Genomic DNA, 72,089 nt, shown 5'->3' on the forward strand with positions numbered 1-72,089 from the left:
TGTTGTTGGTGCCAAGATAGACTACAGCTAGAAATTTCCCAAATGACCAACAGAACACCTGGTGCCCACTGACTGACCACCAGGAAGAGAGACTAGTGACCTTGGGCTTAAAAGTCATCTAATCCACACTGCTTCTCACTCCCCTGACTACGCTCCTCTGACCTGAGATTTTTTTTTGCCTTTATAATCTCCTGATCACTGAACTCACATGGGAGCATGATTTCTTTTTACACCAGGGGCTGCATCTCCACAGTACGCAAATTGTTTCTTATAGAAAATGAAGCTTTCTCTTTTCCTTCCACAGATCTCATGGTCTTTTGTTACAAGGAATTTGTCTCAAGACAGTCATACTCTGTTAATTCACTACAATACTAAGAACGTCAATGGAGTTTAGGTCTATGAGAATGATTCATTCATAACATCTATCACCTTAAAACTTATTGACTAGGGCCTAAGGCACAACTGCCTTGCCCTGGGCTGAATTCTTAGAGCAGAGTTTTCAGTGGCCTCGGTGTAGTCTTAGTAGTATTTCTACTAAAAAGCCAACATAGAGGGCATAAACTGCAAGCCTTAGAGACACAAACAAGAAACAACATTTGACCATTCCATGCCCTCCAAATCTATTAGATGCCACCAAACAAAGGCAAAAAAAAAAAAAAAAAAAAAGGCAGGTTTCAAAAACCAATACATTCTCTGTCTTTCAGCATTGTGAGGGAAGGTGTCTGGTCTGAAATCATTTCTCAGTATAGCACACCCCAAAACAGCTTAACACAGTGGTAAGCCTAGATGAAAGCACTCATGTCAATTACATGGAAATGTTCTTTCGCCAGGATTGAGAAGCCACATTTGGGACATGTATTCGAAATGCACAACTAGACCAAATGTATTTGAAATGGAAACTGAGAAAGCAAAGGGAAGCATTTGTTCCCTTCCAGGTGAGAGGCAAGAGAAAGTCTTGAGCAAGATGGCTGCTAGAAATCCAGGCTGGTCTCTTCAGAACTCTTGTTCTCAGATTTGCTAGGGTCTTTCCTTTGGTGGAAAGAGCTGATTGCACTTCTAAAGGCAGCTTGACCTTTGCCCCATCCCACTAGCTGAATGAAACCAAGAAAGACTGCTTGAATGCTTACACCCTCAAAGCGGATTTGTATTTATAAAGTAGCCAAAGCTGTACTTGGCAGTGTTTCTTGGTTTCACAAACAGAGAGAGACAAATTCACAGGAGTGAGAATAACTCTCTCACATACTTTACCATACTTTACACTTTGTTGGGAAGTCAGCAGAGAACTTCGCACTTCATTGAAAATCCATTAAAACAATTACCAGGTCATTAGCACAGACTTATAAGTACTAGCTTTCAAACTCCCTTACTAAAGAAAGCTCTTTGCTAGACCTTCAGCTGCCTTTGCAAGCGTAGTCACAAGGAGCTTTAACAGATAACCAAAACAGACAAAGAAACATTAAAAAAAAAAAAAAGGGTACTCACTGAAAAATAAAACAAAGCATCACGCATGAATCATTTAATGAATCAATTATATAACAGTATATATTACATAATACTGTCATATGTATTACTGTCTCTTAATTGTATCTGGATAAGTGAAGTAGATAATCAGTGAATGTTGGTTGATTCAGGAATATGTTTCCCTAGGCAATCACAAGCAACCACTGAGTGACTACCAAGGCTTTACTGCTTTTGTGTCAATGACTCTCACTTGTATCTCTAGCCCAGATCTCTTCCTTGAACACCAAACTAGCATTTTCTGCTATTCACCTGGTATCTCATTTGGATGTCTACTAAATCTCTGAAACACAATATGCTCAAAACTGGACTCTTGATCTTTACCCAAACCTGCTCTCCACCTCAGTTACGGGCAATTCCATTCTGAATAGCTGGAATAGCTGAAATCAATGTTATTTTTTTCTTTTTGTCTTTACTGAAGTATAAAAGACAGATGATAAACTGAACAAATCTGAAGTATACAATTTGATAAGTTTTGATATATGTATACATGTGAAACTATTATCACAGTCAAGACAGTAAACACATCCATCTTCTGCAAACATGAAACGTGTCCTTCAGTCCCGTTGTAATCTCTCCTTCCTCTCCCTCAATACTTTCTCCCATTTCTCTTACCAGGCAACCACTGATCTGCTTTTCCTCACTATAGATTAGTTTGCATTTTCTTGAGTTTTATATAAATACAATCATACAGTAGGTACTTTTTCTTCTCTGGCTTCTTTCGATCAGTATTAATTTGAGATTTGTTCATGTATTTGCATTTATCACTAGTTCATAATTTTTCATAGCTGGGTAATATTCCATTGTATGGATGTGCACAAATTTGCCTATCCTTTCACTATTAATGGACATTTAAGCTGTTTTCTCGTTTTAGCCATAAAATAGCTTCTATAAGTTTCTAAGAGGCTACTAAACAGGTGTATGTTTAAATTTCCAAGAGACTGCCAAACTGCTTACCAAATGGATTGTGCCTTTTGATAATACCACTAAGAATATTTAAGAGCTCCAGTTTCTCCACATCCTCCTAAACACTTGATGTTGTCATTTTTTTTTTTTAATTTTGGCTATTATAATAAGTGTATTGCAACCGTACCAGAGTTCAACTACTCTCTCCACCCATTTCTGCTTCCTCACTTCCCTACTGGTGCAGTTCCTAAGAGTCCTCCCCAGTAAAGTTCTTGTATGTAAATCTCTATCTCACGGTCTGGTTCTAAGTATTCATTGTGGATTTAATTTGCATTTCCCTAATGAACAAGGTGTTGAGCATCTTTTCATGTGCTTATTTGTAATTTTTATATCCTTTGTGGAATTGTGCACTTTTTTCTTTTTTTGAGACAGAGTCTTGCTCTTGTTGCCCAGGCTGGAGTGCAGTGGCATGATCTGAGCTCACTGCAACCCCTGCTTCCCGGGTTCAAGCAATTCTCCTGCCTGAGCCTCCTGAGTAGCTGGGATTACAGGTGCCCGCCACCATGCCCGGCTAACTTTTGTAGTTTTGGTAGAGACTGGTTTTCACCATGTTGGCCAGGCTGGTCTCGAACTCCTGACCTCAAGTGATCCACCTGCATTGGCCTCCCAAAGTGCTGGGATTACAAGCATGAGCCACTGTGCCTGGCCAATTTTTTAATTTTGTTGTTTGATTTTTTTATTATTGAATTTTGAGACTTTTTATATATATTAGGGATACAAGTCTTTCAGCAGAAATGTGAGTTAGAAATACTTTCTTCCAGTATATGGCTTGCTTTCTTCTTTTCTTTATATTGTTTTTTAAGAGCAGAATTTTTTAGTGTTAATGAAGTCCAATGCATCAATTTGTTCTTTCACAAATCAAGCCATTGGTGCTATATCTAAGAACTCTGCCCAACCCAAGGTCACGGAGACTTCAGAGATTTTCTCCCAATTTGAAGTTTTACATTTAGGTCCAGAATCTATTTTGAGTTAATATCTGTATATGGTGCAAAGTATGCAAGGTATGAATCAAAGTCATTTTTTTTTTCTTTTTCATTCTTCTTTTTTGTTGGCATATGGCTAGCCAATTTTTCCACACATTATTTGTTCAAAAGACTTCTCTCCACTGAATTGCTCTTGTGCCTTCATCAAAAATCACTTGTTCATATATTTGTGAGTCTACGTCTGAGCTCTCTATTCTGATCTGTTTCTCTATATTTATGCAATATAATACTGTCTTGATTACTATCGCTTTATAATAATTTGAAATCAAGGAGTGTTAGTTCACCATCTTCATTCTTGTTTTCAACTTTGGTTTTGTTTTGGCTATTCTAGGCCCTTTGCATTTCCACATGAATTTTAAAGTCTGGTTGTAAATTTTTACAAAATAACCTGCTGAAATTTTTATTTGAATTCCATTGAATTTTGGACAACTGACATATTAGAAATATTGAGTCTTCCAACACATGAATAAGGCATGTATCTCTACTTAGTTAAGTCTTTTTAAATTTCTCTCAGGAATAGTTTGTAGGGTGGGGGAAAAGAAACAGCTTTTCCTCACCCACCATTAGGTTCATGGCTAAGGTCCTTAAAACAAAAGACACATTAAGAAGGTAAAAGCATACAAATTTATTTAATGTAAGTTTTATATAACATAGGATCTTTCAGAAATGAAGAATCAAAGAAATAGGATTTTATGCTAAGTTTGATGAAGAAATGGATAGCAGAGGAGAAATATTATTGGACAAAGAGGGTATGATCTAGTAGTAATAAACTTGGGGGAACTTAGAAAGGCCTGTTTTTTCAGTCTTCTCTGTGTTTCCATGTCTTCACAGTAAGGATGTTTCTTTCCTCTTGAATGAAGACCTTATGACTTGCTTCAGGGGAGAAGAGCTGGAGAAGGTCAGAGAGTGATCCTCCTAGGTTTTATTACTTTCCGAAGTGACAAGATGCCATATTTGGGGGTAGCATTTCCTGGACCCCATTAGTAGTTTTCAATGTACAGGTTTTGCATAATTTTGTCAGATTTATTCCTAAAGGTTTCATATTTTTATCCTATGATAAACTGCACCTTTTGTTTTAGTCTCTGATTGTTTCTACTACACAGAAGCAAAATTAATTTTGTATACTGAGATTGTATCTTGTATACTGGCCAACAGGTTCTTAGTTATAGTAGTGTTTTTACTAGATCAAATCTCCTCTGATTTTCTAGATAATCATGTCGCCTTTGAAGTAAGTCAGTGTTACTTCTTCTCTTTCAATATAGCTGCCTTTTATTTCTCTTTCTTACCTTAAATCACTGGCCAGACCTCTAGTACAGTGTGGAATGGAAGCAGTAATTGCAGTCATCCTTGCCTTCTTCCTGATTTTAAGGGAAACATTCAGTCTTTCACTTATGTATGATGTAACTGTAAGTTTTCGGTAAATGTCCTTTAATCAGGTTGTGGAATTTCCCTCCTATTCCTAGTTTGCTGAGAGTTTTTAAATATCAGGAATTGATATTGGAACTTGTCGATGCTTTTTCTACATCTACTGAGATGATTATGTTTTCCTTTTTAGTTTGTTAATATAGGAAATTGCATTGATTAATCTTCTAATGTTAAATCAATGCTGCATGCCTCAAAATAAACTCCACTTAGTAATGATGTGTTAGCTTTTATGTATTGTTGGACTCAATTTGATAAAATCTGTTCAGAATTTTTGTACTTATATTCATCAAGAATATTGGTTTGTAGTTTTTCTTTCTGAAATGTCTTTTTCTGGTTTTGGTATCAAGATAATGCTGGCCTCATAAAATAAATCGAAAAGCAGTCTCTCCTTTTCAATTTTCTGTAAGAGTTTGAGTAGAATTGATACTATTTCTTTTTTAAAATGGTTTGTAGTATTCACTAGTGAGGCTATATCTCCTTGGACTTCTCTTCGTGGAAATATTTTAAACTATGAAATCTGTTTTTAAATTAATATAGGAATATTCAAATCATCTCTTTTTTCTGAGCAAGATTTGATTGTTTGTGTCCTTCAGGAATTTTGTCACTTTCATCTCAGTTGTGGTGTTTATTATCATATAATTAGTCATAACATTTCTTAATTATATTTTTAATATCTGTGTAATCTGTAGTGATGTCACTTCTGTCATTTGTACATTGCAATTTGAGACTTCTCTTTTCTCTCTTATTAATTTGGGTAGAGGTTTATTAAATTTGTGTGTGTGTGTGTGTCTATCACCCATGCTGGAGTGCAATAGTGCAATCTTGACTCACTGCAACCTTCCACTGCTGGGTTCAAGCGATTCTCCTGCCTCAGCCTCCTGAGCAGCTGGGACTACAGGTGTGCACCACCATGCCCAACTAATCGTTTTGTATTTTTAGTAGAGACAACGTTTTACCATGTTGGCCAGGCTGGTCTCAAACTCCTGACCTCAGGTGATCCACTGGCCTCCACCTCTCAAAGTGCTGGGATTACAGGTGTGAGCCACAGCACCCAGCTAGGTAGAGGTTTATTAATTTTATTGATTTCCTCTGGGTAACCACTTTTGGTTTCAGTGAATGCTTCTGTTTTCTATTTCTTTGTTTTCTGCTTTGATAATTATTTTATTTCATCTGCTTACTTTATTTTTTTTCTTTTCTAATCCTTAAAGTGGGAGGTGAGATCATTGATTTGATACCGTTCTTACTGTCTAATATAGAGATTTAGTGCTATAATTTCTATCAAAGTACCTTTAGTGGTACCCCAGAAATTCTGATATGTTGTGCTTTCATTTCATTTAGTTCAAACATTTTCTAATTTCTCTTTTGATTTATTCTCTGGCCATAGGTTATTTAGAAGTGTGTTATTAGTTTCCAAATATTTGTGGATTTTTACAGATATTTGTGTTAATTTCTAATTTAATTCAATTTTTGTCAGAAAAAAATACTTTCTGTGATTTGATTCATTTTAAATTTATGAAACCTTGTTTTATAGTATTACATATTATCTATCTTGGTAAAAATTCTGTGTGCAGTTAAAAAGGATGTTTGATCTGCTATTGTTGGAGAACGCGATCTGTCAATGTCAACAAGGTCAAGTTGGTTGAAGTGTTGCTCAAACCTTCCACATTCTTATTGATTTTCTGTCTAATTTATTTTATGATTTCTTAAGAGAACAGTGTTGAAATAATTGAGAATTTATCTATTTCTCCTTGAAGTTCTATCAACTGTTGTTTCATGTATTTTGAATCATTGTTATTAGGGGCATAAATATTTAGGATGATTATATTGTATTGATAGAGTGACACCTTTATCATTATAAAATGAACTTCATAATGTCTGGTAATATTCCATGCACTGAAATCTATATTTTCTGAAACTACTATAGCTCCTCCAACTTTCTTTCGATTAGTGTTATTAAGGTATACCTTTTTTCCATTCTTTTACTTTCAATTTACTTACATCTTTATCCTTAAATTTCATTTCTCGGAGGCAAAACATTGTGTCTCATATTTTTATGCAATATGAAATTCTCTTCCTTTTAATTGGGGGTTATAGACAATTTACATTTAATATAATTATTGATATGACTAGATTTACATCTATCATCTTGGAATTCTTTTGTCCCCATTGTCTGCTTGATTTGCCTTCATCTGTATTAATTACTTTTTATGATTTTATTATCTTCTTGTTTTTGGTTGTTTAACTATAATTGTTTGTCTGTCAACTTTAGTGGTTTCTTTAGCATTTTTAGTACATATATTAACTCATCACAGTCTACCTTCAAGTGATGTTATACAACTGTACATATAGTATAAAATTTTTAGTGAAAACAAAAATATAAATAAATAAATATATCTTATAGTAGCACACTTGCATGTCTATCTTCTTGGTATTTATACTATTGTCATATATTTTGTTTACTCATATGTTATAAACTCCACAATACATTGTTATGATTGTTGTTTAGATAACTCATTATCTTGTAAGAAATTTAATTAATGAGAAAATGTCATATAGTTTGTCATATAGTTGCCATCTTTGGTTCTCTTTATTTCTTCATGTCAAACCATGTTTCAATCTGATGCTATATGCCTTCTGCTTCGAGAAGTTCTTTAACATTTCTTATAGTGCAGGTCTGCTGGCAAAGAAGTCACTCAGAATCCTGTCACATGCTACAATATGAATGAAATTTGAGGACATTATGCTAAATAAAGTAATTTGAAAAGACAAATACTATAAGACTTAACTTATGAGGTATCTAAAGTAGTCAAACTCTTAGAAAGTAAAATGGTGTTTTTAGAGGCTAAGAAAAGGAGGAAATGGGAAATTGTTTTTCAACTGGTATAGAGTTTTAGTTTTGTAAGATGAAAAATTTCTAGAGATATATTGCACAACAATATGAATATAATTAACACTACTGAATTGAACACTTAAAAATAATGAAAATGGCTAAATAATATTCTATTATCCATATATAACATATTTTATTTATTCATCCATGTGTCACAGGGTCCTTAGGATGTCATTTTGCCAACCAGAAACCTCTGTGGCCAGTGGCACCAAAACTCAGGCCTGCTGGGATTATTCCACCCACTCATCCTGGCAGGCTGTGCTCAGCTCATGCCACTGGCCTGGATCCCATGCCTGCCAAGGGTGAGCCAGGTGCAGAGCAGCGAGGAGTGCATGAGGAAGTGAGCACGGGGTCCAGCCACTGCACACAGCCAGGCATGCTGGTTGCTGTGGTGGAGCAGCCAGCTCCAAGTGCCAACATAGGTGCTGGCCCCATGCAAGCCTGCAGTTGGATCAGGTGCGCCATAAGCAGCTTCCACTGTAGGCACCTGTGTCTGGCCAAGAGGAATATAGTGGTGCCCAGAAGCTTGAAGACACCAGAAACTGCAGAGCCCTAAAGAGGGTGTCACCACCTCAACCCCAGCTTGGGGAGCCCCTAGGTCTGGGCTCCCAAAGGGCCTCAGCTCTTCTCTTGTTCTTGTTGCCCACAATGTGGCAAGTGGTGTGGGGAGGGGAGGCATGTTCAGCCCTGTTTGTGTTGCAGCTCTTTCAGTTCTGCCATTTGGTTGGTCCCAAGTTCTTGTCCCACATCCAGGAAGATGAGGTAGGTCAACAACTGGAGGGCAAGCAAGGCAAAGAGGTGCTTTACTGAGCAACAATACAGCTCTCAGGAGACCCAAAGTGGGTAGCTCCTTTCCACAGGCATGTCATCCCAATGAGTGCAGTGCTCAGTGGAGAGAAGATCCAGTGTGTGTAGCTCCTATCTGCAGGCAGGTCATCCTGTCCAGTGTGCAGCCCTCAATGGAGAGGAGACCCAGAGTGGGTAGCTCCTATCTGCAGGCAGGTCATCCCAACATCTATGAAGCCCTCAGCAGAAAGGAGACCCGGCATGTGTAACTTATGTCCATAGGCAGGTCGTCCTGACACTTTTCTGTGAGTCTGGATGAGTCCAGGGTTTTTATGGGCTTAAGAAAGGGAGGAAGAGCCTGCTGATTAGTCCATGGGTGGCCACGGGTGGGCTAGAAAAAGCACCATAAGTTCTCACTCCTAGCAGGGGACTCCCCTAGGAACTGACATCCCCACCCCCATGCTTCAGGCTGCCCTGGCTTGAAGGCAGGGTGATATGGTTTGACTGTGTCCCCACCCAAATCTCAACTTGAATTGAATATCTCCCAGAATTTGCACATGTTGCGGGAGGGACCCGGGGAGGTAATTGAATCATGGGTGCTGGGAAATACCCATGCTAGTTTCATGATAGTGAATAAGTCTCATGAGATCTGAGGGTTTATCAGGGGTTTCTTCTTTTGCTTCTCCCTCATTTTTCTTTTGTCACTGTCATGTAAGAAGTGCCTTTCACCTCCCACCATGATTCTGAGGCTGCCCCAGTCATGTGGAACTGTAAGTCCAAGTAAACCTCTTTTTCTTCCCAGTTTCAAGTATGTCTTTAGCAGCAGCATGAAAACAAACTAATACATGGGGCTTCACTGGGGACTCACCCCTTTCCACCCAGGAGCCTGTCTGCCTCTGGCTGATAGGCCTCCCTTCCATGGTTGTCAGCACCCAAAGTTTGGAGTGGGCTGGGGCAGCAGGGGGCTGGTGTGTCAGCACATCCCTGAGTGCACACACTCAGCTGGGTCATGACAGCACCCAGGCTTAGCCTCAACTTTGCTCCAAAATCAGATTGCACAAGGAGTGGGAAGAGGCCTGGCAGTGGGAGCAGGCACTTTCCAGCCTGCAGGGGCAGGGCAGGTTCCCTGCCCTGAGAGCACAAGAATGCCTGGGTCCACAACTGCAACTGCACCTGGGAGGACAGGGCTCCCACCCTGCCAACTCAGTAGGAGGCAGGGTTCCCAACTGATCCTGGCCCCCAAGAGTGGAGGGATGCTGGGATCTGGAGCTGCATCTGGGTAGCTGCAGCTGAGCCTGGGTAGCACAGAGCTCCTGCCCTGCCAACTCAAAAGGGGGTGGGGCTCCCACCTGTTCCTGGTTCCTGCTGGCTCCACGGAGCACACAGCCTGGGCCACACCTCCCCTGCTGCAGCTGGCATCTTCATAGTGGCTGCTACAGATGCGCCACCACTGCCATCATGTGGATAGACATTTGGGTTGCTTCTGCCTCTTGGCTATTGTGAATAATGCTGCAATAAACATGGGTATGTAAATGTCTCTCTGAGATCCTGCTTTCCCCACTTATTTTTTTTTTTTCTTTTAGCAAAATTATTTATTTATTTATTTTTTATTATACTTTAAGTTCTAGGGTACATGTGCACAACGTGCAGGTTTGTTACATATGTATACACGTGCCATGTTGGTGTGCTGCACCCATTAACTTGTCATTTACATTAAGTATATCTCCTAATGCTATCCCTCCCCCCTCCCCCCTCCCCACAATAGGACCCAGTGTGTGATGTTCATCTTCCTGTGTCCAAGTGATCTCATTGTTCAATTCCCACCTATGAGTTAGAACTTGCGGCATTTGGTTTTCTGTTCTTGTGATAGTTTGCTGAGAATGATGGTTTCCAGCTGCATCCATGTCCCCGCAAAGGACACGAACTCATCCAATTTTATGGTTGCATAGTATTCCATGGTGTATATGTGCCACATTTTCTTTCTTTTTTTTTTTTTTTTTTTTTAAATTTATTTATTATTATTATACTTTAAGTTGTAGGGTACATGTGCATAACGTGCAGGTTTGTTACATATGTATACTTGTGCCATGTTGGTCTACTGCACCCATCAACTCGTCATTTACATCAGGTATAACTCCCAATGCAATCCCTCCCCCCTCCCCATGATAGGCCCCGGTGTGTGATGTTCCCCTTCCTGAGTCCAAGTGATCTCATTGTTCAGTTCCCACCTATGAGTGAGAACATGCGGTGTTTGGTTTTCTGTTCTTGTGATAGTTTGCTAAGAATGATGGTTTCCAGCTGCATCCATGTCCCTACAAAGGACGCAAACTCATCCTTTTTTTATGGCTGCATAGTATTCCATGGTGTATATGTGCCACATTTTCTTAATCCAATCTGTCACTGATGGACATTTGGGTTGATTCCAAGTCTTTGCTATTGTGAATAGTGCTGCAATAAACATACATGTGCATGTGTCTTTATAGCAGCATAATTTATAATCCTTTGGGTATATCCCCAGTAATGGGATGGCTGGGTCATATGGTACATCTAGTTCTAGATCCTTGAGGAATCGCCATACTGTTTTCCATAATGGTTGAACTAGTTTACAATCCCACCAACAGTGTAACAGTGTTCCTATTTCTCCACATCCTCTCCAGCACCTGTTGTTTCCTGACTTTTTAATGATTGCCATTCTAACTGGTGTGAGATGGTATCTCATTGTGGTTTTGATTTGCATTTCTCTGATGGCCAGTGATGATGAGCATTTTTTCATATGTCTGTTGGCTGTATGAATGTCTTCTTTGGAGAAATGTCTGTTCATATCCTTTGCCCACTTTTTGATGGGGTTGTTTGTTTTTTTCTTGTAAATTTGTTGGAGTTCTTTGTAGGTTCTTGATATTAGCCCTTTGTCAGATGAGTAGATTGCAAAAATTTTCTCCCATTCTGTAGGTTGCCTGTTCACTCTGATGGTAGTTTCTTTTGCTGTGCAGAAGCTCTTTAGTTTAATTAGATCCCATTTGTCAATTTTAGCTTTTGCTGCCATTGCTTTTGGTGTTTTAGACATGAAGTCTTTGCCCATGCCTATGTCCTGAATGGTACTACCTAGGTTTTCCTCTAGGATTTTTATGGTATTAGGTCTAACATTTAAGTCTCTAATCCATCTTGAATTAATTTTCGTATAAGGAGTAAGGAAAGGATCCAGTTTCAGCTTTCTACTTATGGCTAGCCAATTTTCCCAGCACCATTTATTAAATAGGGAATCCTTTCCCCATTTCTTGTTTTTCTCAGGTTTGTCAAAGATCAGATGGCTGTAGATGTGTGGTATTATTTCTGAGGACTCTGTTCTGTTCCATTGGTCTATATCTCTGTTTTGGTACCAGTACCATGCTATTTTGGTTACTGTAGCCTTGTAGTATAGTTTGAAGTCAGGTAGCGTGATGCCTCCAGCTTTGTTCTTTTGACTTAGGATTGTCTTGGAGATGCGGGCTCTTTTTTGGTTCCATATGAACTTTAAAGCAGTTTTTTCCAATTCTGTGAAGAAACTCATTGGTAGCTTGATGGGGATGGCATTGAATCTATAAATTACCTTGGGCAGTATGGCCATTTTCACGATATTGATTCTTCCTATCCATGAGCATGGTATGTTCTTCCATTTGTTTGTGTCCTCTTTTATTTCACTGAGCAGTGGTTTGTAGTTCTCCTTGAAGAGGTCCTTTACATCCCTTGTAAGTTGGATTCCTAGGTATTTGATTCTCTTTGAAGCAATTGTGAATGGAAGTTCATTCATGTTTTGGCTCTCTGTTTGTCTGTTATTGGTGTATAAGAATGCTTGTGATTTTTGCACATTAATTTTGTACCCTGAGACTTTGCTGAAGTTGCTTATCAGCTTAAGGAGATTTTGGGCTGAGACAATGGGGTTTTCTAAATATACAATCATGTCATCTGCAAACAGGGACAATTTGACTTCTTCTTTTCCTAACTGAATACCCCTGATTTCTTTCCCTTGCCTAATTGCCCTAGCCAGAACTTCCAACACTATGTTGAATAGGAGTGGTGAGAGAGGGCATCCCTGTCTTGTGCCAGTTTTCAAAGGGAATTTTTCCAGTTTTTGCCCATTCAGTATGATATTGGCTGTGGGTTTGTCATAAATAGCTCTTATTATTTTGAGGTACGTTCCATCAATACCGAATTTATTGAGAGTTTTTAGCATGAAGGGCTGTTGAACTTTGTCAAAAGCCTTTTCTGCATCTATTGAGATAATCATGTGGTTCTTGTCTTTGGTTCTGTTTATATGCTGGATTATGTTTATTGATTTGTGAATGTTGAACCAGCCTTGCATCCCAGGGATGAAGCCCACTTGATCATGGTGGATAAGCTTTTTGATGTGTTGTTGAATCCGGTTTGCCAGTATTTTATTGAGGATTTTTGCATCGATGTTCATCAGGGATATTGGTCTAAAATTCTCTTTTTTTGTTGTGTCTCTGCCAGGCTTTGGTATCAGGATGATGTTGGCCTCATAAAATGAGTTAGGGAGGATTCCCTCTTTTTCTATTGATTGGAATAGTTTCAGAAGGAATGGTACCAACTCCTCCTTATACCTCTGGTAGAATTCAGCTGTGAATCCATCTGATCCTGGACTTTTTTTGGTTGGTAGGCTATTAATTATTGCCTCAACTTCAGAGCCTACTATTGGTCTATTCAGGGATTCAACTTCTTCCTGGTTTATTCTTGGAAGAGTGTAAGTGTCCAGGAAATTATCCATTTCTTCTAGGTTTTCCAGTTTATTTGCGTAGAGGTGTTTATAGTATTCTCTGATGGTAGTTTGTATTTCTGTGGGGTCGGTGGTGATATCCCCTTTATCATTTTTAATTGCGTCGATTTGATTCTTCTCTCTTTTCTTCTTTATTAGTCTTGCTAGTGGTCTGTCAATTTTGTTGATCTTTTCAAAAAACCAACTCCTGGATTCATTGATTTTTTGGAGGGTTTTTTGTGTCTCTATCTCCTTCAGTTCTGCTCTGATCTTAGTTATTTCTTGCCTTCTGCTAGCTGTGGAATGTGTTTGCTCTTGCTTCTCTAGTTCTTTTAATTGCGATGTTAGAGTGTCAATTTTTGATCTTTCCTGCTTTCTCTTGTGGGCATTTAGTGCTATAAATTTCCCTCTACACACTGCTTTAAATGTGTCCCAGAGATTCTGGTATGTTGTATCTTTGTTCTCATTGGTTTCAAAGAACATCTTTATTTCTGCCTTCATTTCGTTATGTACCCAGTAGTCATTCAGGAGCAGGTTGTTCAGTTTCCATGTAGTGGAGCGGTTTTGATTGAGTTTCTTAGTCCTGAGTTCTAGTTTGATTGCACTGTGGTCTGAGAGACAGTTTGTTATAATTTCTGTTCTTGTACATTTGCTGAGGAGTGCTTTACTTCCAATTATATGGTCAATTTTGGAGTAAGTACGATGTGGTGCTGAGAAGAATGTATATTCTGTTGATTTGGGGTGGAGAGTTCTATAGATGTCTATTAGGTCTGCTTGCTGCAGAGATGAGTTCAATTCCTGGATATCCTTGTTAACTTTCTGTCTCGTTGATCTGTCTAATGTTGACAGTGGAGTGTTGAAGTCTCCCATTATTATTGTATGGGAGTCTAAGTCTCTTTGTAAGTCTCTAAGGACTTGCTTTATGAATCTGGGTGCTCCTGTATTGGGTGCATATATATTTAGGATAGTTAGCTCTTCCTGTTGAATTGATCCCTTTACCATTATGTAATGGCCTTCTTTGTCTCTTTTGATCTTTGATGGTTTAAAGTCTGTTTTATCAGAGACTAGGATTGCAACCCCCGCTTTTTTTTGTTCTCCATTTGCTTGGTAAATCTTCCTCCATCCCTTTATTTTGAGCCTATGTATGTCTCTGCGTGTGAGATGGGTCTCCTGAATACAGCAGACTGATGGGTCTTGACTTTTTATCCAGTTTGCCAGTCTGTGTCTTTTCATTGGAGCATTTAGTCCATTTACATTTAAGGTTAAGATTGTTATGTGTGAACTTGATCCTGCCATTATGATATTAACTGGTTATTTTGCTCGTTAGTTGATGCAGTTTCTTCCTAGCCTTGATGGTCTTTACATTTTGGCATGTTTTTGCAATGGCTGGTACCGGTTGTTCCTTTCCATGTTGAGTGCTTCCTTCAGGGTCTCTTGTAAGGCAGGCCTAGTGGTGACAAAATCTCTAAGCATTTGCTTATCTGTAAAGGATTTTATTTCTCCTTCACTTATGAAACTTAGTTTGGCTGGATATGAAATTCTGGGTTTAAAATTCTTTTCTTTAAGAATGTTGAATATTGGCCCCCACTCTCTTCTGGCTTGGAGAGTTTCTGCCGAGAGATCTGCTGTGAGTCTGATGGGCTTCCCTTTGTGGGTAACCCGACCTTTCTCTCTGGCTGCCCTTAAGATTTTTTCCTTCATTTCAACTTTGGTGAATCTGGCAATTATGTGTCTTGGAGTTGCTCTTCTCGAGGAGTATCTTTGTGGCGTTCTCTGTATTTCCTGGATTTGAATGTTGGCCTGCCCTACTAGGTTGGGGAAGTTCTCCTGGATGATATCCTGAAGAGTGTTTTCCAACTTGGTTCCATTTTCCCCCTCACTTTCAGGCACCCCAATCAGACGTAGATTTGGTCTTTTTACATAATCCCATACTTCTTGCAGGCTTTGTTCATTTCTTTTTCTTCTTTTTTCTTTTGGTTTCTCTTCTCGCTTCATTTCATTCATCTGATCCTCAATCGCTGATACTCTTTCTTCCAGTTGATCGAGTCGGTTACTGAAGCTTGCGCATTTGTCACGTATTTCTCGTGTCATGGTTTTCATCTCTTTCATTTCGTTTATGACCTTCTCTGCATTAATTACTCTAGCCGTCAATTCTTCCACTTTTTTTTCAAGATTTTTAGTTTCTTTGCGCTGGGTACGTAATTCCTCCTTTAGCTCTGAGAAATTTGATGGACTGAAGCCTTCTTCTCTCATCTCGTCAAAGTCATTCTCCGTCCAGCTTTGATCCGTTGCTGGCGATGAGCTGCGCTCCTTTGCCGGGGGAGATGTGCTCTTATTTTTTGAATTTCCAGCTTTTCTGCCCTGCTTTTTCCCCATCTTTGTGGTTTTATCTGCCTCTGGTCTTTGATGATGGTGATGTACTGATGGGGTTTTGGTGTAGGTGTCCTTCCTGTTTGATAGATTTCCTTCTATCAGTCAGGACCCTCAGCTGTAGGTCTGTTGGAGATTGCTTGAGGTCCACTCCAGACCCTGTTTGCCTGGGTATCAGCAGCAGAGGCTGCAGAAGATAGAATATTTCTGAACAGCGAGTGTACCTGTCTGATTCTTGCTTTGGAAGCTTCCTCTCAGGGGTGTACTCCACCCTGTGAGGTGTGGGGTGTCAGACTGCCCCTAGTGGGGGATGTCTCCCAGTTAGGCTACTCAGGGGTCAGGGACCCGCTTGAGCAGGCAGTCTGTCCCTTCTCAGATCTCAACCTCCGTGTTGGGAGATCCACTGCTCTCTTCAAAGCTGTCAGACAGAGTCGTTTGCGTCTGCAGAGCTTTCTGCTGCTTTTTTGTTGTTGTTGTTGTTGTTGTGTAGCTGTGCCCTGTCCCCAGAGGTGGAGTCTACAGAGACAGGCAGGTTTCCTTGAGCTGCTGTGAGCTCCACCCAGTTGGAGCTTCCCAGCAGCTTTGTTTACCTACTTAAGCCTCAGCAATGGCGGGCGCCCCTCCCCCAGCCTCGCTGCTGCCTTGCCGGTAGATCACAGACTGCTGTGCTAGCAATGAGGGAGGCTCCGTGGGCGTGGGACCCTCCCGGCCAGGTGTGGGATATGATCTCCTGGTGTGCCTGTTTGCTTAAAGCGCAATATTGGGGTGGGAGTTACCCGATTTTCCAGGTGTTGTGTGTCTCAGTTCCCCTGGCTAGGAAAAGGGATTCCCTTCCCCCTTGCACTTCCCAGGTGAGGCGATGCCTCGCCCTGCTTCAGCTTTTGCTGGTCGGGCTGCAGCAGCTGACCAGCACCGATCGTCCGGCACTCCCCAGTGAGATGAACCCAGTACCTCAGTTGAAAATGCCGAAATCACCGGTCTTCTGTGTCGCTGGCGCTGGGAGTTGGAGACGGGAGCTGTTCCTATTCGGCCATCTTGCTCCGCCCTCTCGAGATCCTGCTTTCAATTCTTTTGGATATATTCCAAAATGTAGGTGTCTTAGTCCAGGCTGCTATAACAAAATACCATATACTGGTGGCTTAAACAACAAACATTTATTTCCCACAGTTCTGTAGACTGAGAGGTCAAAGAACAAGGTGTAGGTTGATTTGCTGTATTCTCACATGGTAGAGACAGAGGGTTCCTGTTTCTTCCTCTAATAAGACCAACAATCCCATCACAGAGGCTCCATGCTCATGACCTCCTCTAAATCTAATTATTTCCCCAAGGTTCCACCTCCAAATACTATCATATTAGGAATTAGAAATTCAATATATAATTTTTGGAGGAACAAAAACATTCAGTCCATACCAGTGGGATTGCTATATATCATAATTCTGATTTTTTAATCTAATTCTAATCTTCATATCATAATTCTATTTTTAACTTTTTGAGAAACTTTCATACTGTTTTTCATAGGAGCTGTACTATTTTACATTCCAATGAAGAGTGCACAAGTGTATCAATTTCTTCACATTCTGGCCAATACTTGCTATTTTCCAATTATTTTATAGTGGCCATCCTAATGGATATGAGGTGATATCTCGTGGTTTTAATTTGTATTCCTCTGATGATTAATAATATCAGGCATCTTTTTATTTGCTTGTGGGGCATGTACATATCTTTTCTAGAGGAATATCTATTCAAGTCTTTTGCCTAATTTTTTATAAATTCAACAGGAGATGTTTAATACAAAGAATCATTAACTATGATAAAAAGTAAGTGCAACATATAAGGAACCTCTGCAAAGCACCCTAGAGCTGAGAGGAAGAACCTAGAAAAAGTCAAACCTGAGAGGAATTCATACCTCTTGGGAAAACATGCGGTTCACCCACTGAACAGCAAAGAACTTGGATACTTTGGCCATCCTGGAGGCCACCTGAAATTTCTTCAACTGCAAGAATAAAGGCCAGCCTCTAGAGTGCATATAGATAGAGCAATCAATAACTTATGTTGGGAGGTTTTGGGACCTGGGACCAGGCAGAAGCTGCAGCCCTTGGAAACCTGTGGGCTGCAGAAGGCTACAGAATAAGTAGCAACTCAATATGTGACTTTCCATGCCAAGAGCTGTTGCACAGGCTTTGCAGAAGCTTGCAAAAGAAGGGATGCTGGCCTCCACCTGAGTGCAGGTGGGAGAGCAGGCAACTGACAACTAGGTTTTTGCCCACTTTTGAATCAGATTATTTGGGGTTTCATTGTTGTAGAAGTTGTTTCTATATTCTGAATATTTACCTCTTTTCAGGTAGATTATTTGCAAATATTTTCTTCAATTCTGTAGGCTGCCTTTTCACTCGTTATTTCCTTGCATGCGCAGAGGTTTTTAAGTGGTCTCATTTGTCTAGTTTTGCTTCTTTTGACTATATGTTTAATGTCATATCCAAAAAAATCATTGCCCAATTCAATGTCATCAAGTTTGTTCCCTATGTTTTATAGTTTTAGTCTTACATTGAGATGGTTAATCCATTTGGGGTTAATTTTTATGTATGATTTCAGGTATGTGTTATGGCCTAAATTATGTCCCCTCAAAATTCATATTTTAAGCCCTAATCCCAGTGTGACTGCATTTAAGTGTATCACTTTCAAAAAGGTAATTAAGGTTAAATGAGATGACAGGAGTGGGGCCTTAACCCAGTAGGACTGGTACCCTTATAATTAATAAATAAATAGAGAGAGAGAGACAGAGAGACCAGGGATGTGAATGCTCAGAGAAAAGGCCATATGAGGACATGGTGAGAAAGTGGCTATCTGCAAGCCAAAGAGAGGCCTAAGGAGAAACCAAACCTGACCACACCTTGATCTTGGACTTCCACCTCCAGAACTGTCAGAAAATTAATTTCTATTGTTTAAGCCACCCAGTCTCTGGTATTTTATTTTGGCAGCCATAGCAAGCTAATACAGTAAGGGTGAAACTTCATTCTTTGCATGTGAATATCCAGCTTTCCCAGCACCATTTGTTGAAAAGACTCTTCGGTTTCTGTATACATAATGAAAAAAAATTCTTTACTTCACTTTCTTTTTTAAATAATATTTTCATTGGATACATTAACTTAAATGCATAAATTTTCTTTCGGTAATTTTAAAATGTTGTCCCACTGCCTTATTTGCATTGTTCCTTTATTTTTCTGAGACGGGGCCTCTCTGTCACTCAGGCTGGAGTGCAGTGGCATGATCTCAGCTCACTGCAGCCTTGACCTCCTGGGCTCAAGCGATACTCCCACCTCAGCCTCCCTGGCAGCTGGGACTGCAGGTGCATGCCATCGCACCCAGCTAATTTTTTATTTTTTGAAGTGATGGGTTTCACGATGTTGCCCAGGCTTGTCTCAAACTCTTGGCCTAACATGATCTGCCTGCCTTGGCCTCCCAAAGCGCAGGGAATACAGGCATGCACCACTGTGCCCAGACCTTGTATTGTTTCAATGAGCAATTCACTATCATCCCTATCTTTGTTCCTCTGTTCTTACCATGTCTTTTTTCTCCTTTGCATGCATTGTCTTATCTATTATTTTGAACGATTTATTATGTCTCTTGTTGAATTTTACCTCATGTTTCTTGTACTTAAAATTTAATAAGCTTATCTTTGGATTTATAGTTTTTATTATATATGGAAACTTTTTAACCATTTTCTTCCAATCTTTTTTCTATCTCTCCCTTTCTCTTATATACTTTGAAAACTCTAATTACATTTGTAATATGCCACTTAAAGTTGTCCCGTGGTTCACTGTATTAGTCCATTTTCACACTGCTTTAAAGAATACCACCTGAGACCGGGTAATTTATAAACAAAAGAGGTTTACTTGACTCACAGTTCCGCATGGCCGGAGACGCCTCAAAGAGCTTACAATCATAGTGGAAGGTGAAGGAGAAGCAGGAACCTTCTTCAAGGCAGCAGGAGAGAGAGAAAGAGGAGAAGTGCCGGGCACTTTTAATTCATGAGATTATGTGGGAACTCATTCACTATCAGGAGAATAGCAAGGCGGAAGTCTGCTTCATGATTCAATCACCACCCACCAGGCTTCTCCCTCGACATGTGAGGATTACAATTCGACATGAAATTTGGGTGGGGACACAGAGCCAAACCATATCATTTACTGATGTTCTTTACATTTTTTTAAGTTCTTTTTTTCTGAGTATTTAATTTTGAATAGTTCCTTTACTATAGCTTCAATTTCAATCATCTTCCCATCTATAATATATAATTCATACATTTTCAACAGAGGAAATTCTCTCCTAAGAAGGAAAAAATTAGCTCTTGAGAGACAAAAACAAAATATTATATGGTACATGTGTGGTTATAAATTTCATGGGAAATGGAGGAGATTAGAAAACAAATGTCTGAAAAGGATCCTTGGAGGTAATAAGAAAAAAGGTTGAAAACCTGGTATAATCTGCTGTTAATATCATATAGTGTATTTTTTATATTAATGTCTTAATGTTTTATTTTTATTTTATTTTTTATTTTTGTGGGTACATAGTAGGTGCATATATTTATGGAATACATGAGACATTTTGATATAGATGAACAATTTGTAATAATCACATCAGGATAAATGAAGTATCTATCACCTCAAATATTTATCATTTCTTTGTGTTAGAACAATCTAATTATACTCTTTTAGTTATTTTTTAAATGGACATTAAATTATTGTTGATGATAGTCACTCTCTTGTGCTGTCAAATACTAGATCTTATTCATTCTAATGATATTTTTGTATCCACTAACCATCCCCACATCTCCCTCACCCCCACTACCCTTCCCAGCCTCTGGTAACCATCATTCTACTATTTCTCTCTCTCCAGGAGTTCAATTGTTTTAATTCTTAGCTCCCACAAATAAGTGAGAATATGTGACGTTTGTATTTCTATGCCTGGCTTATTTCATTTAACATAGTGTACTCCAGTTCCACCCATGTTGTTACAAATGACAGGCTCTTATTCTTTTTTATGGCTGAATACTATTCCTCTGTGTATATATACCACATTTTCTTTATCCATTCCTCTGTTGATGGATAACTTAGATGGCTTCCAAATCTTGGCTATTGTGAATACTGCTACAATAAATATGGGAATGCAGGTATCTCTTCCAAATACTGGTTTCTTTGCTGTTGATATACCTAGCAGTGGAATTACTGGGTCATATTACCAATAATAGTCATATTACTGTTCTATTTTTCATTTTATAAGGAACCTCCAAACTACTCTCGATAGTGGCTGTACTAATTTACATTCCCACCAACAGTGTATGAGTGTTTCCTTTCCTAAACATCCTTGCCAGTGTTTGTTATTGTCTGTCTTTCAGATAAAAGCCATTTTAACTAGGAGGAGATTATATCCCAGTTGATGATGCAATGATAGTTTTGATTTGCATTTCTCTGATGATCAGTGATGTTGAGCTCCTTTTCATATACCTGTTTGCCATGTGTGTGTCTTCTTTAGAAAAAATGTCTATTCAGATCTTTTGCCCATTTTAAAATTGGATTATTTGACTTTTTCCTATTGAGTTGTTTGAGCTCTTTATATATTCTGGTTTTTAATCCCTTGATAAATGGATAGTTTGCAAAAATTTCCCCCATTCTGTGGTTTGTCTCTTCATTTTTTTGATTGTTTTCTTTGCTGTACAGACGTGCTTTAACTTGATGTGATCCCATTTGTCTATTTTTGCTTTGGTTGACTGAGCTTTTACGGTATTACTCAAGAAATCTTTACCCAGACCAATATCCTGAAGTTTCCCTAATGTTTTATTTCAGTAGTTTCATAGTTTGAGATCTTAGATTTAACTCTTTAACTCATTTTGATTTGATTTTTGTACATGGTGAGAGATAGGAGTCTAGTTTCATTCTTCTGTAGGTGGATATCCAGTTTTCCCAAACCCTTTATTGAAGATACTGTCCTTTACCCAAAGTATGTTCTTGGCACTTTTGCCAAAAATGAGTTAACTGTAAGTGTATGGATACATTTCTTGGTTCTCTAGTCTGTTCCATTGGTCTATATGTCTGTTTTTATGCCAGTGCCATGCTGTTTTGATTATAGCTCTGTAGTATAATTTAAAGTCACGTAATGTGATTCCTCCAATTTTGTTCTTTTTTGTTAAGGATAGTTTTGACTATTTAGGTTCTTTTGTGGTTCCATATAAATTTTGGGATTATTTTTCTATTTCTATGAAGGATGTCATTGATATATTTATAGGGATTGCATTGAATCTATAGAGTGCTTTGGGTAGTATGGACATTTCAACAATACTGATTTTTCAAACCCTCGAACATGGAATGTATTTTAATTTTTTGTGTCTTCTTCAATTTCTTGCATCAATGTTTCATAGTTTTCATTGTAGAGATTTTCACTTCTTTGGCTAATTCCTATGTATTTTATTTTACATGTAGCCATTCTAAATGGGATTAATTTCTTGATTTCTTTTTCAAATTGCTTACTGTTGGCATGTAGAACTGCTACTGATTTCTGTATGTTGTTTTTGTATCCTGCAACTTTACTGAATTTGATTATCAGTTCGAATATTTTTTGGTGGAGTCTTTAAGTTTTCCCAAATGTAAGATTATATCATCTCCAAACAAAGCTAATTTGGTTTCTTCCTTTCCAATTTGGATGCCCTTTCTTTCTTTTGTCTGATTACTGTAGCTAGGACTTCCAGTACCATGTTAAATTACAGTAGTGAAAGTGGGCATCCTTATCTTGTTCCACATCTTAGAGGAACCTCTTTAAGTTTTCCATTTTTCAGTACAATACTAGCTGTGGGTCTATCATATATGGCTCTTATTGTGTTGAGGTATATTTCTTCTATATCCAGTTTTTTGAGGGTTTTTATCATGAAAGGATGTAGAATTTTATCAAATGTCTTTTCAACATCAACTAAAATGATCATATGGTTTCTCTCCTTCATTCTATTGATATGATGTATCATATTGATTGATGTGCATATGTTGAATGATCATGGCACACCCGGGATAAATCCCACTTGGTCAAGATGAATAATCTTTTTAGTGCATTGATATATTCGGTTTCCTAGTGTTTTGTTGAGGATTTGTGCATTAAGGTCCACCAGGGATATTGGCCTGTAGTTTTCTTTTTGTGATGTGTCTTTGTCTGGTTTTGGTATCAGGGCAATACTGGCCTCATAGAATGAATTTGGATGCATTCCCTTCACCTCTATTTTTTTCAGAATACTTTCAATAGGATCGGTATTAGTTCTTCTTTAAATGTTTGGTAAAATTCAGCAATGAAGCCATCAGGTCCTGGGATTTTCTTTTCTGGGAGACATTTTACTATGGTTTCAATCACATTACTTGTTATTGACCTGTTCAGGTTTTGGATTTTTCGTGGTTCATTCTTCACAGGTTGGATGTGTCTAGGAATTTGTCCATCTCTTCTAGGTTTTCCAATTTATTGGCATATAGCTGCTCATAGTAGCCTCTAATGATTCTTTGAATTTCTGTGGTATCAGTTGTAATGTCCCCTTTTTCGTGCTTTTATTTATTTAGGTCTTCTCTCTTTTGTTCTTAGTCTGGTTTAAGGTTTATCATTTTATCTTTTCAAAAAACAACTTTTCATTTCATTCATATTTTATTTTTTTTGTTTCTATTTCATTAATTTCTGCTCTGATTTTTATTATTTCTTCTACTAATTTTGTATTAGATTTGCTCTGGATTTTATAGTTCTTTAAATGTGTCTTTAGGTTGTTTATTTGAAGTTTTTTTTCTTTTGTGATGTAGGCACTTATTTATATAAACTTTTCTGTTAATGCTGCTTTTGCTATATCCCATAGGTTTTAGTATATTGTATTTCTATTTTCATTTGTTATAAGGAATTTTTTAATTTCCTTCTTAATTTCTTTTTTGACCCACTGGTCATTCAGGAGTATATTGTTTAATTTCCATGTTGTTGTATAGTTTCCAGAATTCCTCTTGCTACTGGTTTCTAGCTTTATTCCATTGTGGCCAAAGAAGTTACTTAATATATTTTTAATTTTTTAAAATTTGTTAAGATTTGATTTGTGGCCTAACACATGATCTATCCTTCAGAATGATCCATGTGCTGAGGAGAAGAATGTGTGTTCTGCAACCACTGGATATAATGTTTTATAAATATCTATTAGGTCTACCTGGTCTATAGTGCAAAGTAAGTCTGACATTTCTTTGTTGATTTTCTGTCTGGATGATCTGTCCAATGCTGAAAGTGGGATATTGAATTCTCCAGCTATTATTGTATTGGAATCTCTCTCTCTCTTTAGCTCTAATAATATTTGCTTTATATACCTGGGTGCTTCATTGTTGGATACATATATATTTACAATTGTTATATCCTCTTACTGAATCAATCACTTTATCATTATATAGCAAACTTCTTTGTCTTTTTTCACAGTTTTTGTCTTGAAATCTGTTTTGTGTGATATAAGTTTAGCTACTCCTGTACCTTTTTTGTCTTTCATTTGCATAAAATATATTTTTTCATCTTTTTATTTTCAGTCTATTTGTGTCTTTATAGGTGAAGTGTGCTTCCTGTAGGTAAGAGATCATTGTTTCTTGTTTGTTTGTTTGTTTGTTTTCTTTTTCTAAAATTCCATTCAGACACTCTATGTTTTTTGATTAGAGAGGTTCTTCCATTTACATTCAATGTATTATCCATAGGAAAGGACTTACTACTGCCATTTTGTTATTTGTTTCCTAGTTATTTTGTGGACATCTCTTCCTTTTTTCCTTCCTTCCTGTCTTCCTTTTAGTGAAGGTGATTTTCTCTATGTTTTAATGTTTTGCTTTTTATTTTATGTGTATCTGTTGTATGTTTTTTGATTCAAGATTACCATGAGGCTTGCAAATAAGATTTTATAACCTATTACTTTAAGCTGATGGCAACTTAACCTTGATTGCATAAACAACAAACAAACTAGCAAAGAGAAAACTAATAAAAACTCTACACATTAACTTCATCCCCCTGCTTTTTAACTTTCTATTGCTTCTATTTACATTTTATTATACTGTCTTTATCTTGAAAAGTTGTTGTAGTTATTATTTTTGATAGGTTAATCATTTAGTCTTTCTACTCAAGATATGAGTTGAGTTTACACACCACAATAACAATACTATAATATTCTTTGTTTTTCTGTGTAATTACTATCACCAGTGAGTTTTTCACCTTCAGATGATTTCTTATTGTTCATTAATGTTCTTTTTCATTTCAGATTGAAGAACTTCATTTTGCATTTCTTGTAGGGCAGCTCTGGTGTTGACAAAATTCTTCAGCTTTCGTTTGTCTGGAAAAGTCTTTGTTTTGTTTCTCCTTCATGTTTAAAGGATATTTTCACTAGACAGATTCTAGGATAGAAGTTTTTTCCTTTAGCACTGTAAATATGTTATGCCTCTCTCTCCTGGACTGTACAGTTTCTGCTGAGAAGTCTACAGCCAGATGGATTGGAGCTCTTTTGTATATTATTTATTACTTTTTCCTGTGGCTTTTAGGATCATTTCTTTTTCCTTGACCTTTGGGAGTTTGATTATTAAATGTCTTGAGATAGTCTTATTTGGGTTAAATCTGCTTGGTGTTCTATACTCTTCTTGTACTTGAATACTGATATCTTTCTCTAGGCTTAAGAAGTTCTCTGCTCTATCCCCTTAAATAAACTTTGTATCCTTCTCTCTCTCTCTCTCTCTCTCTCTCTCTCTCTCTCTCTCTCTCTCCCTCTGCTTCCTCTTTAAGGCCAATAATTCTTAGATTTGCCCTTCTGAGGCATTTACTAGATCTTACAGGCACACTTCATTCTTTTTTATTATTTTTCCTTTTGCCTCCTCTAACTGGGTATTTTCAAATAGCCTGTCTTCAAGTGCACTAACTCTTTCTTCTGCTTGATCAGTTCTGCTGTTAAGGGACTTCAGTATGTCAATTGTATTTTTCAACTCCAGAATTTCTACTTCATACTTTTTAATTATTTTAATCTCCTTGTTAAAGTTTTCTGATGGGATTCTGAATTCCTTCTCTGTATTATACTGAATTTTTCTGGGCTTCCTCAAAACATCTATTTTGAATTTTCTGTCTGAAAAGTCACATATCTCTGTCTCTCTGGGATTGGCCACTGGTGCCTTATTTAGTTTGTTTGGTGAGGTCACATTTTCCTGGGTGATCTTGATGCTTATAAATGTTCATCTGTATCTGCACATTGAAGAGTTAGGAATTTATTGTAGTGTTTGCAAATCTGGGCTTATTTGTACCATCCTTCTTGGGAGATTTTCAAGTTTTCAAAGGGACTCGGGGGTTGTGATGTAAATCTTTGGTGACCGCAGCCATATTTGCTTAGGGGGCACCGCAAGCCTAGTAATACTGTGGCTCTTGCAAACTCATAGAGGTACTGCCTTGGTGGTCTTGGGTGAGATCCAGAATTCCTTGGGAATATGATGCAGAAATGTTTGTTCTTGTCCTTTACTTTCTCCCAAACAAATGGAGTCTCTCTGTGCTGAGCTGCCTGGAGCTGGGGTAGGGGTGATATAAACACTGCTGTGGCCACCACCACTAGAAGTGCACTGAATCAGACCCAAAGCCAAGACAGCACTAAGTCTCACCTAAGACCCACAGTGACCACTGCCTGTCTATCATCAATGTTCACTCAAGGCCCAAGGGATCTTCAGTTAGCTTGTGGTAAATGCTGCCAGGCCTGGGTCTCTCCTTTCAGAGCAATGGGCACCCTCCTCCCCAGGGCAGGTCCAGAAATGCTGTCTAGGAGCCAAGGCCTGGAATTAGGGATCCCCAGGAGCTTAGTACTCTATCCCACTGTGGTCATGCTGGCACCCAAGCTGTAAGACAAAGTCCTCTTTACTCTTCCCTCTCCTTTCCTCAAGAAAAAGGAGTCTTTCCCCATAGCCACCACATCTGGGAATGTGCTAGGTCACATCTGAAGCCAGCCGAGCTCTGAGTCTCACCCAAGGTCCACAATGAGTACAACTTGGCTACCACTGCTGATTATTGAGGACCTAAGGGCTTATCAGTCAGCAAGTGACAAGTTCTGTTGGGACTGGACCCTTCATTTCAAAGCAGCAGGTTCCCTTCTGGCTCAGAATGTGTCTAAAAATGACATCCAGGAGCAAGGTCCTAGAATGGGGGCCTCAGGACTCTCACTGGTGCCCTGTTCTACCATGGTTTAGCTGGTATACAAGTTGTAAAACAAAAATCCTCTTTACTCTCCTATCTCATCTTCTCAAGCAGAATGAAGGAGTCTCTCCCAGAGCTGTGAGCTGAACCACCTGGGGTCAGGGAGGGGTGAGGAAAGCTCTCCCTTGGCCACCCATGCTGGTGTGTCACTAAATCACATGCACCCCAAGTCCACTGGCTCCCAGCCCAGCATTGAAACAAACTTGCCCAGAAATTGCAGTCCTATTGCTTTAGTCTGCCTTTCAAGTTAATTTAGGACCCCAGCATTCTTTAGCCCACAGTGGTGGGGCTTGCCAGAACTCAGGTTCCAACTTCTAGGATAGGCAATTCACCTTTATTGAGGCTAGTCTAAATGCTTCCTCCATAGGCCCTAGCTGAGTTCTGCTCCACGTTGCTTTCCATTGTGACAGGGCAGCAGTGAGTTCCAATACAAAGTCCTACAATTACTGAATTTTCCTACCCCAACTCATAAATTCTCTCTCTATGCCATGCAGCTGCTGTCAGGGGTGGGGGAGGGGTGGTATAGGCAATTCAAGATTGTCTTTTCTATCTTCATTAGTGCCTCTTTGCTTAATATGATGTTACAACCAGGTACTGTGATTGCTCACCTTACTTTTGGTTCATATGAAGGTATTTTTTTTTTTGTGGATAGTTGTTCAATTTGGTATTCCTGTTGAAGTTATAATCACTGGAGGCTTCTATTCAGCCATCTAGCTCTGCCTCCTCTGGTCCCAAATACAATCTATCGCTACATCAGGTATATTTTTTTCTCTTGAACTTAGATTTGAGTCCATCTCATGACTTCTATGTGCCATTTTGCTCTTTGAATAATTGAAATGCAATTATAATAGATGTTTAAATGTCCTTGTCTGCAATTCTAATACCAGTGTCAGTTCCAGATGAGTTTTGATTGATTGAGTTTTCTTATTCAAAGTCATATTTTTCTGCCTCTTTTATGTCTGCTCATCTTTCAGCAATGCTAGATATTGTGATTTTACCTTTTTCAGTGCTAGACATTTTTATATTCCTATAAATATTCTTATACTTGGTTCTGCAATACAGTTAATATAGTTGAAATAATTTAATTTTTTCAGATCTTCTTTTTAAGATCTGTTAGGTGGGACAAGAATGTCATTTTGTTGAGAGCTAATTACTTTCTACTACTAAGACCCTGCTAAAGGCTCTAACCAATGTTCCACGAAATGCAGAGTTTTCCAGTCTGGTTCTTTCTAGCTTTTTGTGAGCACTGGGTACTATTCCTTCCATTCCATTTGAAAAGTCCTTTCTCTGGCCTCAGGTAGTTTCCTCACAGGCATATGCTGATTAGTACTCTGGTGGGTAATCAAGGGGAGTCCTCTGTAATTATCCTGGGCTCTCCCTGTCTTTTTACAGCCCTTTTCTCTGCACAGCTCTCTTCTCTGAATTACTTTCTCATGCAAACTAGCCACCTTAGTCTTCCTAGACGCTTAGCTCCATTTCAGCAAGCAGGCCAGAGTAGCTGGATGAAAACTGACTGGAGATGGAAGAGAAAGAATAAGGAAGGGATAGGGAGAAGGCCATGTAGGACCTAGGAAGCCATTATAAGACTTTAACATTGAGTGGTATAAAAAGCTCTTAGCAAGTATTAAGAAGAGTAACTTCATCTGCCTTGAGATATGTTTGACAAAAAGACTGAAGGGAATTAGATTCAGGGAGATCAACTGGGAACTGATGGTAAGCGGTAATGGTGGCTCACACAAAAATGGCATCAGTGAGGGTAGCGAGAAGCAGTCTAATTCTGGGTTTATTCTGAAGGTTGAGCTAACAGTATTGGTTGATGAATTTGATGTTAGTGATTTGCATGTTCAATGTAGAGTTTCACCTTGAGAGATATTTATATCCATTCTTAACATGAACATCATGGCCATGCTTAACATGAAGAGCTATGAGCAAGTTCTAAGGTTAGAAACACATCTTTCCAGAAAAATAAAAAATTGAAATCACTATTTTTAAAAGTGCTTATATATTCTTTTCTAATAGCTAAAGATGGAGAGAACCTGAGGTTTAACAATATCAATCTTTACAGGATTCCTGTAAAGGATTCAAATTTAATCTCAATAATAAGGTATCATTTTACCTAAAGCATAATACAGCAATTGAAATGCTAAATACAATTTTTTTGTTGTTGTTTAGAGTGGGAGTGATTAAATAAAAGAACTCAAGATTTGGCTTACACACTTATTCCTTTATCCTCTTTAACATGACTATCACAAATCTTCAATTTTATGAAATCCCTGCTCCTTCTGGTGAAGGTGTCCCTTGGTTCTTATACCAGCTTTGCTATAAAATCAAGTCCATGTGTGGGAGGTCCAAATTCCATGCTACAGCTCTCCCTGAGTCCTGGAAATGAAGGAGCAATGCAATCCTTTCACTCCAGCTTCAGCTCACTTTCAATTTCTTGCAGCTGTTCCATTTGTAGGCAGTTTGGAAACCAAATATGCCTCAGCTAGGAGTGGAGAGTGAGATTCCTGCGTTGTTTTTTTTTTTTTTTTTTTTTTTTTTTTCTGAATATGTACCTTATCTTTGTCTCAATTTTGAGGAAATCAAATATCATTAGATTTCCAAAAATATTTATCTTGGAGCTTTGGCAGAATTCCTAGTTAGTGAGAAAGTGCTATTTCAAAGAAGGCAAGGAATAAATCTCCTGATGATGTAGATGTCCCAAGCAATTGCATTACTCTAGTTGCCAAAGGCAGACCCAGACCTTCTGTGGCCTCCCTGTTTAGTTGAGGGCCTTTGGGAGAAGATCTCACTTGGCAGAATTCCAAGAGGAAGCCAATTAAAGTTCAGTGGGAGCATCAATGCCCTAATTTCAATAACCAATCAAATCAACACTCAGTAGCCACACGAGAAGAGCTGGAGAAGTGCTGAATTAATATTTATTCCCATGAAATATATAAAGATGTTCTCATTCTTGGAGGAAAATTTGAAATCTGATTGATAGATGTGGGGGCCCAAACTTTTAGATTAATTCCCCTATCACTACCCCGTACTTGTTGGCTACCCAGAGAATAGGCAATTATGAGGTAGTTGGGACTGGAAACATCCAAACTCCAGTCTGCAGCTCCTACGCTGAAAATATCAAAGGAGATTTCTCAGACCTAGAGAGGTGTTGAGATATTTTTCTATTTTCTTCTCCTTTGTCTGCTTATACTGCAGTGGACTTTTTCTCTGAATTTGCTGTTATGAGAAATTTAATGGCCTTTCCACCTATGACAGATTTTGGAAGCAAAATCCACAGGCCATATATAACACCAACCCTGGTTGCTACAGCTTGAACCTGAACAATATGAATTGTTAAGTATTGGAGCACCAAGTGTTTAGTTATGGTTAATTTATAACTAAACACACTAGTATTTAGTGGAACAAAAAGGTCATTAGTGTCTTACTAGGAGGCAATTAAATTAACAGCTCAAAGCCATTCATCAAATCACAAAACAGATGCTGAACTTTTCTGTAGGAAATCAGATTCTACAATGCAGGAAAAAAAACTAAATTCAAAACATAGCAAAACACATCCACCTCCCTCCCTCAGCTTCTTTCAAAACAAAAATCCACCTCTTTCATCTGCATCCAGAGTCCCAGAGTTCTTTACATTTTAGAGAGAGGCCCAGTCTAAGAAGAAAAAACTCACACACAAATTCAAAGTGCTTTATCTATTTTCTCTCTCAACAACAATTAACACAGAAAATTTCTGCGACCACATGTGTGTATGTGTATGGGGGCAATATTTCCTACCTCCAAGCAATCAATCAATTTTGCAGCAGCTACCAAATGGGTGTCTTCCAATTCAGTTCTGACATTGTCTTCCTGGGAAAAGTATCAACCCTCACAGGTTGGAGGCTCAGTCCCCAAGACTGCTCTCCCATCCAGTGTCAATCACAAGCCCCATATTATTTTGACTATGCTTCTGACTGACCAGCTATAAATTGGAGTTCCCACATCCCCCTCTTCAAGTTTGATTAATTTGTTAGAGTGGCTCACAGAACTCAGGGAAGCACTGATGCTTATCAGTTTATTACAAAGGATATTTCAAAGAATACAAATAAACAGCCAGATGAAGAGATGTATGGGGAGAGGTCTGGAAGGGTCCTGAGTGTAGCAGCCTCTGTTCCCATGGAGCTGGAATGCTCCACCTTCCCAGCATGTGGATGAGTTCTTGCCCACCTTCCTGCAAGCCTCCATGTGTTCAGCTATTTGGAAGCTCTCCAAAGCCATCCTTTTGGGTCTTTATGTAGGCATGATTAATTAAACCATTGTCCATTGGCAATTGACATGGTTTGGAGCTGTGTCCTCACCCAAATCTCATGGTCAATTGTAATCCCCAATGTTAGGGGTGATTGGATTATGGGGGCAGTTTCTCATGAATGGTTTAGCACCATCCTCTTGAGGCTGTCCTTGAGATAAACAGTGAGTTCTCATGAGATTTGGTTGTTTAAAAGTGTAGCACCTATTCCCTCTGTTGCTTCTGCTCCTGCCATGTGAAATACTTCACTTCCCCTTTGCCTTCTGCCATGACTGGAAGCTTCTTGAGGCCTCACAAGAGGCAGAAGCTGCTATGCTTCCTATACAGCCTGCAACCTCTTTTCTTTATAAATTACTCAGTCTCAGGCATTTCTTTATAGCAATGTAAGAATGGTGTGATACAGTGATCAAATTAACCTTCAGTCCCTCTCCCCTTCCCACAGGTTTGGGGTATGGATGAAAGTCCCAACCCTCTAATCCCTCTAATCATATCTTCATCTTTCTTGTGACCAGCTTCAGAAAGAAGCTACCCAAGGGCTGCCAGCCATCAGTCATGCAAAAATACTTCACTTTGGAGATTCTAAGTATTTTAAGAGTTATATGCCAGAAAATGGGGTCAAAGACCAAATATATATATTTCACAATATTACACCATACATCCTCTGAAACCTAGGCAGAGGTTCCCTAACTTCAATTCTTATCTTCTACATACCCATGGGCCCAACAGAACCTGGAAGCTGCCAAGGCTTGGGACTTGCACCTTCTGAAGCCATAGCCCAAGCTGTACCTTGGCCCCTGTTAGCCATAGCTGGAACTGGAGTGGCTGAGATGCAGGGCACCATGTCCTGAGGCTACACAGAGCAGCAGGAGCCCTGATCCCAGGAGATGAAACCATTTATCCCTCCTAGGCCTCTGGTCCTGTGATGGGAGGAGCTACTACAAAGGTCTCTCACATGCCCTGGAGACATTTTCCCCATTGCCTTGGCTATTAACATTCAGCTCCTCATTACTTATGCAAATTTCTGCAGCTGGCTTGAATGCCTCCCCAGATAATGGGATTTTTTTTTCTACCACATGGTCAGGCTATAAATTTTCCAAAGTTTTACACTCTGCTTCCCTTTTGAACATAAATTTGAATTTCAGACCATCTCTTTGTCAACAGCATATGACTATGTGCTTTTAGCAGAAGCCAGATCACTTCCTAAATGCTTTGCTGCTTAGAAATTTCTTCTGTCATATACTCTAAGTCATCTCTCTCAAGTTCAAAGTTCCACAGATCTCTAGGTCAGAGCAAAATGCTGCCAGTCTCTTTGCTAAAGGATAGCAAGGGTGACCTTTACTCCAGTTCCCAATAAGTTTCTCATCTCCATCTAAGTCTAGACTTCATTGTCCATATCACTATCAGCATTTTGATCAAAACCATTCAACAAGTCTCTAAGAAATTCCAAACTTTCCAACATCTTCTTGTCTTCTTCTGAACCCTCCAACCATTCCAAGCTCTGCCCATTATCCAGTTCCAAAGTTGATTCCACATTTTCAGGTATCTTTATAGCAATGCCCCACTTTTTTGGTGCCAATATTCTGTATTAGTCCATTTTTACACTGCTATAGAGAATTACCTGAGACTGGGTAATTTATAAAGAAAAGAGGTTTAATTGACTCCCAGTTCTGTGAGGCTGGGGAGGCCTCAGGACACCTATAATCATGGCAGAAGGCAAAGGAGAAGCAAGCACCTTCTTCATAAGGTGGCAGGAGAGAAAGAGAGGGGCGAGGAAAGTGCCACACTTTTAAAACATCAGATTTCATGAGACCTCACTCACTTACTCACTACCATGAGAACAGCATGGGGAAAACAGCCTCCATGATCTAATCACCTCCCATTAGCTCCCTCCCTTGACATGTTGGGATTACAATTCGAGATAAGATTTGGGTGGGGACACAGAGCCAAACCATATCACCCAGTTTCAACAATGGACAAATCAACCATACAAAAAGTTAATAAGGAAATACTGAAATTGAGCTTCACTTTAGACAAAATGAACCTAACAGATATACACAAAACTTTTCATCCAACAGAAACAGAATATACATTTTTCTCTAGTACATATGAAACATTCTCCAAGATAGTCCATATGGTAGGCCACACAACAAGTCTTAACAAATTTTTATATTAAAATCATATCAACTATTGTTTCCAACCACAATGGTATAAACTAGACAGAATCAACAACAGGAGGAATTTTGGAAAATTCACAAATATGTGGAAATTAAACAACATGCTCTGAACAACCAATGAATCAAAGAAGAAATCAAAAGCAAAATTTAAAAATATCTTGAGACAAACAACAATGGAAATACAATATGCCAAAACCTGTGGGATGCAGCTTGAAAGCAGTTCTAAGAACAAAGTTTATGGCAATAAATGGCTATATTGAAAAAGGAGAAAGATCCCAAATAAATATCCTGATATTGTGCCTCAAGGAAATAGAAAAAGAACAAGTTAAATCCAAACTTAGCAGAAGGAAGAAAATAATAAATATCAGTACAGAAATGAATCAAATCGAGAATAGAAAAAACATTTAAAAATCAATGAAACTAAGAGTTACATTTTTGTAAAAGTAAACAACATCAACAGACCCTTAGCCAGACGAGAGAGAGAGAAGATTCAAATACATACAATTAGAAATGAAAGTGGAAACATTACAACAGATGCCTAAGAAATGAAAGGATAATAAGGAACTATTATGAACAATTATATGTCAACAAATCTGATAACCTAAAGGAAGTGGATAAATTCCTAGTAAAAGACAACCTAGCAAAGTTGCATCAGGAAGAGATAGAAAATCTGAATGGACCAATAACACACAAAGAGATTAAAGTAGAACATTAAAACCTCTCAACAAAGAAAAGCCCAGGAACACATGACTTTGCAGATGAATTCTGCCAAACTTTCAAAGAATAATTAAAATGAACATTTCTTAAACTCTTCCAAAAAAATAGAGCTGGAGGGAATACTTCTGAACACATTTACAAGACCACTGTCATTACAAACGTATGGCAAAGATACCACAAAGAAATAAAACTACAGGGCAATATTTCTGATGAATATTGATGCAAAAATCCTCAACAAAATATCAGCAGAACTGAATTCAACTGCATGTCAAAAAAGCGTACATTATCATCAAGTGGGATTTATCTCTGGCAGGCAAGGCTGGTTTTACATGTGTAAATCAATCAGTGCAACACATTACATTAACAGACTGGAAGACAACAACCACATAATCACATCAACTGATGCTGAAAAAGCATTGAGCAAAGTTCAGCATCCTTTCTTTAGAAAAACTCTCAACAGTTTTGGCGCAGAAGGAAAGTTTCTCAATATAATGAAAGCCATTTATAGAAAACCATGAGCTAACATCATAATCAATGGAGAGAAATTAAAAGCTTTCCCTCGATGATCTGGTACAAGGCAAGTATGCCCGCTTTCACCACTTCTAGTCAACATAGTACGGGAAGTACTATCAAAGGAAATTAGACAACAGAAATAAATAAGTTATCCAGATCAGAAAGAAGTAAAATTATTGCTATTTGTGGATGACATTATCATGTATGTAAAAACTTTCAAAGACTCAAAACAAAAAACTGTTAGACCTAATGAATGAATTCAGTAAAGTTGTAGAATATAAAATCAACATACAGGCCAGGTACAGTGGCTCATACCTGTAATCCCAGCACTTTGGGAGGCTGAGGCGTGTGGATCACTTCAGGTCAGAAGTTTGAGACCAGCCTGGCCAACATGGCAAAATCTTGTCTCTACTAAAAATACAAAAATTAGCCAGGTGTGGTGGCTTGTGCCTGTAGTCCCAGCAGCTCAGGAGGCTGAGGCACGAGAATGGCTTGAGCCTGGGAGGCAGGGGTTGCAGTGAGCTGAGATTGCACCACTGAACTCCAGCCTGGAGTTGAGCAAGACTCAATCTTAATTAAATAAATAAAAGCAACATACAAAAATCTGTGGCATTTCTAGACATACACAAAAAATAGCCTAGCCAAAAGAGAAATTGAGGAAACAATCCTATTTACAATAGCATCAAAAAAATAAAAAATAAAAATAAAAAAATAAAGAAAAACCTTAGGAATAAGTTTTACCAAGAAGGTGAAAGACCTGTATACTAAAAACTATAAAATATAGTGAAAAAATTGAAGAGGACACAAATAAATAAAAAGATAGTCCATGTTCATGCATTAAAAGTATTAACATTGTTAAAATGTCCATACTGCCTAAACCAAGATATACATTCAATGTAATCCTTATCAAAATCCCAATGGCATATTTCACAGAAATAGAAAAAAAAATCCTGAAATTCGTGTGGAACTACAAGTGACCCCGAATAGTCAAAGCAATTCTGGGGGGGAAAAAAAATTTGCAGCATCAAACTTCCTGATTTAAAATTATATTACAAAGCTGTAGTAATAAAAATAGTAAAGTATGGGAGGAAAAACAGACACATAGGGCAGTGGAACAGTATAGAGGTTCTAGAAACACTTCCAAACATATACAGCCAATGAATTTTTTACAAGAATACCAAAAAGACATGATGATAAAAGAATAGCCTCTTCAATCAATGGTGCTTGGAAAGAATGAAACTGGGCTCTTAACAACATACACAAAAATTAACTCAAAATGGATAAAATACCTAAATAAAGACCTGAAACTATGAAATTCCTGGAAGGAAACATAGGTGGAAAATTCTTTTATGTTGGCCTTGGCAATAATTTATTGGATGTCATACCAAAACCTCAGGCTACACAAGCAAAAATAAATAAATGGGTCTACATCAACCTAAAAAGTTTTCACACAGCAAAGGAAATAATAAACAAAATGAAATGGCATCCTACAGGCTGGGAAAAAATATTTGCAAATGATATATGAGATAAAGGGTTAATATCCAAGATTTATAAAGAACTTACATAAGTCAATAGCAAGAAACTCTATAACCCTATTAAAAATGAGCAAAGGACCTGAATAGTAATTTCTCCAAAGATGACATACAATGGCCAAAGGTATGAGAAAAAATGCTCAACATCACTAGTCATCAGGGAAACACAAATCAAAATCACTATGAGATACCCCCTCATACCTGTTAGGATAATTATTATCAAAGAGACAAAAGATAACAAGTGTTGGCAAAGGCGGAAGAAAGGAAACTCTTGTATATTGTTGGTGGGAATGTGGATTGGTGCAGCCATTATGGAAGACAATACGGAGGCTCCTAAAGAAATTAAAAATAGAGCTACCACATAATCCAGCAATCCCTCTTCTGGGTATACACTCAAAGGCAATAAAATCACCACCTAGTAAAGCCTCTGCATTCTATTCCCATGTTCATTGTAGCATTATTTACAATGGTCAAGATATGGAAAACAATCTAGGTGTCTGTCAATGAACAAATGGATAAAAAAGCCATAGTGTGCATGTGTATATATAGACATGTGTGCTTATGTATTTATTATTCTGCCTTTACAAAAGGGGTAGATCTTGCCATTTGCCTCAGACTGGATGGACCTGGAGGCATTATGCTAAGTGAGATAAGCTAGACACAAAAAGAAAAATATTGCATGATCTCACTTATATGTAGAATTTAAAAAAAATAAATAAAAGATCAAATATATAGAGATAGAGAATAAAAGCAGTGCTTACCAGGATCAGGGTTGGGAGGAGAAAATGGAGATATATAGGTCAGAGAATACAGAGTAGCAAATATGTAGGATGAACAAGTTGAAATATCGAATGTATCTAATATACAACATGAGAACTATAGTTAATAATAATGTTTTGTATTCAGAATTTTTGCTGAATGAATGGGTTATAACTGTGCATGCCACAGGGCAAAAAAAACAAAAAAACAAAATAAGTAACTATGTAAGATGATAAATTTGTCCTACTATAGTAACCATTTTAACATATATGTGTATGTATGTGTATATATATATTTATCTTATATCGTGTTATTTACTTTAAATATATACAACAAAATTTATTTTTAAAAAAACAAATCAACAGAATAATTCCCAAGACTTACTCATGAAGTCATCCTCCTCTTTCCCCTGCAACCCACCAAGAGCATTTCCTCATGAAGAATGTGCTGTTCTTTGGCAGTCAACGTTTAAGTAGCAAGATTATTGTCAGACCATAACACAGTATGTTCAAATTATGGGACATGAAATGCAATATTGCTGAGGTGTTATTTGTGCCTCTCTAAAAATAACCTTCAGATTTAAATTACATTTGATAGAAAGTTTTAGAAATATTTATTGAATATCTGCCATGTTCTTGGAATGTAATATGACTAATAATGTATACATTATACATTATTACATATTACATATACATATGTATATGACTATTAATAGTATATGTTATTATAAAGACTAATAAAACATAGTCTTATTACTAAGATACTAAGACTAATAAAACACAATCTCACCATTGCATATAATCTAGGGAATGTGCTAGAAGGACATAAATATGGCATATTAAAATTGTCATGGGTTTTGGGCCTAAAAAGACTGTATTCTGGTCTTGACATTGTCATTTATTAGTCAATTGTCTTTGGGGAATTAGTTTAATTCACCTAAGCCTCAGCAGCTTCATTTGTTCAGTGAAAATTATACATAACACATGGAGCTGTTTTAAAGCTCAAATGGGAAAACGATGCATCAGCAAGAATTGGAGAACACATTCAGATTAAGATAATTTGAGAAGAGTTGAATAAAAAGACTCTTCATAAAAGTGGGAGAAAGGTTTAAGGAGACAACACAGAGCAATGGAATACCCCGTGACCAATATTAGTGGGCCTCTCTATAGGTGGTGGGCAGGGAGGTGGAGGCAGTTACCAGAACTTTCGAGTACAGAGGACAAAATGAAAAGGATAGCCTGACAGAAGCTAAGACTTTTTATGGACTTCACAGTGAGCTTATAGTAAGTCTTTCCTCCCTTTCTCAATCCTGTACCAGGGTTCCCCATGGCTGAACTCAAGGTCACCCACTGAAAGAACAAAAATGGCTTATTTCTCTAAGTACAGAAAGCAGGACAGAGAAGGCTGGGGAAAGGATCTAGAAAGACCAGTAGATACATCTACCCTAAATTACTTAAACATCTAGGGTACATAACTGTATAAATGATCCTAATAATAATAAGTGTTTGCTACATATGAACTTTGCTAAGCAGTATGTATGTACTTTATCATTTAATCCTATAATATAGAATTATTATGTCTAAACTATATATGATCTGAGGCAATGCACTATTAAATAACTTTGAAAATGTCAATCAAGTAGGAATTCACAACCAAATCTGACTCCAGAGTTTATGCCTACAATGATGTGCTGTCTCCCACTTAATAGATAAGTACTGATTAATTGATGCTGTTAAGATTTCCCATAGCTTTAATCTGTATTCTTAACCTCATGCAGCCACTGGCTTTCCTTGCAATTCATCTCCAGTTCATCAACTTCAGGTCTGGGCAGTCCTTCACTCCCCTAGATAAGTACGGCGACAATTAAATCAAACCACTTAGACTGAGAATCTCTTTAAAAATTCAGTATGAAAAGACAAGACTCATGTTATTGTTACAAGTATACTACCTCATCATGACTATCATATCCTCCACTTTGCTATTATCTCAATATGACAGTGGACAAGCAACCTAGTCCCTCAACTCATTTCCTCACAAGTAAATTGGCAAAACTGGGGAAGGAGGGCAACCTGGGTGAGAGGATCTTGACAGTCTCCACTGTACAATTACATGAATTTATTATGTTTTACAAGGTATGAAATGCTCATGATGTATCTATATTCATTTAGTGATTTGTTGTAATGGGGCTTCCTCTCTCAATGTGTTCAGAATAGAGTTCGACATTGATTAGATTATGGCTGATATTTTTTCCAGTATAACACTTTCACCAAGATAAACCTATCCCAATATTCATAGTACACATCAGAAATAAAGCAGAAACTCAAAGATGAAAAGGCAATATGTCAAATGGGAGCAGTTAACTTTCACTGAGTACTTACTATATTCCAAACATTGTACTAAATATTGTACAGGTTTTAAGTAATTTAGTAAATCAAAACTTAAATTAAGAGTTAGGAATGTCAGCCCAATTTTTAATAACTGGCTAACATTGGAAGACAATTCTCCATGGATCTCTAGCATTTCTTCACGTTTTGTGAACAATGGCACACTCTATTCTTATCTTTCCAAGTAAATTTTATAATATTGGATGATAGAGATAGTGAGTGTTCTGGAATAGAGGTCAGGTTAGCATACTACTCATAAAATATTCAAATTCTTTAAGCTCAGAGTTCCTAAGCTGTGACACAGACTCACTTTCTGTACCTATAACATCAGCCTGGGCAATCCCACATCACTTCCATGAGGCTGGTGGATTGAGGGAGAGAACAAAGGGAACTGATACAAACTTGATGCTCATTCTGCTGGCTATGCTGTGAAAACAGTCCTTCGTTTCTGATCCAAGACTCTTATGTTTTCTGCCAGCATGCATGAAACTATGGCCAGTTAACTTAACTTGCAAGTAGGGTAAAAGACACTCCACAATTATTGACAGCGATGTGACCTTGAACAATTCATTTTACTCCTGGTTATTTATTTTTGAATTTTAAAAAATATTCCGAATGCACACTGATTAAAGTGTCTATATATAAGCAATTGGTAGAAACAAACAAACGATGTGTGTATTTGTAATGAAAGCATGAGATGGGGGTAGAGTAGGAATAGCAAATATGTATTGGACACCCATTCTGTACTAAGTCCTGGTCTAGGGGAGGAGGGAGATAGGAAATAAACAATTAACAAATGAACACCTAATATAAAATGAAGTAGTGATAAATGTCCGGAAGATAAAACAAGCAGAGACAGAGTGGCAGGGGGTGCTGTTTTTGATAGGATTGTCAAGAAACAACTCTTTTTTGGATTCCACATATGAGATTGTGCACTTCTATGGCCATACCACCTAAACACGTTTCATTTCATCTGAGATTACACAGTATTTGTCTTCCTGTGCCTGGTTTATTTCACTTAGCATAATGTCCTCCAAATACATCCATGTTATTGCAAATGACAGCGTTTTTCCCCTTTTAAAGATTGAATCGTATTTAGTTGTACATATATACCATATTTTCTGTATCTATCCATCTGAAGATCATGGACACCTAGGTTGTTTCCATATCTTTTGTAAATAATACTTTAATGAACACAGGTGTGCAGATATCTCTTCAGCATACTGATTTTATTTCCTTTGGATATATACCCAGACGTGGGATTACTGGATTATATCATTATTCTATTTTTACTTTTCTGAGGAGCCTCCATATTGTTTTGCATAAGTGGCTATATTAATTTACATTTCCACCATAAAAATAGAAAGTAGAATGATGGTTACCAGAATCTGGAGGAGAGGGAAAGATGGGGAAAGGGAAGATACTAATCAAAGGGTACAATATTTCAGTTAGGCCAGAAATATGCTTTAATGATCAATTGCACAGAATGCTAACTATAATACATAATAATGCATTGTATATTTAAAAGTTGCTAAAAGAGTAGATTTTAAATGTTTTCACGAAATGATAAATATGTGAGGTGATAGATTGGTCAATTAGCCCAGTTTAATAATTCCACATTGCAAATTATATCAAAACATCACACTGTACCTCACAAATTATATAATTATTATTTGTCAATTTAAAAAATGTAAATAAAATAAAGAAAAGAGAGACTCTTTGAGGAAATTGTATTTGAGCAGAAACCTGAAGGAAGGGACAGGGCCATGTGACTATCTGAGATAAGATTATTCCAGGCTAGGGAATGGGAGTAGGTTCTAGCATCCTAAGATGGAAATAAGCTTAGCTTATTATAATATTGTCTTGAGGATTCATGTAATCATCATTGGCAGGCAGCCAGTGCTCCTGAAACATTCAAATATTACCTTTCCACTACACACATGTACATCCTAAATCTCCTAATATTTTACTTGTTTTTCTCTGTGCCTACAATATATTCAGGGACTAGATAGATATAATACTCCCATAATTTCATGTTTCAAATACAATCTTTAATTTTTGGCAGTTTTATCTATGGTAGAAACCTAATTAAAGTCTTGATCTTCCTTCCTACTTTTCTTTAGGATTAATCCAAATGACAATTTTCTAACAAAGTCATAGAAAGTGAAAAATGAAAAGAAAGGGTGTTGCTTTAAGTTTATTATTTGTACTTTGGAAACTGGCTTTTGTCTCAACTTCCAGTAACTTAAATGACAACGTGATTTTTACTGTTAAATCAGTTTACCAGACTTAAGAATTTAGTTTTGATAAGTTGGGAATGTATTTAAAGCTCATAAATCTAAATGTATTTATTCTTGGAGAAAAAACTTAATAGTGGCTTTTAGTATCTAATGGCAAATCCTTGGCATACCTAAAAAATCAACAAAGCCATTTGGAAATAAGATATCTACATATGAGATATTTTTGATCGACTGAGGACAAATGATTAAAATATGTGGCAATTAATGTTTTTATTTTTGTTTTGGTTTTGTTTTGTTTTGTGTGAGATAGAGTCTTGCTCTGTCGCCTAGGCTGGAGTGCAGTGGTGCGATCTTGGCTCACTGCAAGCTCCGCATCCCGGGTTCAAGGAATTATCCTGCCTCAGCCTCCTGAGTAGCTGGGATTACAGGCACGCACCACCACACCCAGCTAATTTTTTTGTATTTTTAGGAGGGATGGAATTTCACCATGTTGGCCAGGATGGTCTGAATCTCCTAACCTCATGATCCGCCCACCTCAGCCTCCCAAAGTGCTGGGATTACAGATGTGAGCCACTGCACTCAGCCAATTAATGTTCTTAAAAAATACGTGGGCTATAAGACTGAAAAAAGGAAATCTCAGTAAGGCCTGTAAAAAATATTTAGGAAAATCACCAGAGACATGTAGCTCATATTCCGTGCCGTTGGATTCAACCCTCCATGTGCAATGTTAGGATTCTTAGTAACATAACAAATTAGATATTGTTGTATTTAGGCCAAAATAGCAAACATAATGATTTATGTAGCTAACATTCCTTTTTGGAGAGTAGATTAGAAGCTAAGCTTAAAAATCTCAGCATTTTAGTCATTAAGAAAATGTGTGTGTTTAAAGAAACACATTAGTCTTTTAAATGACTGGTTCAAAATAACCTAAACATCATTATCACTCAGACTTTGTTTCCTGTTATATTGTGCATATTAAGGCTCCTTGAAGGCAGCTTTCTTCAGGGAGGAAGAACACAAACTTCGTCAAGCACTAGTCAGAATTTCTTAGTCATTTTGAAGAGAAGAAACCTTGTAAAACAGAAATGTTCTAGACTGCAAAACACTGCTGAGAGTTCGGTTACTGGACTGTCACCCAGCAGTACCGTCATTAATCTCACTCCAATAGTTTTGAAACAGTTGGTGACAGCATCCAAGATATTCTTTTTTGCCATTCCCCAAAATTATCGTGAGCTCATTTTATATTTGAGTGCAAGAAGCTAACTGCATAATGGTATTAAAAGCTTGCCATTAAAAGTCCCACAGTTAGAGGCCATGGTTTTCCTCTATGTTTCTGTTGATTTATAAGCAATGTTGAGAAACAGTACGGTGCAGTAATGAAGAGAGACTCTGGAGCCAAATCCTGGCACTACTAGATGGACAAGTTTTTTAACTTCTCTTTGTCTTCGCTTCCTCATCCAAAAAGTGAGGATAATGACTGAAACAACATCAAGGGCTATTTTGAAATGTAAATTAGTTAAGTTATAAATGAGTTATTTTGAAATATAAATAAGTTAATATAAATGAGTTTTAATGTAAAGGTTTAGATTAGTACCTTATATACTGTAAGCCTTCTATGAATGTTACTACTATCTGTGGTAGGCTGAAAAAATATCTTCCAAAGACATCAAATCCTAATCCTTGGAACTTTTGAACATTACTTTATATGCAAAAGATAGGATTAAGGGTTTTGAGATGGAGAGAATATCTTGGATTATCAAGATAGGATCTAAATTCAATCAAATGTGTCCTTAAAAAGAGAGGCAGAGGGAGAGTTCACATAGACAGATGAGGAGAAGTCAAACATAGAAGAAAAGGCAATGTGACCATTGAGGCAGAGATTGGAGAGAGAGGGCCACAACTCAAGGTGTACCAGCAGCCACCAGAAGGTAGAAGAAGGAAGGAATGCACTTTCTTCAGATCCTCCAGATGGAGCTTGACCCTGCAACATCTCGATTTCAGCTCAGTGAAACTGATTTCAGACTTCTGGCCTCTAGAAAGGCAAGATAACACGTTTCTGTTGTTTTAAGCCACCAAGTTTGTGATAATTTGTACGGCAGCCATAGAAAACTATTCATAATTAAGAATGTAATAAATTAAATTATTCGTACAACTCTTCACTTCTCCCTGTATCCATGATTTTTGCCATGTGACTTTGCAGTTTTCCCCACTAGAGGCAGAAGATACATCTCCATCCTATTGACACGACTTGTATTGCCAACAAAATGCTGAGGGGGAGAATTACTTGAGCCCAGGAGTTCAAGGTTGCAATGAGCTAAGATTGTACCACCATACTCCACTCTGGATGATGGAGCAAGACTCTGTCTCTACAAAACAAACAAGCAATAAAAAAGAGTAGAGGAGACAGTATATCAGTCAGCTCCAAGCCTAGAGAAGCATCCCATTTTTTCACTTTCCTCCCTTGCTCTTCTGCTGTAACTGTGAGATAGACACGTCTCAGACAGTCCATGTATTAATCAGTTTTCACCCTTTTATAAAGAACTACCTAAGACTGGGTAATTTATAAAGGAAAGAGGTTTAATTGACTCACAGTTCAACACGGCTGGGGAGGCCTCAGAAAACTTACAATCATGGCAGAAGGGGAGGGGGAAGCAAGGAACCTTTTTCACAAGGCAGCAGGAAGGGGAATGAACACAGGAGGAGCTACCAAACACTTATAAAACTATCAGATCTTGTGAGAACTCACTGACATGAGAACAGTATGGGGGAAACCACCCCCATGATCCAATTACCTCCACCTGCTTTCTCCCTTGACATGTGGGAATTATGGGGCTTATAATTCAAGGTGAGATTTGGATGGAGACACAAAATCTAACCATAGAGTCCACTAGTAGCAGAAGCATGTAGGAACACAGAGCAGATATGGAGTGACCCAGACCTACAGCCAAAGTTAGGCAAGACACACATGAGTGAAAATAATGATTTTGAAATTGTTATTTGGCAATAGCGGGTTACTGCAATTATTATTGTGGTATTAATGTAACATAGTGAAGACACAAAGATAGTGAGGTTTTGCTAATATCTACCATCCTCCAAGACAGCTTACAGTGGGTTACAGTGGGGCTATGTCACTCAAATAAAAGTGTTTTAAATAATCTAAGATAGCCATGTCTCACACACACACACACACACACACAAATAGGATGAATAGGAACAAATCCATTCATTGCTATGACTTGGAAAGTGGTGCAAATGGTTTATCAGTTGCCAACCTCATTTACCAAAGCCAACTCTGTACAAAATTATTAAATTATTAAATACCAGCATGACAAAATTCCGTGAGAAAGAAGATATGATAACTTTAGATTTTCTGGCCAGAAAGATATTAGTATAGTGGCTGTAATGGTTAGCTTTATGTCAGCTTGGCTAGGTTACAGTACCTAGTTATTTAATCAGGCAATAATGCCAGTGTTGCTGGCTCATGCCTGTAATCCCAGCACTTTTGGAGGCCAAGGTAGGTGGATCATGAGGTCGGGAGTTCGAGACCAATATGGTGAAACCCCGTCTCTACTAAAAATACAAAAATTAGCTGGACGTGGTGGTGTGTGTGCCTGTAGTCCCAGCTGCCCAGGTGGCTGAGGCAGGAGAATCACTTGAACATAGGAGGCCAAGGTTGCAGTGAGCTGGGATCACACCACTGCACTCCGGTCTGGTGACAAAAAAAAAAAAAAAAAGAAAAAGAAAAAGAAAAGTATTTTGTAGATGTGGTTAACATTTACAATCAGTTGACTTTAAATAAATATAGGAGATTTCCCTGTTAAACATTAAAACGATGCTACAATTCTGCATTTTCTATATAGTATATTATCTAACTATAAGAAAATTCTGTCATCTCTACCTTGAAAATAGTATATATATAGAATCTCAGAGTCAGAATGAATCTTAAAGGTTTGCCTGTCCACCTTCCCATCTCACTCTTGGATCGCTTCCGTAAGAGCATTAATTAGTGTTTAACAAGAGTCTCCTTGAATGAATTGGGGTGACAAGAAACATTCTCTCAGCACAGGCCAATCATTCTGCTCTTAGGTCAATTATAATTTAAAATTCCAAGATGCCTTTTTACAATTTCTACCCATTTTTTAGTTCTACCTCTAGTAGTCAAAAGAGCAAGTTAAATCACTCTTTCAACATGACTGTCATTACAATATTTATTATGCCAAACCTTCCCATCTCTCTGCTACTTGTCTTTCTTTCTCCAGGCTTAAGATCTCTAATTTATTTAAGTTATTTTTCATTTATTTCATGCATGTACGTTCTCAGTAAGACTCTTTTCATCTTGAAGAATAGTTCATAGTCTATACTTTTATGTATTCATAACAAATGCCTAACCTAACTAAGAGAATAGACATTTCACTATTTACATGCTAATTGTATAAGGCACCATAACAAGTCAGAAAAATGTCACTAAGGAGCAAACATGGATGCTAGGCAGAGGTTGTGGGGGCAAATAAGAGCTTAGTTTTGCTTTAAAACAAATGCAGATATTTCGTGTTTTTTTCATTCTACATGAAGGCAAGCTGCAGAACAGAATATTCAGTTATTTGAGCATACTAAAACTCATCCTAAAACATCACTTATTCAAATGAATCAAGCTGAAGTCATACTCCTCTGGAAAACAAGTTATTATCTTCCTCTTGTCCTCAAACTTACAGAGATATATTCTTATTTGACTTGACTTATGAAAGGTCAATAAGACAAAAGCATCTTGAAAGCTATCCTTCCCTAATCTTCAATAAAAGCAGAGTAAAACATCCCATAATTATATAATATGAAGCCCTTCCTTCATAGAGCACAAAAGAATCCCCCAATCCTGAAAAGATGATGCTCTATTTCATTTCTAACAGATTTTTCCAGAAAATGGACACAAATCTCTTGGAAAAGAACACAGAAATACAGGTAAATATAATCCGCCTAGAAATTTCTTTTTGAAATCAAATATTTTGAGATTCATGAACTTTAATATATAGTGAAGACTTCACTGACTACAGCTGACTTACCTGGACCCTCAATCCACTAGAGTACTTTCAAACCGCTCTTTTATTAGAAAGGAGGAATAAGAGAACAGTTAAATAATGTCTGGTATTTCTACTTTATGCAATTTTGAAACCATTAAATACGATGTATATGGATTCTGGTTCCAAAGGTACAAACTTCTAATAGTTCCAAATGTCCATCAATGACAGACTGGATTAAGAAAATGTGGCACATATACACCATGGAATACTATGCAGCCATAAAAAAGGATGAGTTCGTGTCCTTTGTAGGGACATGAATGCAGCTGGAAACCATCATTCTCAGCAAACTATCACAAGAACAGAAAACCAAACACCACATGTTCTTATTCACAGGTGGGAATTGAACAATGAAATCACTTGGACGCAGGAAGGGGATCATCACACATCAGGGCCTATTGTGGGGAGGGGGGACGGGGGAGGGATAGCATTAGGAGATATACCTAATGTAAATGACAAGTTAATGGGTGCAGCCCACCAACATGGCACATGTATACATATGTAACAAACCTGCATGTTGTGCACATGTACCCTAGAACTTAAAGTATGATAAAAAGAAAAAAAGAAAAAAAAAACCTTCTAATAGTATTATATTAACATATCCTAAAAGATTTCAGAAAAGACGGGGGTTTAAAATCTAAAACACTAAAAAAAAATTAATAGTAATTCTGTTGCCAAAATCTGGAATAAATTTTACTATTTGTGAGGAAAATAGGACTAGATTTAAAGGCATAATCACTGGAACACATATGCTCTGATACTGATTAGCTTGCCTTCCTAAAAGTAAACAAAAAGATACTTCATCTTCATTTCCATAACACACTCATAAGCACACACACACACTCACACTTTTGGTTGAATGGATAAATGAAGCTCTTTTGCTGGGAATGATGGCACGTTCGGTTTTAGACAATTTCAGGGTCTGCTGAGTCGAGATGTCCAGTATCCAATTGCATATTTTGAGATCCTTTCAGTCTAGAGGTAAAGACTTGAGCTTTTTCAATATATAGAAGGTATTTCAAATAATGGGAGGTGATAAACTTGGCCGAGGAAAGCTAGAAGAAAAGAGATTTTAGGGCAGAACCACAAAGTGAAGGAAGAGAGGCTCATTCACAAAAGAACTGGGAAGGGGTGATCAAAGAGGCAGAAGAAAAGCAAAGTACAAGAAGCCAAAAGGAGAGGATGTTTAAAGAGGGAGAAAACAATCAGCAGGTCAAGTGCTCTAAGAGTTGTCAAGTCAGGTACAAACTAAGAGTATCCTTGGAGCTCATTGGTGAGAAGAGGGTCATTAATGGCCTTAGACAGATATTTTCAATGGGTTTATGAGGACTGAACCATATAATAGTGGTTTAAGAAGTTAAGTGCGAGGTGAGGAAGTATAAATACAGAGTAAGGACATCTCTTTCCAGAAGATATAATGAATAATGCAATGAATAATCCTTATATATCAATCTTTCCCAGCTTAAAATGTCCTTAGAATTCATCCTTAGAATTTCTGGGTTGAAGGATACACATGTTTCAAAACTTTTGGTAAAAATGCCAAATTGCCCTCACTTTTGTTAACTTCTAAGACAATTTGCAAATTTGCCCCGCAACTATCAATTTAACCCAGTCTTTTCCACTTGTTACATCTATAGCACAACCTTATCACTGCAATATTCAGAAAGGACAACTTTTGGGTATTGCAAGAGCATAAATAATTGAAGAAAATTTGAGGTGCTTCATTTATTTCTTCAGTAAATATTTACTGAGAACCTAATGCATGCTAGACAGTGAGAGAATATTTTGGTTAACACAAAGAACTAGCTCTTCTAGTGGGTAAGAAAAATATTTGACCCATAATTATTGATATAGTTATACTATTTCATTTGTGCTAAGTGTTATAAAGAAAACATTATGACAGGAGCTTAATCCTGTCTAGGCGCCAGGAAATGCTGGGTGAAAACAAAAGATGTGTAGGAGTTGGGGTATCTGGGGTGCTGGGGTACCTGCAGTCATTTCAACCTAGTCACCTCCTCTTTTGTTGCAGTCTCTTCAGTCTATCCAAAGAAGAACTGGAAACTGCATTCCCAGGATCCTTTTCTCTTTATGGTCTGAGTTTAGAGTCTCACAATAAGTAAAAGAAAGGAAGAGAAGAAGAAAGTGTTATTCTCCAGTGACAGTTGCAGACTCCTGGTCAGACTGCAGAGGGAAGGTTTGCAGAGGATTTGGGGTGAGGGTCTGCAAATCATTTGCTTCAGTGCTACAGGCAGCTGCAAGGGTTGGTAGCAACTTTTTAGAAGTTAATGCTAAAGCCTGAGCTCAGTCAGACTGAACCCCCAGCCCTTCCAGCAGTTTCATAAGCCTTTGATGCCCTATAGGGGAGGAAATATTTCAGGAAGAAAGAATAAATTGTTAGAAGGCCCTGAAATGGGAAGACACTTGGCCATGTTTGGAAGAGCCACTATGGCTGGGGCACAGTGAGTAAGGAAGGAGGAAGCCCAGTCAGATTGTTCAGAAAACAATGGAAACCTTAGCGTGCTATCCAAAAAGAACGGTAGTAACTCAAACAAATACAACTTTAAAAGATGCATGATAATAAGGAGTTTAGTCTAGCTTTTCTTTAACCAGAAAATTGTATCAAGCAGAAAATCCTATTTTCCAAATGTTGAATTTGTAATGGATGCTTTACTGCCTAATTCATATTATTTTTCTCATCATTTAATAATTTTTAGATTTTGAAGATCACATTAAGAGGTCCTCAAGACAGTTAATAACTCCTTAAAGGTATTTTATGACTTCCTTCAGTTCATGTTCAGTCTTCCTCTCTCTAATCAATCCATTAACAAATATTTATTGAGTAGTTTCTTTGACCAAATCACGAGTTAGACACTGTGGGATTACAGCTGATATAGAATGAGGCAAAAATCATTAAATAGTTTAAAACCAACATAGTGGGGTGTTCAGTTCATATCTCTAGTTTAAAGAATGCCTTGTTCAATAATTTATATGTCCATTAAATTTGAATTAATAAGAACGCGTAAGTGTTGGGTGATTACCACATGCTAGGTCCTCAGCCTGACACGTCCCCCACTCCCTTTGCTTATAGAGCTCCTAAGCATTCTTCAAGAGGCAACTCAACTGTCACATGTAAAATCTTCCCTGACACCCCCACCCCAGGCTGTTGAATCTCCCTCCTCTATACTCACAAAGCCGTCTGTACTTACCTGTACTACCGTGCTTAGCACATTTTCTTGTAATTACATGTTTACATTGTAAGTTTCTATCCAATAGGAGCAGAACAGTATTCCTCACGGTGTCATCACTGCTGATAATGTTGCCTAACAGAAGCTTAATACATGTTTTCATCAATTAATTAATTTGGTGAACAAATTCCAGACATACTTGGCAGAAATATACTTCCTTACAAAGATAACATGTCTTTTTGTTTGACCGTGGACTTTTCTTTCCAGGAAGGCTTACCTGATTTCTTTTCTCTTGAGGATTTTAACATTTTCTGTTTCAGTCAGATCTCCTGAATTATTTTGTTGTCTTCATGGGAGCTCAGTCCTTTTGCTTATTAACTGCCATCTTGTATTTCTGGCCCGTGATTGACAGAGCAACTGGAATCTATGAGCAGAAAATCAATAATGCAAGGCCTTCAGACAGTCCATGGATGCTCTTGAAGAAACTGGTTTCTTGGTCTCAGTGGCAGTAACTGATCAGAAAATGTAAAACTAGCGAGCCATGAATAGAAACAATGTAAAGTCAGCCACACTGTTTCTTTGCATGAGAGGGTTTTTATATTGGTTTCCTGTGTTTAAATTCTGTGATGTTTCTCAAACCCTGGAGGGGGATGAAAAAACGAGTATACAGAAAAGAAAGAAGGAAGGGGAGCACTGAGTGAAAATTGTGAAGTGTGCAGATTTGTATTCATTTGTTTTCTCATTGCCACACTAACCTTCACCAGTCCTTAAGCTTTAGGGATCCTAAATGTAAATTTGTTCTTTAACATAACATTTTCCTTGTTCAAGTATAAGTGACACTCGAGTAGACATGAAAGATTCGAGACTTATTACTTGCAAGTTAGCATTTTACGGCTAATGTAGTCTGCAGCCCTTTACCTCCTAGTTTTATGGTTGTCTAATTATAGCCCGCAGGCCTATGGTGGTCCTTTGCTACTTCAACTGGAATGTAGCTCCAGTGGATTCTCCCCATTAGGACCTCCCACTGAGTTATTGATTATTAAGGTAATGCAGTTTTAGGGCGCATATCTTTAACATAGAAATGTAAAAAAAAAAAAAAAAAAAATGAATGGCTTGCCATTGGATGATTTTTAAAAAGAAGAAAAAAGAAACTTCCTTAATGGAGAGTCCTCTATGCTATTTAGGTTACTGTTAATTTAAAATATTTGAAGACAAAGCACACATTCCCTGTCAAGCGATTCTGTGAACAGCATTATTATTATTATTTTCATTACTATTTTAAACCTTTAAATAAATGCAGTTGATGTAGAAAAAAACTGGCAATTTATATCTAAGAAATAAGGAAGAAGAGAGGATGGAAGGAATAAAGGAAGGAAGGAGGAGGGGAGGGGAATGGAGGGAGGAAGAGACGGAGGGAAAGAAAGGAGCCGCACTTGTCAAATTCAACAGACCATTTTTAAGCAGAGAAAGTACAAAGAGAGCCCCTTCATAAGCAAAAAAAAAAAAAAACAAAAAAAACAAAAGTCAGGTGGCAACCTTCCTATTAATAAAGCATTCTGATTTTGGACATCTGATCTAGGCAATGGGAAACAAGAGAGAAAGGAAGCTGAAGCCTCTTCATTATTTAGATGGAAAAAATATGACTCTGGGTTATAACAGAACAATCCTTCATGGCAAGCCTCCATGGGAGCCCACACACAAGATAAATATCAGCAAATGGCATGCAGGAAATGGAGTTTGTTAGATAAATTGTCTGTAGGTGAGGCTTCCGTGAGAGAGCATTCCCTTTTCTCCGCTCACGGAAGACACTTTCATTTGTAGAGCCGCTCTTCAGTGCTGATGCCCACCATAACAGCTACAGCAGCAGCAACGACAAGAAAGCACTGGTAGGTGAGTAATAAGGAAAAGAGGATGAATGGGGTGGGTGCCTCCCAAATCTGAGCCTGAATGCCCAGACCAGACACCTTATTTTAGGTGAATTCACGAATCAGAGGCTGATAAATTCACTTGACTGTCGGAGAGGAAATAGAATCATCAATCACGTCTTTAACCACAAAATCTATGGAAAATAGACCCAACAGCGGGTCTCAGAGGTGATCATGATTAGTTTTTGAGGATCCAGGAATCCTACTGTCTTCAAATTCCTGAGAAAGATAAATGCTGTTTGCTTGAGAGTTACATAATGTATTATCCAAAAGCATGCTGCAAAATACAAAATGCTATTTAATGTTAGGTCATATCAATTCATTGTTGTATTTTCTTTCTTGATGAAAGCAGTGCCAATTTGCAAATTTAAAAGCAAAAGCTAAATCGAACCCTCAGAGGCAGTCTGCCATTTGTGTAATGATTTGGGTGGAGGCATTGAATCCTAAATTGTCCAAAGAGGGCCAATTATCATTCGATGGGTATCATAAGCATTACTATTATTCATTAGCCAGGTTCATCCGCAGATCTCAAAAATCTTTGGCCAAACAAGTACCATTAACCAGGCCCCTCTGGATGGGATCTCCAGAGAAGATCTTAAGGCATAGAAAGGTTAAGAGATGCAGGTTCAGATTTAGAATTAAGCTGGGGATCAGGGATGTGCATCAAACAAAGCCACTGACCAAATAGATTCTGCTTTGTCTCAGAAGCCCAGTACCCAAGAGACCCTTGAAAGCAAATAAGGTACTAACAGCCATTAATTAACGTAAGGGTGGGTCCTAGCTTAATGGGAAGGTGTTGACTTTTTTATTAGCAGAAGGAATGTTTTTAATTGGATTTGATAATAACACCCCCTGAGCCATATAAACACCAGAACAGTTCTTAGACTATAAATTTAAAATTCCAGACTTGAGTTGCCAAGGAGAAAGGACATTAATAATGCTCTCTTCCCTAAAGGGAAAGGCTAGGCTAAAATAAAAGGGAATCTGGAAGAGGCTAGCCTTGGAGGAGGTGGGAACAGAGTAGGGACCTGGGGATGGGGGTAATTTCTTTGGTGGTTCTCTGGAGTCACAGCCAGTACCATCCCCTCCCCTATCCGCTGCAGGTCAGACTCACACTTCTGATGAGTTGCAAATGTTTTATAAAGCTTTTTTTTATTCCTTTTAGGATAAGTTTCCTGTCCCATTAAAAAAAAAAAAAAATCCCCACAAACTTTCAGCTCTCTTTTAAGCAAACTGCTGTCTGTATGCTGTAATTACATTTCATTTTTTTGCATTGACTCCACCGGATGGAGGGTGCCATAAATCATATGAACAAATGTTCAAGCTAAAATCCTCTCTGTGAGCACCATAATTTAAGTGAATTCATTCTCAGTTCATCTCTTGGAGACATGATCTCATAGCATCTGTTCTGCACAAAGATAGCCATCTTCATTACCTGGGAAAATAGCAATGAGTTTATCCCAGATCACTTTGGATAGGCTCTTTCTTTATTCATTCATGCATTCAAATATGTATTGTTTTCATATTATGCAAAAGGCATATATATATGTGTGTGCACATAGGTATGTATGTATACATACATATGTACATGTCATGAAGGAATGCTTTAAATGTGCATTAGTTGTAATTGTTTTGTTTTCCTGAGAAACCACTCCGCTTCATGTGTCGAACACTTACTTAGTTGGTGATACATAAGCAAATTTCTCTGCACCTTCTCCAGCCTGCATTTACCACCCAGCAGGGCAGAGAGGAATTTTGGCAATGGCCTCAAAGCGGGGCTCTTCCTTATAATTCCTTTGCTGGGTAGAATTTCATGAGAGCAACAGCAGATGCGTGACCTGGTTTACAAGAAGATTCATTTGATGGTTTTCTTGTGCCCTGTTTTGATTGGTTTGCATCTTGAGCATTATCTTAAGATGAAAAGTAGACTGAATATTGATGCAGCTTGAAATGTCAAAAGCAGCAGGCCTTATTTAGTCTTAGACAGTTTAAACATACTTGAACACCACTGCAGTATGACACCACCTTAGTAACACAACTGTTTCTACCTACTACCTGCCAAGGCTCAGTTTGTACTATTTGGTTAGCATGCTGTTGTTGTTATAAATTATTTTAACTAATGTGAACTGAAACACCATAACAGACTCTAGTTCACCACAGGCCCCACTACTCCCTATTTATTATCCTACCTCTTTCCCTCTTCACCCTCATATCCTAGACTGAGACAGGGCTCCTTTTGTTAAAATTGTAGGACAGGGACAGGAGCATTTTACCAAGTACAAGAGTGGTATGCAGATCAAATCTTCATTTGAAAAGACTAGTTAATAGGCTGAAATAGACTAAATAAGTAACATCAAAGGCTGGAATGAGAAGCTGGCGAGGCTATAATGCTGGGCTGAAAACAAGATAAATTTTAATAGGGATAAATGTGAAGTCCTAAATAAGACACAAAACTATACAACTACTAGCAGCAAACATAAGGGAAACACTTCAGGACATTGGTCTAGGCAAAGATTTTATGGATAAGACCTGACACACATAGGTGACAAAAACAGAAATAGACAAATAAGACTATATTACACTAAAAAGCTTCTGCACAACAAAGGACACAACAGAGTGAAGACCTGTGAATGGAAGAAAACATTTGCAAACTAGCCATCTGACAAGGGGCTAATATCCAGAAAATACAAGGGACTCAAGCAACTCACTAGCAAAAACACAAGTAATTCCATTAAAAAGTGGCCAAAGGACATGAATAGACATTTCTCAAAAGAAAACATACAAATGGCTAACAGGTATATGAAAAAAACGCTCAACATCACTCATCATCAGAGTAATACAAACTAGAACCACAATGAGACATTATCATACCCTAGTTAAAAAGGCTATTATTAAAAAGACAAAATATAACATGTTGGCAAGGATGCAGAAAAACGAAACCCTACTACACTGTCATGTTTATTGCAGCACTGTTCACAATAGCAAAGATATGGAATCAACCTGTTTCCATCAGTGGACAAATAGATTTAAAAAAATGTGATATATATGCACAATGCAATACTATTCAGCCATAAAAAGAAATGAAATCATCATTTGCAGCAACATGGATGGAACTGGAGGTCGTTGCAGTAAGTGAAATTAGCTAGGCACAGAAAGAAATATCACATGCTGTTACTCATATGTGGGAGCCAAAAATGTTGATTTCATTGAGGTAGAGAATACAATGATGGTAACCAGAGTCTAGGAAGGGTGTGTTGGGGTTCGAGAGGGAAGGGATAAACAAAGATTGGTTAATGAGTGCAAGCATACAGTTTAGGTAGAAGGACTAAGTTCTAGTATTTGATAGCAGAAGAGGGTGACTATAATTAACAACAGTATATTGTGTATTTCAGAATAGCTAAAAGAGAGGACTGGAAATGTTCCCAACACACAGAGATGATAAATACTTGAGGTTATAAATGTCCTAAATACCCTAACTCAATCATTACACATTCTGTGCATTCAATAAAATATCATATGCATCCCACAAAATATCACATGTCATATCCCATAAATATGAATAAAATTATGTATCAATAAAAAGATTAAAAATGTGAAGTCTAGGCCCGGCACAGTGGCTCACGCCTGTGATCCCAGCACTTTGGGAGGCCATGGTGGGTGGATTATTTGCGGTCAGGAGTTCGAGACCAGCCTGGCCAACATGGTGAAACCCTGCCTCTACTAAAAATACATAAATTAGCTGGACATGGTGGTGGGTGCCTGTAGTCCCAGCTACTCGGGAGGCTGAGGCAGGAGAATCATTTGAACCCAGGAGGCAGAGGTCGCAGTGAACGGAGATCGCACCACTGCACTCCAGCCTGGGCGACAAAGTGACACTCCATCTAAAAAATAAAATAAAATAAAATAAAATAAAATAAAATAAAATAAAAAATTGAAGTCCTTCATTTATGCTCAATAGACCAGCTGCATAAATATAGAATGAAGGAGGGATGGGAGGGATGGTTTAATAATAATCATGTGTAGATTTTAAAATAGATAGGCTTTTTAGTTGACAATAAGCTCAACATGAATCAGTAGTATAAGATGTGGCTACAAAAATTTTTTTTTTTTTAATAATTTGAAGTGGCAACTCAGAGTGTGGAATCCAGATCAAGAGAATGATGAGTCTGTGTGCTGTACTATTTAAACTTTGAGACATTAGCCAACTGGATCTCATCTGAGAAGTGATCTGATTGGAAGAGAGAATTTTACATCATTTCTTGTAACAGCTGAAGAAACAAGAACTACTACGCTAATAAGGGAAAGACTTAATCTATGATTGATTTTCTCAAATATTTCAAAGACGTTTTTAGAATCGTTTTATTCTCTACTAATCAAGAAAGAGAAGTCATATTCAGTCTATCAGATCCATGAAGAAGTTCATACTTAGTTTTTTCTTTATCTTTAACTCAAAAGTCAGTGTGGATATTTATGATAATCGTTTTCCTCTATAGATGATCTGTTTGTTGCTGAAACTGACAAATACTATAAGTCATCCTGCTTTCTGCTTGCAGGACAGGCATAAAGTGTGGGATGTGACTGATCCAGAGTACTACATGTGTATGAAAGTTGTGCAAAAAAGCTGGAAAGGTCTGTGGGGCTAAGAGGTCAGAGTGCCTGAAACGTGGATCTTTCAGGCTGAATTTTATTTTGTAGGCAATGCAAACAACTAAGGAAAAACATGATGCACATTTCAATAGTCAGAAGCAGGGGGGAATTTATTAGGCAATATGGATGGAGAATGTCAGCTCAGCACACCAAAGGACTGATGCAGGAGGCATTTCCAGGCAGACTAAACCAAGAATTCAGTCTGGGTATACACACACACACACACACATACACCCCCACACACCACCCCAACCCTAACCCAGCATTCCCATGTCGCACTGTGAAGGGTGGTAAGCAAACAACAATAATGATAGGGGGCTTGAGATATGGTAAATAAAATACTCAATGTGAGTAAACTGCTGCCTACTAACCATCTCATGCCACCAGATTACCGTTTAGGCTGAGGCCTTAACGAGTTCATTTGCCTTTACCTATACCAGAACCATTACCTTAACTGCTCAAGAAACCCATTGTTAGATGGGCACATCGCTAGGGAATGGAGAAGCAGTTCATGAAATAGAATGACTAGGTCTCTGCAGCCCAAAGCTCTAACTTGGTTAAGTTTATTGGGCATGGATTGAAATATATACTTTTAGATTTGAGATCATGTAGCCATAGAATGAACCAATGCAGATGGTGAAACTGGCACTGTTACCAAAACTTGCTCTACCTTGACCTTGGGCATGCATGTACAATATATTTACTCAGCACATTTTCTCCTTTTATTAGGGTGAGAACAATTCACATGTCCACTACTATTTCCTCAGCAAAAGTACGAAACGCTATAGATCATAGGTGGGTTATTTTTGCTCTTTTCTGCTTTCCAGACTTCATGAATGAGGAGAGCCCTCTCATCCGTCCATGTTTCTTAATAACCAGTGTTGTGCATGGTGTGCTGTGCTTCACCCTAAAGCTGCTCTGGGTAGTGGTGGCGGTGGTGAAATTTAAGACATTCATAGCAAATACTTACACAACGTAGGTTATTATGACTACAATTGCTATGATTTTTATGATTCCTGATCCTACAGTAATCCAGGGGGTAGTTAATCACTCCCTTGGTGAAAACTGTTTACCCATAAACACTTTCATGAAGGCTGAGTAGCAATTAAGGTAATGGTTCTGGTATAGGTAAAGGCAAATGACCTCGTTAAGGCCTTGGCCTAAATGGTACCCTGGTGGCCTGAGAATGTTAGTAAACAGCAGTTTACTCGCATTGAGTATTTTATTTACCATATCTCAAGCCCTCTATCATTACTGTTGTTTGCTTACCACCCTTCACAGTGTGACATGGGAATGCTGGGTTAGGGTTGGGGTGGTATGTGTGTGTGTGTGTGTGTGTGTGTGTGTGTGTGTGTGTGTGTGCCCAGAGGTTTTCAACTGCTGGCTAGGAGCCTACACATCTTGAACTGCAAGTTCAGGTACTCGGGTGACAGTCATCTCCTTTATTCTCAGGAATTAGTGGCGTTAATCTTGGCTTAACCACACTCAAATCCTGTAATCACTCATCCACTGATTTGTTTCAGCCAATGTCATAAATCCATCTAAATCCTTTACCTATGGAGAGAGACAGAGCAAACCCTGAAAAGAATTATTCACTTGACTAGCCTGCTGGTGCTGTCATAAAATGCTACTTAATTATTACTAACACTGCAACATTTAATGGATTTCCATTATAGGACTTCTAATCCTTTACTCTCTGTGGGTGGTAGACTCTTTGAAGAGAGCACAGCATCTTCTAAGACGCCCAGGGTTGTTATCATTCATGGCCAACAAAGTGGCCATGACCACACAGGGTCCAGCCTATACGGACTTTGCTTCGGATTGTGCAGCACTGGCCAGAGCGAAGTCCAAGCCAAGATTTACTTAGTGGAGTACAAAATCTTCCTGATTCTTTAAAAAGCAGATCAGGCCATCCTCATAGCCTTATACCAATTGATAATGAGAATGAAAAACCACAACGTTTTACATATAGGTATTCCTTTAAAAGTGAAAGGGCCAGGATGTTGGCCAAGCACACTGTCTCTATGTACCTGGTCCTTCCCTTCCTATTTTGGGAATTTTACAAAGGACAGCCTTCTGATTTTTGTTTTATTCTTACTAATTTCCTAGTTCACAGGTGTAATGAAGAAAGGTTCCTTTTCCTCTATAGGGTTGGAATCTTAAATGATAGAATATGGACTCACCAGAAATTAGTAATTAAACCAATTCTGGTTTACATGATGGTTCAACCCACATAACTGTACAACCCACTCAATGTAAAACAAAAGCAAGTTTTTAATGCTACCTTTGCTACCTCTAGCCTCACCTGTAGGCTACCTCTAGGCCCAGGTTATGCTTCTCACTACTCCACATAAGGTAGAACTTAGCCTGGCAGAGAAAGATGGGTGGAAAGGAGCTCTGGGTTGACCTAATTTGGTCAGAGGAAGGACACTGATTCTGCCCATGGGTTCTAGCAGGTTTAACAACAATGGCATGGACTGCAGTGTGTGTGTATGCACGGGTGCATACATGTATATTTCATCAACTCACCCAAAGTGAAAGCCAGTGAGCTCAGTCTATTGCAGGGCTGGGTGGGTTTGGTCACGGTTCTTACAGGTAATGGGTCAGACTGTCCTGTGCTGGAGTGTGGGTGCATGAGCAGCCCACTAGTTTTCTCAGTCTTTCCCTAAAACTTATATCACTCTTACAATTCAATCATAGCATTTGCTCCAAAGCCATATTCTCGTATTCTAACAGCTTGTTTCATCTTTGTTATGACTGAGGACTTACAAAGGCTTCAACTAATTTAGGAAACAATCTGGTGACCAAAAAGAATTTTCTCAGAGACTCCACCAGCACAACTTTGCAATGCCATAAATCTTCAAAGAGCCAACAAATTTAAATGAAAAAAAGCTCATGTTTTCAATTAAGATTCAGATTTTGTTTTACGTCACTATTTAGGCATCAAAATAGGAGTAGCTGACCAAAACCATCTCAACATCATACAAAAGAGGAAAGAGGCAACAAAGACTCCAGAAGTACCGTGGTCCAGATGGCACGCTTCGAGTCTAAAAATTCAGTCACAAATCTGCAGCACTGTTGGTGTGTATGTGTTGTTTCATTTTTTATATCCCACACAGGTGGCTTGATTTGTCTATCCACAGAAGGATTATAACCAGCAAGTCAGGAAAGGAATTAGCCTCCAATGCAACTTCCATGCCACCTGCCTGGCAGCTTCTAGAACTAGAGAGGGGCAGGTCATAGGTTCAAAGAAACTTGAGATTTGCAGGGGCCATAGGAGGAGAGAAATACAACTCCTGTTCCCTCCTCTAGCCCTAAATGCTCTCAGCTAGATTAGGCACTCCCAGCACAGGGGAGGCCCAACTGGCCTTCCCTATTTTCTAGGATGGTGTTGTTTGCTTAATCCTCCCCTTGGGCTATCTAATCCTCACTTAACCACAAGTTAAGGACATTGCCCCCACTTGGAACGAAGAGGAAACCAAGGCACAGAGCACAGTGCACGGTAGTCAGCGACCAATCAAAGGCATTTAAATAGGGTCACTTTATAGCAGGAAAAAAGACCATAGAAGGAAAGGAGGGAAAGGAAGTCCATGAATAAATTTATGTATGTATATTTTTTCTTTAGAAAACAGAATTAAGAAGCAAGAAGACTTTTTTTTTTTTTTCACTTTGGGAGTCAAGAAAAAATATATATATACAGCCTTGCAGCCTGACCAGTATGAACTGTGCTATTGAGGAAAGTGTACGCAGAAGTGTTTCCTGACTGGCTCACTTCACAAGACCCAGCACACTCAGGTAACAGCTGATGTCCTGGCATCAAGCACCGGGGCCAGAACATGGCAGGAAGCAGATGGTGTCATATTTCCTGGGTCTCACTGTCCAGTTGAGTTCAGCACCTGCCAAGTACAAAATGAAACGTCTCTCCTTTCACAGAGCACCGCACACATGGCAATCTGGGGTGGTGGCCATGGCAGTAACAGGAGTTCAGGAGAAAGAAGCTTCTGAGGCACTGGGGCATTCTGACTGAAGACAAGGAGGGCACAGGGCGGAACTGGCAGCAGGAGGTCATTCTCTCTTTTCATCCATTTAACAGACAGAGCAGAGTGGTTAGCAAGTCAGATGCTGAGAGGGCCAATGGAAATTCAGTCACAGCAAAAAAAAAAAGGTAAACAGCTAAGCAAATTCTTGAGTGACCAGATGGACAGTCAGGTCACAGGTCATCAAATCAGTCATGCAGTGCCACATAAAGCAGCAGGCTGGCACTAACAGGGAAGATCCACCTGGCAGGCTGGCAGACAGGCCTGCAGGGCATGGCACAGCTAACTAAGAAGAGGCTGAGAAGGGAGATGATGAGAAATGGGGGTCCCCTCAAAACCAAACCCTCTTAACCTGGTCAAGCTCCCCACATTAGCATCGCTCCTTTGGGTTAGGTTAATATCTGCAAAGCAAAAATGTGTAACATCCTAAGTTACATCATGAACATTTATTTACTGATCAGTGCTCAGTAAATACAGATATTATGTGTGGGTTTGCTCATCGGTATGCTATACACAGAGAATTAGTTAGCCATCCTCGGCTGTGAGCAAGATCCTGGGGACCTATTAAGAGATCCCTATATGTTGATGGGTATAGAGAAAGGGGAAGGAATAAAGCTCTCAAAGTTGCAGACAGGAAGGTAGAAAAGAAGCCTAGGGGTGCAGAGGACAATAAAAGACCCTTAAGGGAGCTGTGGGTGGGGGCTTAAGGGCGTACTTGGGAACAAATCTTACCAGCTGGGGACACCACGGTAGAGAGGGAAACGTCTGAACATCAGAGTTAGACAAATCAGCTTTTTAAATTTACCAGGTTTGTAGCCTTAGGCAAGAGATTCCACTTTTCTGGGTATCAGTGTTTCCATTTGTAAAATGAGAACTGTCTCTACCTTGAGGAGTTGTGTGACATGTACTCACAGGTGAAAGGTACTCAGAGGATGACAGTAATTATTACTTGAAATTTAGCTTCAGGCGAGCGCTAACCTACAGAGCCCAAACTAGCTAGTTCAGGACACTTTCTGTTGCAAATGCTAGAAAGTCAACTGAAGTCCCTTAAGCAGAACAAGAGAATGAATTGGCTCATTTGTGAGGAGGTCCAGGGGTGCAGTTGGCTTTTGATGAGGCCAGGTCTATAGGCTCCACTGACCACCAGGGCTGTCCCCTTTTCTGCATTTTTTGGCTCTACCTCTCTTTAGGTGTCAATATTTTCCTGTTCCAAAACTATTGGCTTCTTTAATGTGACCAAAGAAGATGGTGGCAAGAGGCCCAGCTTGCATTGTCCTTACTACCTAGTGTGTGGGCCATTTCTGAGCAGTGCATCTTCACCCTGCAGACCACCTTGCTACTAGAGACCCAGAGATAGGTCTGGGCATGTACAGGCCCTGCAAGTCAAGCTGTAGCTTTTCTCTGCCTACCCCTTTCCTGGTTTACTCTTTAGTATGTTAACCCAGTCATTGTGGATATCAGGGAACTGATGATTCTGAAGACTTGCCCCAAATATGTGCCATGTGGATGAAGCACTCATACCTTGGAGAACTTGTGTCAGCCCCAGCCTGGAACCATGGTTCACAGGGGCTGTGCTCTTGCTCATTAGTACCTCCAGACATAGTGCTGCACCTCTTTATTCCAGAACACAGGGTCTCTGGTCTACTTGCTTTTCTGCTTTCCTACATGCTCTCCTTTCCTTCTGCCCGAAGACTCCCAGTTGCTGGAAATCTAGAATCGGTGTGTTACTGTCTCCTTTATTTGTGCCACATTTCCTTTACTAAAGCCCCATTCTCCTCGCAAAGTGTGGTCATTACTTCTATAGGCACCCACAGCTTCATAAGTCCAATGTCCACTGTCTTGAAAGCTTTTGAATCCAAGACATCTGTGGCCTATCCTCAGTGGTAGGAGCATGGCGGAGCCGTGTTATTTGCATGTCAAAGATCATCTGCTTGTTAGTTCAAAAAAAAAAGAAAATAGAGGAAACGTTGGCCCCTCTCTTTAAAAGTTCTCCTCCTTCATGATCCCCTAGAGTAATTAAGAGATACCAAAGCAATATTTAGGACCGTAGAGAAAAAGAAGGACTGTTAGCAAGGACTGGGTAACTTCCTCAAACTCTAGTTGCTATCCTTTCCCCCTTTTTCTTGTAGTAGGCAGATGAGAGGCATGAGAGGAATCAATGCTTAACAACTTGAATAACTAATTGTCTCCTAATGAGTTCCCCTTAGGCTCTTACTGAAGTGGGTGTCATCTGTAAATGCAGTATTTTGTGGAGGCTTGAAGCCCTTTAATGGTACATCATAAATATTCTTTGAGAAATTAAAGACAAAGTAGCAGTCAGGCATGGTGGCTCAGGCCTGTAATCCCAGCACTTTCGGAGGCCGAGGTGGGTGGATCGCGAGGTCAGGAGATCGAGACCATCCTGTCTGACATGGTGAAACCCCGTCTCTACTAAAAATACAAAAACAAAAATTAGCCAGGCGTGGTGGCGGGCGCCTGTAGTCCCAGCTCCTCGGGAGGCTGAGGTGGGAGAATGGCATGAATCTGGGAGGTAGAGGTGGCACGGTGGCTCACGTCTGTAATCCCAGCACTTTGGCAGGCCAAGGCGGGCAGATCACGAGGTCAGGAGATTGAGACCATCCTGGCTAACACAGTAAAACCCCGTCTCTACTAAAAATACAAAAAATTAGCCGGGCGTGGTGGTGGGCGCCTGTAGTCCCAGCTACTTGGGAGATTGAGGCAGGAGAATGGCCTGAACCCGGGAGGCAGAGCTTGCAGTGAGCTGAGATCATGCCACAGAACTCCAGCCTGGGTGACAGAGCGAGACTCTGTCCCAAAATAATAATAATAATAATAATAATACTAAAAATAAAAAGTAGCACTGATCTCTTTTTGGCTTCCTGAGGACTCTCCAGTCACTCTAGGTCCCCAAGGCTTAGAAGGTCTTCCTGAGTAAAATAGCAAGAGCCTGGACTTCAGACTACCCACTGAGTCTATACTCTGCTTCAGTGTTAGTCCCAGATATACACCATCTGAGATGACAATTAAGGGGATAATTTACAGGATGTGAAACAAAGAACCATGGATTGCGAGAGAAAACACCTAAGTCTTAAGTTTTTGCTCAGCCAACAAGAGTTGGGGGGAGTTGGGCAAAGAACACACCTTACCTGCACCACAGGTTTCTCATCTACATAATTAGAACATTAGAGCAAATCATGGCCTTCATGAGCTAATTTTGTGGTTGTGGAAATGGACACATACACAAACATTACAGTGCAATGGGGGTTTACAGGGGGTGCTGTGTCAGCCCAAATGGGGCTAATAACTGAATGGCTACAAGCTTCCAGGACAAAAAATCCATGTCTTCTTTATGTCTCTCCCCAGTACAAACAACCCGGCACATAGCGTGGGCTTAAAAATACAAATTGTATGGATGCATAGATGGATAGTTGGATGTGTGGATGGAAAAATGAATAGCTAGGTGAGGGAATAGATGGAGGTGTATGGATGAATAGTGATATGGTTCGGCTGTGTCCGCACCCAAATCTCATCTGAACTGTAGCTCCCATAATCCCCACGTCATGGGTGGGAGGTAACTGAATCATGGTAGGGGGGTTTTCCTGTGCTGTTCTCATGATAGTGAATAAGTCTCATGTGGTCTGATGGTTTTATACAGGGGAGTTCCCCTGCACATGCTCTCTTGCCTGCCACCATGTAAGACATGTCTTTAGTCCTTCTACACCTTCCACCAGGATAGTGAGGCCTCCCTAGCCATGTGTAACTATGAGTCCATTAAACCTTTTATTCTTTATAAATTATGCAGTCTCAGATATTTCTTCATAGCAGTATGAAAATTGACTAAAACAGATAGGTAGAAAGATGAATGGCTAGGTGAATGGATATGAATGACTAAGGGAAGATATCTGGATAATTGAGTACAACTAAGGATTATGCAGACCAGAGAGAACTAAGGGTAAGACTGAAGCCAGTGAGAGTGAATTGTGTGCATAAATAACAAAATTTTGCCACAGTAAACCCACTGGTTTAACAAACTTTATAGTGAAAGGCTTTGTATAAATGTTTCCCTGTTATATTAAGTCCAGGAACAGGTTCATATTTTTTCTTTTGCCTCATGGCCATATTCCTCTTTAAATGTTCTAAAATATGAGGTGAGTACATTCAAGGCCATCCAGTCAAGCACAATGTAACTCTGAATGGAATCCATTTAAATAGCCTCTCTTTATGCAGTTCATTTAAAAATAAAAACCAATTCATCAGGTAGGCTTTGAAAAAGGGACTGGGCTTTGAGTCAAGGTACCCAACCTACACTGCATTCATTCATTCACTCATTTATTAATTCGTTCAACAAATAAGAAGTATTTGCTCTGTTGTGTGTCAGGCACTGTGTTAGAGAATGCTGGGGCAGGAGAGAAAGTAATGTTGGGCAAGTCACACTCAGATCCTGCCTCTGGCCCCTTTCCATTGCCAGTTCACAGTGTACTTTTCCACCCCCATTTTCCTATCCCTGGCTTTTCCCAGAGAGATGGAAGGTAGGAAGAAATGTGATTAACCACCTCAATTCTCTTTCCTTACTTCTGAGAGGCATTTCCCTCACCTGTGCTTTTTAAAGACACACACATACACACACACATACAACACAAAGCTAGGCTTCTTCCAGATCTGTTCCAGTCCTTATTACCTTTCATCCCCTCCCACAGTCAGGAGAGTTCATGTGCCTTAATTATGTAGCCCCCTGGCAGACACTAGCTCAGCACCATGCTGAGCAAGTTAATGTTCCTGGGCATTGCTACCCTCCCACTTCTTGCCCAACGACTTTTCTTCCAGGTGAACTGAAGGGATTGGCCCTTAATGTGCAGTTTCCCTGAAATCCCACGCCAGTGCAGGTCTTTATTGTGCCACACTGTAGCCGCAGTAACTAGCTCGAAACACAAGTTTTATGGATCCTGAATCTAATGATGAACCAGACTATACAATCTTTCAGAATTTACCAGAGACTCGACTCTAACAAAAGTAGAGCAGAAGTTAAGAATATCTTAATATCCAAAAGCTTAGAGGATTTCTTCTAAAGCTGTGCTGTTTACTCTGCTAATACTGTTGGCGATTCAAAATCAATGTAATACAAGCATTCACCAGAAACATATCAAATGCCCAACAGGATAGAAGTCGGGTCTGTGACACCTTCACTAATAAGGGATGACAGTGAACAAGTAATAAAACAGGCTCCACAACTTTCAGACACTCTCACCACTAATGTGCATGGCATTCCCTGCTTGGAGATGGTGCTACCGTATTAGCATGGGAGAATCAAAAGACAGTGAAGATCATTCCAAAGCATTCTTCCAGGTGAGTAACCTAGAATAACACCACTCATCTGAGAATTCAAACAGCGTTGGCAAGGTCTTACAGGGATAATTCAACCAGGATTTTAATCACTGATATGTGCTGGCAAGATTAGCCTTAGGAATAGTGGGGAGTAGACATCCTTGGTGTGAGATCCAAAATATCCACTCATTTGCTTGTGGCCCCCTCTGATTTTCTTCCTGTCTTTGAAAGAGCAAGGTTCACATTCAAAACCGAACACTTGAGGACTTGAGCCTTTGCAGTGGCATTCCCTCAGCCTGAAACACTTTTCCTCCAGAAATCCCATGACCAGCCCATCCTCTGTTCAAATCTCACATCCTCACTGAGGCCTTCCCCAGTTACCCTCTATAAAAGAGGCTGTCCCCTGTAACAGCCTGTCACCATTCCTCCATTTTGCTTGTCTTCATAGGGCTTATCAGCCTCGTCTTAGCTAGTGGTTTATTATCTGTCTTCCCAACTGAAGGAAAATTTCAAGAAGGCAGTTGTTTTTCCATACTGTCCATCACTATTCCCAGAGAACAGACAGCGGTTGGCACATAGTGTGTGTTCAATAAATATTTGTGGAATGACTGGATAGGTGTCTTAGCAGGAATTAGCTCATTGGTTCACTTTCCTCTGCAAAAGAATATCAAAGTAGGAGATGAGAAATCTAATACCAACTCTGCCATTATTTAGCTGTGTGATTCTGACAAAGTAGGTAAATTTTTGTTGGTCTCATTGCTTCTCTCTAAATGAAGACAGTGAGTGATGAGGAAGAAACCCATCTTTTCTACTCAGCCAGTTTCCATGAGAAAGAATCTTTCCTCTAATTCTCTTGATCTCCTGCTGCAACCCCCCAGGTGGCAAATTGACTTGGGTGATCAGTGAGGTGGGCAGGACTACTCAGCACCTTCTCCCTCACTATGTTCAGGTCTTGACTGCTCTGTTGAAAGCATCAGTAACCTTTGTGATAATGTCTGAGGCCCTCCTGGGGAGAAGCAATGGTTGTAGTGGCCCAGTTGCCTGTGGCTGGTGGCTGAGTCAGTTTCATTTTGGGTTCAGCATTAGCAAACCTATTGGGCCTCATGCCTATAATGCTTTCCCCAACCCGTCCTTTATCAGAAATAAAATGATATTCTGATTTCCATCTGCCTACTCCTTTTTAAAAAAATATTTTAACCAGTTCTAAAACGGTTCAGGACTCCGGTGAGGAAAAGATATTATGTATTGACTCACTTACATAACAAAAAAGGGATATGGTCAAAGTCTCTTGTATGACACCAGCTATAAATAAATATCTACATCCTGATTTTTTTATATTTTATAAATACAAAGTATTGATACATGTTTCTCATTGTGAACATATACATGAGTGCTCTCTTTCTTCCAAGAAGTATAAATGTACGGTGTAAAGCATATATGGACCCAGAGGGAATTTCATGTTCTCCACCCTCTCAACAGCAGAGAATACGGTATGGTGCAAAGAATGGGGGGAGACGGAGAGCACTGAAGAGTGTGTGCCTAATAGGGGTTAGTAAAGGCTCAGGAAGGCATCCCAGGAGAAATTTCTGTCAGTGGAGAGTGAGCCAGAGACATTTAAGTCCAAACAAACGATAGGTAATAAGAAATTGAAAAAACTTCATGCGAAATAAATAGATAATACAGGGTTCCTGGAATTCATCTGTGGAAATTAATTCTATAGGAAAAAAAAGAGATTATTCTTCTCAGTACAGCTGTAAAAAGTGAAACCAGAAAAGCCAAAGCAATGCTACAGTGGTAAAACTGTCCACAACCAACGTGATTTAATTAATACATAATAATTCAGAAAAGGTGCTTTAGAAATTAAGGCAGAATGGATTGTTAATTCCCATTTAGTCAAAAGTTTCTGCCATTTTCCAACTCTGCCTCTTTCATAAACAACAGTTTGCAAATGTGTCTTTTATTCCTTTTTCTGTACTGTAATTGCCAATGACTGAGCCAAACCCAGAACAGGTAAATCGGGATCCCCAGGGGTAGGTCCTCCACTGCTGTCTTTCTTAAAAGCCCCTCAGGAGACTCTAGTGTGTTGCCAAGGTTGCAGAACACCGACTTAGATTACCCAGTACTATAAAATAAGCAGGAGAAGAATGAAATACTTACCATAAATACAACGTAAACATAATTCTACAATGCATATACAGGTTTAGTCTTGATCAAAGAAAGACATAAAAACTAGAATTTGGATACCAAATTATATACTACTTTTACATACATTTTTCCACGTAAAGCTCAACATAACCCTGTGAAGAAAGTAGGTTTTTCTTGTTTGTGTGTGCATTTTTAAAAATTACATTTCCCATTTAGAGATCAGTAACTGGGTCTCCGAATTATTCAATAACTCGCTCAAGGTGCATGGCTAGGAAGTAGCAGAGTGCTCCCAGCTCTGAACCCATGCTTTTTCAGTCATGTGCGAACCATGGAAAAATGTTCTTTTCATGGCCCAGTTCACCATCCCACAGAAGCTCAGTGCCTCTTCAATTACTGGCCTCTATGAGTCTCTGTAAGCAAGGTTGGTGGTCAACATTTTTTATCGTTCACTGTTAAGTCTCAATACAAACGAGCAATGATGTGTTGAGAAATTGAAAATCAATGCCACTGATTAAGAAACTGTCCTCTAATTTGCCTGCTTGACATTCAGCTTTAAAAGATGCATGAGGGAAAAATCTGTATCTGGCTTGATTGCTTATGAAGAAAATCCCTTTAAGTGTGGACATTTCTTTGAAGCTGTCAATAAAATAATAATGTTAGTATTTACTACACTTTCATTGTACTAAGGATGCAAACTCTTAATAGTAACTCCACATGAGATAGATAGTGTTCTTATACTGATTTTAAAGGTAAGGAAATAACATAGAGAGGTGAGGTAACTACTTACCACTGGTCCTCTTATTTACTAATATTTAGCATCAAGTCAAGGAGAGAGCCAGTTGGCTATGCTTTCCTCCACCTCTTTCCCAAAGGTATCTTGTAAACTAGTGCCTATCAAATATCTCCATACTCCTAGCAAAAGGAAAAACCCATTCCTATCAGTATTCAAGTATTTTTTTAATGTTTAATAACTTTGAAAATTGGCAAAAGTCATGCCCCCAGTTGCCCACAATTGCCACTTGTGCCGGTTGAGAGCCTTCTCTGATCTCATTGAAGTCTTCGATGATGCCACACTTGCTGCAGGTTCTGTTGCTGCACTATGGCTCCACCTCCCAGCTAAACATTAGCATACTATACTGTACTGGGCATGTTTCTTCTCCCACTACTCTGTAAACTTCATGAGGGAGGCAACATGCTTCTCATTTCTTTACTCTAAAGTCTATTTTCTTGCCTTTACAGAGATAGGAAAGAAATACATTCAAATCAAAAAACAAATAAAAAACCTAGATAACAAGGCACTAAGTTGAGGACTTTGAAACTAATTATGTAATCGAATTCCTTTCATGACAAGACAGTCTACTGTATAAAAATATGCTCTTATAGTCATTAAATAAATTTGAGTTGGAGAACTTTGTAATTAATCAGGGACAACCTATAAACATGAGAAAATGAAGGGTCATACAAAATAATTCTACTAATAATTTCAGGGGGTTTTAGTAATAATCTGGAGAGGAAACAAAGAAAATCACAGAAATCAAAGAAAATCAAACTAATTAACTTTTAAAGTATTTTCTTCTAATGTTGATTCAAATTTAGTTCCTCCCGACCTCAAACCCCACTCCTTCTTGTGGCTTAAGAAAAGCACAAGGGCTGTATAAATATTTCCATTGCTTTAAAAAAAAAAAAAAAGCACAATATTTAGGGCTGTATAAATATTTCCATTGCTTTCAAAATTAAGAACCAAGGACATACCTTTATAGGCAATAAACCCCAGGAAATAATATAGACAGATGGAAAGAAAGTGGAGGAAGAAAAAGCTAGGAAAGGGAAAAATAAATTGAGAGGGAACTAGGAAACAGGAAAAGAAAAAAAAAAAAAGGTAAGGGGATTTCTGGAGAGATCTGTACCAGACCAAGGGGATGGAGCAAGGAGAGAAAATGTCACATATCTTAATCCTTTAAGTATCTCCACTCTTGGCAACCCGTTCTACAGAATTCTAAACTCAGTGCCATTTCTTCTGCTATCGATACAACCTGATGGGTGAGCATTTCCCTTCTTATCGTATAAGAATACATCCTATCCTTTCTAGTTTTCTGAGCTTTTCAGCCCCCAACCCCAGGAGTCTGTCTGGAACTTACTCATTACTATCTACAGATGATTCTTTCCCCATAACCCACCCTATTTCATGGAGAATTTTCTTGTAAAACAGGGACCTAAGTTGTACTGTGAGAACTTTAAGATAGCTGCGTAACTGATTTTTCTTAAAGAAGGTATAGCCTGAAGTCTCTGTATTTCAGAAAGCTTTTGGAGCTTCAGGTAAAATTTGGTCAAAGGCTAGATCTGGTGCCCTGGATAGAGGGCTGCATCCCCATCAAATCAATGAAAGGAACAAGAATGTAAACCTCTGTGTGTGCTGCAGTGAGTTTGGTTGGAGATCAAGACTAGCTACATAGTTTGTGAGGCCTAAGACACAATGAAAATGCAGGAGCCCTTGTCAAAATATTAATATGAATTTCACGTTGGTGTTGGCAGAGCATTAAACATGGCATGGGCTCTTCTAAGTATGATATCATGAACAACTAACTGCACAGGTCACACACCCTTGAAGCTGATCTGTAGAAAGCTTTATCTGGTGGGGGCAACTGGGAGTGCAAGTGGGGAGAACGCAGAGGTAGCTAGTGTGGTCTGGTAATGAATGACTGGCTCAAAGTGTAGATAAGTCACAAGCTGCCGGCATGACTGAGTTGAAGTGTTATTAAAGATAGAAGAGTGTAGATGTGAAAGATGAAGAGAAGAAAGAAATAAGATTAACAATGTGACTTTATACTTTATCTGTCAACATTCAGTCATGAGTCATGCCCAGAAGCTGTGAGTGTCAATTCTTATTTATTAACATCTCTTTCTTTTAATCAAAATTGATAACAGCCACAATTGTTGAGCTCACTCAGCAATAAGAGCTTCCCTAAATACTAGTAGGTGTACTGCACGAATGATGGTGTGAAAAAGCGTTAGAGACTCCAAAGCAAAACAAAACCTCATGGATATCTGAAGGTTTTTTTGGCTTTCAATTGAGCATAATTCTCTTCTAGTTTAGCCTATTAACTGAGAAAAAGAAACAGCATGCCTTATAACGCCTGTCTTGCCTACCTTAGAGGCCCATTGTAAGGATCTCTCAAAAATAAAGAATACACTAGGATGTGATAAACTGTAACCTCCATGCAATGACAGGCAGTGCTGTCCAGCAGAGGAAGACTTGAAGCCAGAATGCATAGACCTGAAGATACTACCAACTCAATGATTTGCTACCTGTGACCCCGAAGCAACTCTGAGCTCCTCTGAGTCTCACTTTCCTCTCCTGTAGAGATAACACCCTCCTATTTAACTCAAAGTGGGATAATGTGTATTAAGATTTTATTAAACTGTAAAGTGTTGCACAAATTTAAGGCATTATCGTAAAAAGAACTTGGCACTACCAAGGTCACCTTAGAAGCTAAAGAATTAAAGCTCTGAAGCCATAAAACTACAATCTCTCAGAGATTAACAACAGGTGATGAAGTTGTATTTCAGCCTTATTTAAGGAAAGATCATGATTACAGAGGTAAATGGTGATGTAAATGAAGCATTTCCTTGAGTGTTTGTGTTAATCTCTTTGTTTATGATCGGATGGTCATCTACATTCTGTCAGCCCTAGCACCTGCAAAAGAAGTGAACCATACTTCTGGTTTCATGTGAAAGTCAGCCAACCAGGATTTTCTCCCACGGTGCCTCATAAAGCCTAGTCTTTCTCAAGCAGAGCGAGCAAAATTTTCCTGCTCCCTGAGAAATAAACTGGGTTGCGATCCCAGAATCTGTTTCCTGGGAAATATACTGAGTGGCAATCATGTTGTTAGACATGACATTTACCCTCAAGAAAGTCTTAAGGCCTCTCTACACCTTCCCACCTTCTTCCCACCACCCATTCCCTCTTCACTAAATCTCCCATTAACCTTCCCTCCACACCCATACCCAACCATTCAGGAACAAGGAACAGTTATAACATGAATCGAGAACAAAATGGACCAACATGTAAAGGGCTTGAAATTTATGGGAAGAAAGAAGAAACTGAAAATCAATAGTGATATGGTAAGATATGTATAGAACTGATTTCCGCTTTCTATAAAGAGCCCACTAAAGGAATGATGAGGTTTCCTGTTTATCTCCAGTTGTAGCCTTAGGTAAGA

Source organism: Theropithecus gelada, chromosome 1 (assembly GCF_003255815.1).
Source record: "Theropithecus gelada isolate Dixy chromosome 1, Tgel_1.0, whole genome shotgun sequence".
Classification (NCBI taxonomy): Eukaryota; Metazoa; Chordata; class Mammalia; order Primates; family Cercopithecidae; genus Theropithecus; species Theropithecus gelada.